Raw genomic sequence first — 70,529 nt, 5'->3', positions numbered from 1 at the left:
TAATGCTACACCACTGAAGCGTTGGGTTATGAGAGTTTTCTCCTTCCTGGGTCAGGCTATCATTATTCCTGTTTTAGACCATTCCCCCTTCTGGACTTCGTCCAGCTTATTCCTCCTCTTTTTTTTCTTTTCTTCTCTCTCTTTTTTTTTTTTATCTGGACTTTGTCCAGCTTGTTCCTCCATTTTTTTCTCCTGGACTTCGTCCAGCTTATACCGCCTTACCCTGGACTTCGTCCAATGATACGCCCGGGTTTTGCACTGTTTTAAGGCCATTATTTGGTCCGTTTTTGTTATCAAAATCACTCTACATGTCCATTATTTGCATATTCTATACATTTTGGTATTTTGACGTGTTTTGTGAGAAATGTGCATATTTGAGCCGAAAAGGGGAGTAAAAACGCATAGTCTGGAAATCTGGAGTCAGACGGCGACCAGTGACCGCCGCGAAGTTGTACGGCGACCACCGGCGCCCGGCGGGCAGAGCTATGTGGCGGCCCGCCTCGGAAATTTACGCTAGGAGAAGAGTCTCGCCCGGCGACCGCCGGAAGACATGTGGCGGTCCGCCACCGAAGGGTCAGAGTCTCTGGACTCCAACGCGGCGACCGCCGGCCGAGGTGCGGCGGCCCGCCGGAGAAAGGCGGTGAATCCGACCAGCCCTAGATTTGCTCCAAGATTTACCAAATTTTGAAGATCTTTTCCTTCTATGATGAGGAATAATCTTCCCCTATAAATAGGACCTCAAGCTTCATCAAAAGAGAGTTTTTTTTCACACAACAAGAACACATTCATAGAGATCAAAAGCTAGAGTACTTCAATTGTGCAAGGAGTTGAAGAAGGATTTCAAGAACATCAAGAACGACAAGGATTCAACCTACGGGTTTTATTTGCTTTAGTTTTATGTTCAGATTGTTTTCCCTTCAATCTATGTTTTTAGTTTATTCAGTCATGTGTAACTAAACTCATAGGATTCTAGGGATGTGTTAGTAGCAACTTTGGTTATACAATTCCGTTTTCTATTTAATATCCGTTTTTTTTTTACTTTGTTTCTTCCCTAAGTTAATCATGATGCTTCATAATTGAGTGACACAATTATGTATGATTCAATACAACTTTCTTCATAACTGTGACAGAGTTCTAGCGAGTTAGATCCACTTAGTAAACACTACAGTTAGCTTCCTTTAAAACGGCACTGTTAATTGAGAGTGAGGACTTTTCAAGGGTCTTAGGAGCTTTTTGGAGTTACGTGTTAGGATTGACAACCCTAATGTTAGTAATCAACGTTTGTATCGCATGAGCATAAGCTAGGTGACTCGTCCTTTCAAAGTATTAACTGTGCTAGGGTATTGTAGTTTGGAATTTGTATAACCATAAAAGCGAAAGCACATCCCTGGAATTCCCCTTATCTCTATACTTTTCTCTCCGTGATTTGCTTGCATTTAGTTGTTTACTGTTTTTAATATTTACTGTTTTCAAAAAGTTACAAAAAATTCTTGTTTCTCCAGATAGTAATTGAGTTCTAGTAGAAGATAGACACTTTGTGTACATCTTCCCCGTGTTCGATACCCGGTACTAACCTTTTGCTATACTATACCTACTCTGTATACTTGCAGGTATTTATAGTGCAAATAAAAAGTGCATCAAGTTTTTGGCTCCGTTGCCGGGGAAGACAATTCACTTTGGAGTGATATCTTCAAACGGATAATTTTACTACTTTGGATTTTTATTGCTTTCTGTCTTAATTTTTTTTTTTTTTAGTTTAATTTGTTTTTGTTTTCGAGTCTTGCAGGTTTTGTATGCGAACGCGTTCTGGGAAGTACATCTTAGAGCCGCTTGATTTAGAACTTGAAAGAACTCGTAGAATAATAAGAAGTGAAAAAGGATCAGGAACAATGGGTGACCGAACAGATATTGAGAAGCTGCAGGAGATGGTGAAGTTGCTGATGGATGAGAGAGATGCGGAGAGAGCAGCTCGAGAAGCCATGCAAAAGAAGAACAGAGAAACATTACCTGTGATGAACATGTTCAATCATGGGAATATGATCACTTTTCCTAACGGCCCTCGTATTGATGCTAACAATTTTGAGTTACGCATGCCCCTTATCCAAAGGGTCGAGCAAACTCCTTTTGCAGGTAGGGCGACTGAAGATGCTAACCACCATCTCTCCAAATTCGTGGAAATCGCAAACACTCTGAAATTAAATGGTGTCGATGACGATGCCATACGGGTAAGACTTTTTCCATTCTCATTGATTGATTCTGCTAAAGAGTGGTTTGAGTGTATGCCACCAGAAAAGGTCTCCACATGGAAGGACATCGTAGCTACCTTCCTCGACAAATACTACCCGCCAGGCACTATTTTGAAGCTCAAAAGTGAGATCTTTCAGTTCACACAAGGCCATGACGAGCCCCTCTATGAGGCATTTGCTCGTTTCAAAGCTCTTCTTCGAAAGTGCCCAAACCATGGTTTTTCCATAGACCATCAGGTAGGAATCCTCTATAATGGATTTAACGAGAAAATATGTGCTATGCTTGATTCAGGGGCAAATGGAGGATTTCTAAGAAAGACAGGAGAGGATGCTATGGCGGTGATCGAGGAGTTTGCCACCAACAGTCGGGGGTGGTCTAAGGAAAGGCATGCCACGAGAAGAGTAGCAGCCATAGAAGAGGCCGAAGAAAGTTCTTTTGCTAAGGAGTTAGCAGAACTTAGAGTCAGGATTGATCAAATGGACATCTCGAGGAAGGAAGATCCAATTCCGGCAACTTCCATAGTGGCGGTCAATGCACCCGAAACTGCCATATCAACTGTGGAAGAAATCAACTACGTGCAAGGAGGCGGTCCCAGAAACTACAATAACAATTATCACCCTAATCAGGGGGCGGTAATTTCAATAATTATAATGGGAACCGTCCGCACCCAAATCTTTCTTATTCTAACAATAATTACTTGCAACCCCCTGCAGGATTCAATGTTAGCAAAGGAGGAGTGGTTGAGCCAATGAAGAAGGAAGACAAGTATGAACAAGGAATCACGAAGATTTTGGAGGTAATTACGCAAGATAGGAAGATTAATGACACCAAGATCGGAGTGGTCGAAGCAAGGATAAACAACCTCGAGCAAGGAATGAACACAATCTCGGCAGCTGTAACCAATATTACCACTCAAATGGAGCAAATTCAGAAGAAGTTAGATGAGGATAGAGCAAAGGCAGCAGCAAGAGTGGATGATATTAACAAGAAGTGGGTGGCAAAGCAGAAATCTGGGGACTGCCCAGTCGCCGGCGGACCGCCGCAGACCCCGCAGCGGCCCGCCACTGAGACGGCAGAGTCAACCACACAGGACTGCCCAGTCGCCGGTGGACCGCCGCACACCCCGCGGCGGCCCACCACTGACAAGGCAGAATCGTCCACTAAGCAGGAGCTTGTGCGGCACAACGGGATTGTACTCCCTTTTCAGCCAAAGAGGAAGTTCAAGCTTGAAGAGCAGTTCAAGCAATTCCTTAACATGTTTTGCAAAGTCCATACTAACATTCCACTTGTTGAATCGTTGCAGGAGATACCAAAGTATGCGAAGCTACTAAGGGAGGCGGTAATGAGGAAAAAAAAGCCGACTAAAGCCGACCTTAAGCTACCGCATCATTGCAGCGAGATCATCCAAAAGGAACGGGCAGTGAAGCAAAGAGATCCGGGCCAGTTCATCATTAGGTGCCGAATTGGAGAAGGGAAGGTTGACAAAGCACTGTGCGACTTAGGATCGTCCATCAATCTCATGCCACTGAAGTACTACGAAAAGCTCAACATCGGGCCACTCAAATCTTCAGATGTAACACTCAGGTTGGCCGATAACTCGTCCATCAAGACTGTAGGTATGATTGAGGATGTCTTAGTTAAAGTTGATGATTTTATTTTTCCTGCCGACTTTATTGTGCTTGACATGAAAGTAGACAAGAACGTCCCTCTAATTTTAGGGAGAGATTTTCTTGCCACTTGCAAAGCTTTGATTGATGTAGGTCGTGGCGAGATCACAATCAGTGATAATCATGGTCAATCCACCTATAAGATCGAGAGCGAAATGCTAAAGTTTGAGGAGGCAAAGCGGGCAAAAATGGAACAACAGTGCAGAGCAGTCATGGCTACCGACTTGACCAAGTCCAAAGATCCCTTTGAAGCGGAGGATCCTTCAACCTCCACTATCTACATTATCAAAGAGGTAAGACACTCTTCTAAAAAGGGTGATGCTAATTCTTCTACATCTGCTCCACAGAAGAAGAAATAGAAGAGAAAGAAAACACCCAAAGAGGACCCCGAGATATACGTCATCAAAACGAAAGAGGGGAAGTACAAGTGGTGGAAGAAGCTAGGGACCAAATTGCTCCCTATGCCAATTTTCAACACTCGAGTTATTGATCCGCCCAACTAGTGGGCCACTTCAAGTCGAGCTAACGACTTTAACAAAAGCGCTTATTGGGAGGCAACCCAATTTTCTTTTATATTTTTTATTTTCTCGTTTTTTTGCTTAGGTTCTGTAAAAAAAAAATAAATAAATAAATAAATAAATAAATAAATATTTGGTGGCGGTCGCCGCACTTAAAGCACGGCGGTCGCCACACGTGTGTTAACATGTGCAGGAAGGATCGGGCTTAGGGCGGGCCAGAGTAACCACTGCACGGGCCGCGGCGGCCCGCCAGGATTGCTGTTTACGAAGGCCCGTGTGGCGGCCCGCCACGAGAGACGCGGCGGTCGCCACACGCAGTCCAGAGACGGGATTTCCACCATAAAAGGTATGTTTTCCATTCCTTTTCACATTCCTTCTCAAATTCCTTCCTTGCACACAACCCCCACCTATATAAATCACCAAATTCACACACCCACACTATCATTCTCTCAATTCTCTCAAAGTCTAGAGCTCTTCTTCTACAAATTCTCTCCACAAAAAGGTATGAATCCTAACTCAATTTCTGGGTTTTTCTTTACTTCTTCCATGGATTGTGCTTTATTTTGGGTGAATTGTTCGGTAGAATCTCTTAATTCATGATGGGGGATGATTATGTGTATGAATTTTTGAATTCTATGGTTTAAAATTTGCTTGATTGGTGATTATTAAGTTGTGAATGATGATTCTCTCTTGGTTTATAGTGTTTAAAAGTTGCAATCATGTTCATAGCATTGTGAGGCTATTATTACTTCCATGAATTGCAATATTTGTGATGTTGTAGAGATTGTTGGTTTTTATGGATATTTGGTTGATACGTCTCTGCATGGGGGATGAATTCACGTTGGGGGATGATTTGTTGTGTCCTAATTTTGTTGATTTTGCTTAACATGTTATTATGCTAAAAATTAGGATGCTATTGTACCCAAGCTTGCATATAAGTTCTTATCTCTTCATTTTTACTTGGTTGAATGCAAGTTTGGGGGAATTTTTGATCTCCCACTTGTTGATGCTCTTTTAAGAGTGTAATTTCTTTTGTAGGATAATGGGATCAAAAGGGAAACCGGAGAATGCGAAGAACTATGGCATTAGCCTTGCCACGGAAGAGCAAAAGGCTATGTGGAAGAAAGTGTCGGCCCGAGAAACGGCACCTTCTAGATATCCCCACGATTTCCCTCTCCAAACTTTGGGGATCATGGAGGATTTTTGGAAGTTGTGCGACGTGGGTGATGAGAATGGCCTCGTCTACATGTTCCAAAGGAAGTGGCCATCGTTTCGAAAGTATACTCTCGAGTTCCTCAGCTCGCTAAAGGTCACTAAGGATCGCCGCCAAAATTTTCCACTTAGCATTGATTTCCGCCTAGGGAACCGTTGGCACTCGCTCACCATGGAAGAGCTTAGTGGGATCTTCCATTGCTTCGACCCCAACCCCGAAGAGGACAATGAATATGAATTTTCAGAGGTTTGGGGGGCGATGACAAATGAGCAAGAGCATGCAGCGGGCTATGCCAAGTCTTCATCAATTCGCAACCCCGTCTTGAGGTACCTCCATCGTGCTATGACTCAGCTTATGTTTGCTCGTATCGATGGGGGAAGTGTCTCCCAAACGGAGCTCAACGTGATGTGGTGCCTACTCAACAAGAAGGGAATCGATTATGGGACCCTCTTTACTTACTATGTGGATAGGATCACGAAGAAAGACGGGGGCGTCATTTGTTGTGGGGGATTGATTACGGCAATTGGCGAACATTTGGGGGTCTCTTTTGCCGGTATGACGGAGGATGGTGGAGAAAAGTTTATCACTTATGAGGTGCTATTTTCGGTGGGGCTTTTGAAGACCGATCATTGGGGTCAAGGGTATTTTATGCAAGTAGCGGGGGATCACTTTCCCGTTCCACTCCCGCAATTGACCAAGGTCGATGTTTGGGCAAACCAAGCCAATTGGAAGCTCGACACACCCGCCCACCGGAGAGCTATCGAGGCTAACCCCGTCAATGGGGAATTTAGAAAGAGGAACATTCCCTCTCGCATTCCTCAATTTGAGCCCGATGAGGATTCCGCATTTGATGCCATTGATAACTATGAAGAAGGCGCGGAGCATTCACAAGCTCAAAGGAGTGCAGCACCGCCACCACCGCAATCCCAACCACAACGAGAAGAGGAAGAAGAGGAAGTGGAAGGACATCGCCGCCGGACACGAGCGAACCGCCGCCGCGGGAGGCCAAATCCGGAAGAGGAGTTTCAAGTCAACACCTCCGCCCAATTAGGAGAAATTTTCTCCTATATGCAAAACATGTCCAACGCTTGGGACAATCGATGGGCGGAGCAACAAGCGGAGAATGCCTACAACCGCCAAGGGTGGACGGCTCAAGGCGATTGGCGCACGGCGGAGCAAGGATTTTGGGAGCAACAACGTTTGGAAGACGTTCATCGGCGTCAACAATATGAAGAGCTCCGAAGGATGGCCGCCGAAGCTAGAGAGGAACGAGAGACAATGAGGAGTGATATCACGTACCTCGTTGGAGCTTTCGAGGATCTTAGCGCCCGTTTCCCTCCACCTCCTCAAGATTGAAGAAGTCAAGCTCGATGACTTTAAATGAGCATTTGTACCATGTTTTTGGATGTTTTTGAGACGATTTATTTCCTTGATTTAACAATTTTTGCTTTAATTTTAAGTATTTTTTGTTTTGGTTTAATTTTGTGCTTTGCAAAAATTTTCGCAGGTTCTGACCTCTCCGTGGCGACCGCCGCAAGCTCTGCGGCGGTCCGCCACCTGAACGCTGGAAAGCATCTTTGACGTGCGGCGACCGCCGAACAGCTGCGGCGGACCGCCACCTGGGCACAATTTTCCAGCGCGATTTTTCGAAATTCTTCAAATTTTCGCCCCGCTCAACCTCTATGCGAAATTTTTCAGGGTACGTTTTTGTTTTCAGTAGTATACTCACGTCCCTACCGACTCTACATACTTATTTTACACTTTGTTGTAAATAAGTTTGGGGGGATGAAGTGGTGGACCGTGAGTTTAGGGTTTTCTTTTTGTTGGTTAGTTGTTTTTGCTTTAATTTTCCAAAAACCCGTAGGAGATTTTTTGTGTTCTAAAAATGTTTTCTTGAATCCATGTCATGAACATAACATGAAGAACTTAGAAACACGCATGCTTAGGGACACATTAGACCGAGTTGCCAATGATATTATATTCCATCTATGTTTAAGTGTGGCTTAACATTTTGATATGATGGTTGGGTGAAAAGGTGCATAATTAGTGAATTGCTTGTTCGCCTTGAATCGTGCTTCTACCTTGTGAGATTTGAGCCTTAAATTCTTTCTTGTGTGATTTATCTGTATGCATGTATATGTTTCTAGAACTTGCTCCTAGTCTGCCTAAGTTTACATAGTGTTTAAGTTGATTTAGGAGGATGTTAGGCCGTCTTTTCTTAGCTACTTTTATATCCAAAATTTTCGACCCTCTCAATTTTTTCCTTTGAAGCCAATTTTGAGCCTTTAAGCCTTTTCTTTGGAAGCCAAAATAAATGGGGGGACAATTCCTTGGGTTAGTATAGTTTTTGTTATCTTCTTTTGTAAAGGAATTGGAGAGATAAGGAGGAAAGTATAAAAAGTAGTGTGCTTAATATTAAGAAAGTACAAGTTGTGAAATTGAGAAAAATTCCAAATATGTGCTTGATCTTAGAAAAAAAAAAGAAAGTATGTGTAAAAAAAAAAAAAAAAAAAAATGTGTGAAAGGTTGTGAAAAGAAAATAAAATCAAAGGATTGAAAGTAAATTGAAGGAGAAAAATAAAGTGTAGAAGTGCCTTAAGTTTTAGAAAAGTGGAGTCATCTTAACTCTACTTGGGATATTTTTGTATTTGAGTCACTTTTTAGCCAAATATTCCTCACCTACCAAAGAGCCTACGTTACAACCGAAAAGAAAGACCTTTCGGACTTTTAATGCTTAATCACATTGAGTAGAGGAGGGATTAGACTTTGAGCAAGCCTATGGTAAACTTTGCATGATGCATGATTTGAGTGATTTACAATTTACCTTTATACACTTTGAGAGTGAGAGAAAGAACACTTCCCATCTTTGGAAGTTTGCCACATGTGAGTGCTTGAATTCAAGGTGTTCCACGAGTTTGTAATGAAAGTGCACTATTAAACCTTGCTTGATTTGATTGTGTTAATCCATGCTTAATCTATTCTTTCATCTTTTGAGGCAATTATGACGTCTAGTCCTTGTGCATTCCGTGCGTCTATTCTTGTGTCTTTAGTGTTTTGTTCGAGGACAAACAAAAATGTAAGTTTGGGGGAGTTGATACGCCCGGATTTTGCACTGTTTTAAGGCCATTATTTGGTCCGTTTTTGTTATCAAAATCACTCTACATGTCCATTATTTGCATATTCTATACATTTTGGTATTTTGACGTGTTTTGTGAGAAATGTGCATATTTGAGCCGAAAAGGGGAGTAAAAACGCATAGTCTGGAAATCTGGAGTCAGACGGCGACCAGCGACCGCCGCGAAGTTGTACGGCGACCGCCGGCGCCCGGCGGGCAGAGCTATGTGGCGGCCCGCCTCGGAAATTTACGCTAGGAGAAGAGTCTCGCCCGTCGACCGCCGGAGGACATGTGGCGGTCCGCCACCGAAGGGTCAGAGTCTCTGGACTCCAACGCGGCGACCGCCGGCCAAGGTGCGGCGGCCCGCCGGAGAAAGGCGGTGAATCCGACCAGCCCTAGATTTGCTCCAAGATTTACCAAATTTTGAAGATCTTTTCCTTCTATGATGAGGAATAATCTTCCCCTATAAATAGGACCTCAAGCTTCATCAAAAGAGATTTTTTTTCACACAACAAGAACACATTCATAGAGATCAAAAGCTAGAGTACTTCAATTGTGCAAGGAGTTGAAGAAGGATTTCAAGAACATCAAGAACGACAAGGATTCAACCTACGGGTTTTATTTGCTTTAGTTTTATGTTCAGATTGTTTTCCCTTCAATCTATGTTTTTAGTTTATTCAGTCATGTATAACTAAACTCATAGGATTCTAGGGATGTGTTAGTAGCAACTTTGGTTATACAATTCCGTTTTCTATTTAATATCCGTTTTGTTTTTACTTTGTTTCTTCCCTAAGTTAATCATGATGCTTCATAATTGAGTGACACAATTATGTATGATTCAATACAACTTGCTTCATAACTGTGACAGAGTTCTAGCGAGTTAGATCCACTTAGTAAACACTACAGTTAGCTTCCTTTAAAACGGCACTGTTAATTGAGAGTGAGGACTTTTCAAGGGTCTTAGGAGCTTTTTTGGAGTTACGTGTTAGGATTGACAACCCTAATGTTAGTAATCAACGTTTGTATCGCATGAGCATAAGCTAGGTGACTCGTCCTTTCAAAGTATTAACTGTGCTAGGGTATTGTAGTTTGGAATTTGTATAACCATAAAAGCGAAAGCACATCCCTGGAATTCCCCTTATCTCTATACTTTTCTTTCCGTAATTTGCTTGCATTTAGTTGTTTACTGTTTTTAATATTTACTGTTTTCAAAAAGTTACAAAAAATTCATGTTTCTCCAGATAGTAATTGAGTTCTAGTAGAAGATAGACACTTTGTGTACATCTTCCCCGTGTTTGATACCCGGTACTAACCTTTTGCTATACTATACCTACTCTGTATACTTGCAGGTATTTATAGTGCAAATAAAAAGTGCATCATCCAGCTTATGCCTTCATAACCCAATTCCCCCTTTTTTTCTTTCTCCTTCATAGCTCTTCTTCCCTAAGCATTCAGTGGTGGCCCTTAAACATTTGTTAGCTCAAAGTTATCTGAGGTTTATAACTCACTATATAGTAGGGCTTCACAACTAAGTAAGTAGAGGCATTCTCCGTCATTCTCGCTTCATTCAAATTAACTAGGCTCATTTAAGGAAAAAGCTTCAAAGTTGAAATGCCTCCTATCTTCAATTACTTTCACTAAGGGAATCATGCCGTATTAAATCCACTGGCTCATGTGACAATACTTAAAACTAACAGACTCTTAACATGTAATACGGGTAATGCATTGACTCCTCTCCCCCTCCCACTTCACTCAAGCTTGTCCCTAAGCCATCGTCGTGAAGGGGGGAACAGAGAGATCAATGCAAAACTAAAATCATAAAACTTCTCACACTTAGACCAAGCAATGGGCTAAGTGGGAGAAAGACACAGAAAAACATAGAAAAACAAATAAAACAACAGAAAACACGAACTTCTCACACTTAGACCACGCAGTGGGCTAAGTGGGAGAAGATAGAACAAGTGATAAACACATATATAACAGGTAGACAATAAAAAAAAAGAAAAGAACGAAAAATAAAAGTTACTTGGTCAAGTGATGTTTGATCATTTCTGGGGCTGGCTCCCTCGGGAGCCAGACTGGGGTGGGACTCTGGGGCGGGTCACTTTCACCTTCTTCCTAGCTGGCTGCTCCAGCTCTTCTTCCTTCTGCTCTGGGATTTCCGGTACTGACTTTCTCAACGATCAATTTTGATTTTGGTGGGGCTGGAACTTGCACGGGAATGGTCGGGGAGATCATCTGAAGCGACTGTTGTGGTCGCTTGACGGAGGGACTGCTATGGGTGGGCTGCCAGACTTCACTGCTGGACCCAGGAGTTGTCCTCAACTGGGTCAAGGGGAGCGTCTGCTGCATCTACTTCAACATTTTCATTGAAAGCTCCACCGCTTCCGTCATCCTATCATTCTGTTTGGCACATTTCACTGCCAAATCAGCAATATTTCCCCTCAGGGTCTGCATTGCCTCCCGATTTCCCATCAATTCGTTCCTTATCCCACCGAGTTCCTTCATCATATCCTTCCACATTATCTGCATCTCCTTTTTCATGTCCTGGACTTCCTTCCGCAGCTCCTCGATCTCTTCACTTGGCATGGCCTCTTCTGCTTCCTCCGGCTCCGCCTTCACCTTGTCTCCTAAAGAATAGAAGAGAGTTTTGGTGCCTTGAGTCTGCAGCAACCCCTTGTTGAAGAAATAATCAACACTGAACACCTCTGGGGGGTCGCACATGACTACAAGCGGAGCAGCCTTGGCAATTCTCATTTCTATATTCCTCTGGAGGTAAGCGCCGATGAGGTGGCAGGTGTACATATGACGTCCTGGGTTGCTTGTCATCTGGTGGCACGCCTGCGCCATCCAATATCCGAGGTGCACCTTAACACCCTCTGCCATGCACCAAGTGAAGTAGAGATCGGTAGTAGTGAGGGCTGAATTCGCACTGCCCATCAAATTGTAACTGATAAATGTTTGAGCAAAACGGAGGATCCGATCTTCGATGTGGGAGGCCTTGGAGTAGCTGGATTTAAACACCCCTGATTTAGAGTGCGTGACCAGTTCCCATGTTGTCTGGACTTTGAACCCAGGTGTGTTCTTTGGCATCCCCACCATCCTGTCGTTCCAAGCCCCCTCTTCATCTTCTTCCTTAGTGAACAACCCCATCCGTAGGGACCACTCCCTAATGCTCAACTCGTGTTCCTGATTGAAGAGTCTGAATGTGATGGAATCCGCGTCCAGGTCTGAGGTATTCTTCAAACGAAAAGTGGAGAAAAACTCCCTTGCCAGATCCACTGGTACCCTCTCATGGCTGTGCTGCAACAGCCACTCAAACCCTATTGCCTGGATATAGGCGCGGAATTCTTTGTCACATGCAATCATCTTGAGCTCCCTCTTGCTATACTGTTTTCCCGACTTGGCCATCTTTCCTGCGCTGCATCGTTCCTTGTACACCGCGATTCTTTTCTGGTCGTCAAACTGTCTCATCTCCTCCAGCAAGCTCTTAGTCAGCCAAATCACGGGGCGTCCGGGAATTGGCTCTTCCTCAACCTCCTCAGAGTTATAGCTTGGCTCAGGGATGGGCTCCTCGTGCTCGTCGACAAGGGTTTCCTCGGTCTCAGGGGAAAGGGTCTCCTCGACCTCCTAGACGGAGGGAGCTTTCCTTGACCGGGTAGATGCAGTCGCCGGCGCCTTTCCTTTTCTTGCTTTCTCCTTGGCCAAGCGCGCCTCTGTCTCTGTCGCTTCAGGTATGAAGTCATCAACTTCGTCAAGGAGGCTTCTCCTGGTGCGCCTCCTTTCGGCCCTTTCATCAATCTTGGGCTCACTTGTTTCCTGGTCATCAACCAGGTCCACGATCAATTTTAGCCCTTCCTCGGGCTCCGGTTCCGCCGTCGAATGTAGATCTGACTCCGCCAACAGCTTTTCTGGGGTTTCCCCCTCTTCAACCACCATCGGGGTTGCCCCCTCGATATAGATGGGGTTCTCCCCCCTGACATCTCCTGGAATAGGGGTTTCCCCCTCAGTAGTTGTTTCAAACATAGGGGTTTCCCCCTCAACAGCCTTCTCAAACACAGGGGTCTCCCCCTCAGCAATTTCAACAGAAACTGGGGTTTCCCCCTCACGAACTTCAAACACAACAGGGGTTTCCCCCTCACATATCTCAACAGCAATAGGGGTTTCCCCCTCAAGAATTTCATCAGCAGTAGGGGTTTCCCCCTCATACATTTCCCTACCCTCAAGATTAGGGTTCTCCGGTACATTACCTTCTGTCTCCTTCAAGGTCTCGTCATGCGTCTGTTCACCGTCCTCAGATTGCCTGTGTAAAGCCTCCTCTGTCTCCGCTACTTGCGAAACGCCCCTTGCATGAGGTAGTTCCGCGACTTGCGATCTTGTTTCAGAGAGATTTGCCGGTGTTGCGGCCGAATCCGCCGGAATTGGCAGTGATGGTACAGTCGGCGCAGACGGCATCAGACTGGCGGTGAATAGGGCGTACACCTCCTTCGCTTTCTCTATGCTTCCCACCTTCTGTGTTAATTCGGCCAACAAAGTGGGGTCATACTCAGTTCCCTTGGTCGAATACATTGGTATAGATCTTTTCTGGTGAAAAGATGGTGCGGTTGCAGGCGTGATGTAAGCAACCGTACGTCTCCCATAATTATCGGCCAGAATTTGAAATTCAAAATATCCTTCCCCTCCTTGACTCCTTCCTTCAGGCTCTCTCCTGGCGAATCCCCTCGACCATGCCCTACAAAATAAAATTTGAAGATTCCAGACCCCTGGGTCGAGGTTAGGGCATAAAATACAGGTTCCCCTAGGAGTCTGGTGCTTCGAAATTATATACACATAAGTACATTTTTTTTATTTTTTTTTTAATCATCGTTTTTTTTATTTTTTTTTATAGAGAAAAATTAAACTATTTACATGTTGTATTTCCGAGATTCCCTGGTTTAGTTGTGAATTTTCAAAATTATCAGCTTACCCCTTGACCCAGGAATTTATTGGAAATTACCCTCGTCCTTTTAGGCAATAATAGGGAGTGTGTGTAGTGGAATCTCGTCCACAACACACAACTCATAATTATCCCTATATACTTTCACTCTATGACCGTTTACAAGGAAAGGAACAGAGTTTGGAGCACTTCCCTGGATCTCTACTGCTCCATTTGCTCGGATGCCAACGATGGTGTATGGGCCAATCCATTTAGACTTCAGTTTCCCTGGCATGAGCTTAAGCCGAGACTGAAAAAGGAGCACTTTCTGTCCCACATGAAGTTCCTTGACCCGGAGGTTTTTATCGTGCCATAACTTCGTTCTTTCTTTGTACCACATGGCAGATTCAAACGACTCCAACCGAAGTTCCTCCAACTCTTGCAATTGCAACAATTTCTCTTCTACGCATGCTATCGGCTTCATGTTCATTTCCTTCACTGCCCAGTATGCCTTGTGTTCAATTCCTACAGGCCAGTGACACATCTTACCAAACACAAGTCTGTAGGGTGACATTCCAATAGGTGTTTTAAAAGCAGTTCTGTAGGCCCACAATGCGTCCCCGAGTCTTTTGCTCCAGTCTTTCCTTGACGGATTAACTGTTTTCTCCAATATCGCCTTGATCTCGCGATTAGAAATCTCTGCCTGGCCATTAGACTGAGGATGGTAAGGAGTTGACACTCGATGGTGTACATCATATTTCTTCATCAAAGCCTCGATGGTGCGATTACAGAAATGTGTTCCTTGGTCTGAGATGATGGCTCTAGGAACTCCGTATCTGTTGAAAATGTTATCCTTGAGAAATTTCGCCACCTCCTTTGATTCGCAAGTTGTGGTGGCATTGGCTTCTATCCACTTAGATACATAATCCACTGCAACCAATATGTAGGTATTCCCACAGGATGACGGAAACGGTCCCATAAAGTCCATTCCCCACACATCAAAAATTTCGCACACGATCACTGGGATCAGAGGCATCTCATCTCTCCTTGAAATTCCCCCTGTCTGTTGGCATCTCTCACAACACTGGCAGAATTCGAAAGCATCCTTATTCAATGTTGGCCAATAAAATCCGCTGTCTAGAACCTTCCTCGCTGTTTTCCTTGGCCCAAAGTGGCCTCCACATGCTAACGCGTGGCAATGATTTAACACATCTCTTTGTTCTCATTCGGGAATGCAGCGCCTAATCACTTGATCTGAGCACATTTTCCACAGGTAAGGATCATCCCAAAAATAAAATTTGGATTCGCTTCTAATCTTCATCCTCTGGGCCCGAGAAACTTCTTCTAAAACCGGCATCTCTCCTGTGACCAAGTAGTTGGCTAGATCAGCAAACCATGGTTCTGCATTCAGCGTGCGCTTCCCTTTATCTGATTCCCCTAGACCGGTCAGAGCCAAAACTGCTTCCCAGTCAGGTGGTCTAGGAAATTTCTCCAAAAGGTACAAATGTTCCTCGGGAAAGGCATCGAGTATAGCCTCTTCTGTTTCTCCTTGGAAGATTCTGCTCAAATGATCTGCTACCCTATTCTCCGTTCCTCTTTTATCTCGTACTTCCCAATCAAATTCTTGTAAAAGTAACACCCAACGGATTAACCTTGGCTTCGACTCCTTCTTAGCCAGTAAGTACTTTATTGCTGCGTGATCCGTGAAGACTATAACCCTTGACCCAAGAAGGTAGGGTCGGAATTTTTCAAAGGCATACACGATGGCTAACATTTCCTTCTCCGTGGTGTCATAATTCTTCTGAGCTTGATTTAGTGTTTTGGAAGCATAGAAGATCACATAGCTTTTTCCATCAATTTTTTGTCCTAAGACAGCTCCCACAGCGAAATCGCTCGCATCACACATTATCTCGAAAGGATGGTTCCAGTCTGGTGCCCTGATTATTGGTGCTGATACTAACCTGTCCTTAAGCAGCTGGAACGCCCTCTCACATCCTTCGTCAAAGACGAATTCAACATCATTTTGTAACAACCGAGTGAGTGGTTGCGCGATTTTTGCAAAATCCCTTATGAACCTCCTATAGAACCCTGCATGGCCTAGGAAACCTCTCACCTCTTTTTGATTCGTAGGGTATGGTAATTATGATATCACATTCACCTTTGCCTTGTCTACCTGGATACCCCTCTCAGAAACCACGTGACCTAGGACAATGCCTTCAGTCACCATGAAGTGGCACTTCTCGAAGTTCAACACTAAATGCTTTTCCTGACATCTCTGCAACACTAGATCCAGGCTGGCTAAACAAGCATCAAATGAGTTCCCATAGACGGTGAAATCGTCCATGAATATCTCAATGCATACTTCCAACAGATCCGAAAAAATGCTCATCATACATCGTTGAAAAGTCCCCGGTGCATTACACAATCCAAACGGCATTCTTCGGTATGCATATGTACCAAAAGGGCACGTGAAAGTGGTCTTCTCTTGATCCTCCAGATTAACGTAGATTTGGAAATATCCGCTGTATCCGTCAAGGAAACAAAAATACTGTTTGCCTGCCAATCTTTCCAGCATCTGATCAATGAAAGGCAAAGGAAAATGATCCTTCTCTGTGGCTTCATTCAACTTCCTGTAGTCGATGCACATCCTCCACCCTGTCACTAATCTGGTGGGTACCAATTCATTCTTCTCATTTTTGATGACTTGTATCCCAGACTTCTTTGGCACCATATGGACAGGACTGACCCACTCACTGTCAGGAATGGAGTAAATGATTCCTAGAGCAAGCAACTTCAATACCTCCTTCAAGACTTCCTCTCGCATGTTTGGGTTCAGCTTCCGTTGTGCATCTCGATGAGCCTTTGCACTTTCTTCCAGGCGGATGTGGTGCATGCAAAGATCTGGACTTATTCCCACCAAATCTGAGAGAGTCCATCCTATTGCCTTCTTGTTCCTTTTGATGACCTCTAACAACTCCTTCTCCTGTTCCTTGGTCAAGTTGCTGTTGACTATTACTGGAAATGTCTCGTCCTTCTCCAAGTAAGCGTACTTAAGGCCTGGTGGGAGTGTTTTCAGCTCTTTTTTCGTTCCATTCGTCTCCTGGGGCAAGGGATTTTTTTCTGAATTTTCTGGTGAAGTCTCTTTCCCTAACCCAGGAGATTTTTCCAAACTGGCCACATAAGCCGATCCCTTGGACCTAGCTGATTCCGGGTTCCTGCAGAATTCCATAATGGCCTCCATGAGCTCTTCATCTGTCAATTCCTCTGTGTTCACTGCTGCACACCATCCCACAACTTCTTTGTCAATAGAATGGCTCAACTCCGAGTTATCAATCTGTTCCTGTATCAATTCTGTCTCAAGATATTCTTGGACTAAAGGGTTAATAACATCAATAGCATAGAGATTCTCAACATCTAAAGGTCTTTTCATCCCCTCATCTATGCTAAAGGTATATTTTTCCCCATTATAGTCCAAGCAAATTGTTCCATCAAACACATCGATAATGGTCTTAGCCGTACGCAAAAATGGCCTCCCCAAAAGTACCCCACTGGACTCAGCAGACTCATTATCATTCATCTTGATCACGTAAAAATCAGCAGGATATAGAAACTCATGCACCTTGACTATAATATTTTCCAACACTCCTTCAGGGCAAATGCAAGTTCTATCTGCTAGCTGGATTACTACTTTGGTATCAACCATTCTTACCCCAGTTAACCTTTTATAGATTGAAAGAGGCAAAACATTTATTGACGCCCCTAGATCACACATGGCATGCTCAACCTTGATATCCCCTAAAGAAATGGGTAATGTAAACATACCTGGGTCCGTGCATTTTGAGGGCATCCTTCTTTTTTGTATCACAGCAGACACAGTTTCTCCAATCACAATCTTCCCATCTAGTTTGGTTTTCCCTGCAATAAACTCCTTGATGAACTTACTGAAGGTGGGCATTTTCAAGGCTTGCAAGAATGGCAAGTTGATTTCCAACTTGCTGAAAATCTCCATGAGATCCTCTGTGTCATCCTTTATCTTCTTCGCCTCCCCTCGATATAGAAATGGTTTTGCTCGCTTTACTGCATTTGTGGAAGTACCAGCCTGTGTTTCATCAACTGCTTTGTTTCCTTCCCTGCTTACTTCCTCATGTTCGGGGTCTAGGAAGAACGGGTCCCTTGGTCGAGGTAGAGATCCCCCTAAATCTTCCTTCTGGGGGTCTCTCTGAACAATGATCTCCCTTGGTTCAGCGACTCCTTCTTGTTGTTTCTGACTCTGTTTCCCTTCTTTGGCTTGCATAGGCGCTTCCTCATCAGCTCCCAACGTTGGCCCTTTGTAACCCCGCCCAGATCTCAAAGTGATTTGACTAATATTTGCCCGGTCTGGCGGTTTGACGGTAGCAGGAAGTTTACCTTCATTCCCTCGCATCTCGTTCAAAGATACTGCGATCTGGGAAAGTTGTTTTGCCATCATGTCCATGGCGGCTTTTTGCTCTGACTGAGCATCTTGTAACTTGTGCACCATGTCATTGTTGGAATGTAGGTTACCTTGCATGAACTGCTGTGAATTTACCAAATCATGGACCATGTCATCCAAACTCCGTTGTGGTCTGAAGTTGAATTGACCAAAATTTTGTCCTTGACCTTGGTTCTGTCGAAAATTTCCTTGATGATTGTTGTATTGGTTATTCGACCCTTGATTGTTGTACTGGCCACCAGACCCTTGATTCCCTTGATGGTTCTGTTTATTCCTTTGGTGAGGTGGCACATAGGAGTTTCCTGGGTTGTTTTGATTTTTGTTTTCCCAATTAGCTTGATCCTGATTCCTGTATCCCAGCTGCAATTGTCCTTCTTGTCCCTTCCCTGGCCAATTGGACTGCCTCTCTGGAGGGTGTGCAAAATTCGTGAGCTGCAAGGGAGGTGGCTGGCTTTGATCATGGTCAGTCCATCTAAAGTTTGGGTGAGTTCTCCATGGAGCGTCCCTCTGTCTCCCTTGATTCCAACTTCCATCGGGATTCCAACTTCCCATCGAACTTGCTTGAGCGTGGCACTCTCCTTCGTAGGGTTGACTGTAGTATGGTTGCAGTTGCCTTTCCTCTTGACCAAGGGATTTCTCATTTTCCACTGAAGCATGCGGATTGCATTTCTCGATCGCACTTAGCAAGGCCTTTTCCAGTTTATCGATCCTATCTTCCACCTTCTTGTCTTCTTGATCCATCACTGCATTAGCTGATCCTCTCCTCAATATGTTTCGCGGGTTATCATAGGCCTTCTTTGCCTCAATCAATCTCCCCAGCGTTTCCCTGGCTTCACTTGCTTTGTTCTTAGTAAAATTTCCCCCGCTCGAGGAGTTCGTCAAGTCCTTTGATTCAGGGTTTGCACCTTCATAGAACAAATAGTAAGTCTCCGCTTCTATCATCCTGTGGTTTGGACAAGCATCCAGCAGCCCCTTGAAGCGGGACCAATAAGAACTTAGGGACTCATCGTATTCTTGTTTGCACTCCTGAATCTCCTTCTTCAAGGCATTCGTCTTATTAGATGGAAAAAAGTAATCCAAAAATTCCAGTTTAAAATCCTTCCACGTGTTGATCGAGTCCGGTGGAAGCCTCAGCAGCCAAGTGATCGAGTCCGGTGAGAGCAAACGGAATTGCTCGAAGACGGTAGTCCTCTTCTGTTGCCTCGTTGGGTCGCTTCTGAATGCTGCATAGCTTACTGAACTCGTTCAGAAATTCATAAGGGCATTCATTCCTACGCCCAGAGAAAGTAGGTAGAACTCCAAGCACATTTGTCTTGATGTCGATCGACCTCCGTCGTGGATTCGAGACTATAGCATGAGCGGGTTCACCGTCAAGATGTGCGGTGAGCGACCCTATTTCCGGATCGGGGTCTAGTAGATGAGCCATATCTGGGTCCTTCTCCTCCTCGGTCTCGGAATGCTCTGGTTCGGTTGATGTCCCTGGATTCTCCTCTGTCGATGAATTCCACTCCTTTTCACTTTCTGACTCGAACGGGAATGGATCTTCCGTTCTCAATCCTGATCTAGTAGTGATGGTAGATGTAGATTGCTTGATTCGCCACTCGTACTGGCCACTCCCTGATCCAGATGAACTTGCCCAACTTCCAGATTGGAAGCCCGCTTTTATAAACTGTCAGGGAGAAAGAAAATAACAAAAATTAGAATATTTACACCAAATCCTTAATAACAGCAAACGCCATCCATCCCCGGCAACGGCGCCACTTGAAGCTACTTGGGATGTGACAGTACAAGTGTAGTGTGTGTGCAGTGTTGCGATATTCAAATAAAGCAGGTTCCCCAGATCCAGCAAGTCCACTAGATCACTTGGTCTAGGAACTCGTAGGTTGTGCGGAATCCCGGTCGTCGGACACACAAGTACTTCCCCGCTTCAAAAACCCTCAACCACTTTACTAAACCTAGTATAGGGAAGTAGGGATCGATCCCACAGAGAAGGATGCGTAAGACTCGTAATCAAGGATTTGGGAGTATTTTTGGTGTTGGCTGCTGCCACGCATTTTCTTGGGTTGAGGAAAATTAAAATTAACTTGACTTGGGAATATTAGGAAGAAACTTAACCTAACAGCTAGACCTAGGAGATAATTCTACGGTGGGACCACATCTAAGAAAAAGCAGAGTACGACTGGAAAGTGGCAGAATAACTAACTCTCGTACTAACTGACAGTGACATCGTCTTCTACAACCAAATTCGCATAAAACTTCTTGAGAAAACACATAAGCAAATCAAAAATAGGGCTACTAACTTGAAATCAAATCTATGCATAAATAACGAAGAACTTAACAGATCTGCATACCTAGACGAAGTGAAATAGAAAACAAAGGAAATTAAACAAGTCTATCAACTACTGTTTCTTTCACACGCCAAAACCAACTTCAGACGCTAAATCCACTCCGGATCCAAGCGTCCGACACGGACTCCAAGCAGAAGAAATTCTCCATCACGTCAGATTTACAAATTTAAGCTCCGAACACTCAATCAACCACAGATCTGTCACCAAATTCCACATCAAACACCTCAATAACGAAATAAGCAGAGATCGACATAGCAATTTAAGAATTACGCTAACAGCAGAGAGATCTAAGCAAAATAACTTGAACTTAAACAGCTAAACTCAGATCCATGAGCGATAAGCAGTTAAACATCATCAACATCAAAGTCGACTACCAAAAGTGAAGTTCGACGGTGGAAACTAGCAAAAACAGCTGAAATTAAAACAATTGTATCTTCGCCCTCACTAGGACGGTGTTACTAAACTCGAGATCTTTAGAAAGTACCCCCCCTATCACGATTATCCCCAGAATTTTTCCCAAGTGTGTGTGTAAATGTATGAGCTAAGAAGAGTAAAAAAAACTATCTTGCGCTGCATGCTCCTCTCTATTTATAGGCGTTTTAGTGGGTCCAGCAAGGAATTGATAATGACTTTGTTGCCCTCAGCTGTAGACTCCCTTTATCACGCCAATTTCCTCGTAATTCCTGCTCATTTCGTTCCATTCTCCTGCTAGACCATCTCCTCCATAACTTCCTCGATCTAGCCATTTTCTTCACACACCTGGCTTAGTGAACGTGTTAGACCCAGCAAATTATAACATTACTTTGCACATACCGATGCATGAAATTAGCCTTATCAACATTCTTCTAATTGGAAACAATAAAAAGATGTTGTCATCAGTTCGAACTTGGTTGTCTAACCAGTTCGAGATGAAGGATATGGGAGATGCGGGTCACATCCTAGGTATCAAGGTCCTTAGGGATCGTGAGAAAAGGACGTTGTGCTTATCCCAAGAACCCTACATCGACACTGTACTTAGTCGTTTTAGCATGCAAGATGCCAAGAAAGGTTTCTTACCTTTTAGACATGGCATCCATTTATCTCAAGAGATGTGTCCTAAGACTGCATCTGAGATAGCAGAGATGAGAAGGATACCATACGCTTCGGCAGTTGGTAGTCTCATGTATGTTATGCTTTGTACAAGACCTGATATTTGCTTTGCAGTTGGCATGGTAGCAAGATATCAATCAAATCCTGGCCAAGGACATTGGACTGCAGTAAAGAACATACTCAAGTACCTTAAATGGACTAAGGACTATGTTCTAGTTTACAAAGCAGGCAAGCTATGCCCTTTGGGATATACTGATTCAGACTTTCAAGCTGATCAGGACTCGAGGAAATCTACTTTTGGTTATGTGTTTACCTTAGGAGGTGGAGCCATAATTTGGAAGAGTGTAAAGCAGAAATGCATTGCACACTCTACCATGGAAGCCGAATATGTGGCCGCTTCGGAGGCTGCAAAGGAGGTTGTATGGCTCAAGAACTTCCTTATGGACTTAGGTGTGGTTACGAATCTACCCAAGAGCATCATCATTTATTGTGACAATTCTGGTGCTGTGGCAAATTCGAAGGAACCAAGAGCTCACAAAGCGAGCAAACACATTGAGAGGAAGTATCATATCATCAGAGATATAGTGCAAAGAGGAGACATACAAGTGGTCAAGATTGCGTCAGAGAACAACCTGGCAGATCCTTTTACTAAGGCATTGGCGGTCAAACCGTTCGAGCGCCATGTAGAAGGAATGGGAGTTCGACTCGCTCGAGACCTCAACTCGCTTTCAGTATAAGTGGGAGAATTAGACGTAGTGCACATTTTTTTTTATACTCGAAAGCTGTTTTGAGTATAAGTGGGAGATTGTTAGAGTTTGTATACCAGAAATCACCTTTCGAGTGATTGAATACTGTTAAAACTCTCATTTTATTTTCCAAATGAATAAACAGATTATTTTTGTCATAATGTTGTTATGTTTTACATTTAATGGATGTTTATTGCATATTTAAATGTATAAGTAACTTAACAAAGTCTAAGTCTTTGTTTTAGTAGACCGGTTGTGGGCGTCGTCCACTTTAAGGTAACACGGTCAGTTCTAAACAAAGAAAAAGAATAATTTCACAACCTAGATAGGCTTAGACTACCTATCATGAAAGGTTGCAATGTCAGTCCGATTATTTCTAAGCCTTACTGAAATAAGATGACGTTGGTGTGGTATAGCATTGAATGGATCTAACAGCGAGACAGTCTTTATGCTATCTACTGAAGGACGAGGTCTCGTAAATTATTTCTCAATCAATGTACGTTAGCATTGAGCATACGGTATTGATTATGCACTACTTTGACTTACCAAATGGTGCGGGTTTTTCGCAACCCAATAAGCCTGGTATATTGGGTAGTGGTGATTAATATGTAGCTGTGCTAGGATTGCTATTATTTTGAATCGTGCGCGAGGTGAGTCTCGTTTGATAACATCCTCAAGAGAAGCCTGAAATAAGGTTTTATTATTCGGAACCTAGCTAGTTGGAGTTTAATTACTCTATGAATAATAAATAAGATTTTCTTGCTGAATCCTCTCTTGGAATAAATAAGATATTAATTAATTAAGTCCATAGCAGACAATAATTAATTAATGGATGTTTCTATCTTAAGCGCGGGAAATAAATATAAATTATTGGAAACCCAAAGTACCTATAATTTCGGATTTGGATGGGGAGTGCAGTATTACTTCTGTAGTGGCTGCTCGTAATATTCCAATTTTAAGCTTATATTAAATTGGGTTAGTAAAAAGCTAATTGGAGGATCCCATATCCAAAGCCTTCCATAGATCCCTGTCTGGGCCCAATATGTGACTTATTATAAATAGGAGTATAAAGGAGACAGAAAAACACTTAATTTTCTCTCAAAATTTTCGGCCCCCCCTAGTCCAAGAGGTGGTCGAATTCTTCTCCTAAGTGGGAAAGGATTTTTGTCTTCTCTATTTAAGTTCTAGTGCGCTGGTGAGATCAGCCCACCCTGATATCAGTTCACAGTTCGGGAACCAGTCAGAAGATCCGTGGTTTTGTACTGAAGATCTTCACGTGGAGAAGGCGCTAGCTATCTTCGATTCTTTGGAGAATCATCAAGGTATAATGGCTAAACCTTAGAACAGCATGTTTTAGATTTCAATTAATTTAAAGCATGTTATTATTTGAGTTATCAGCATGATACGTGAGATAATTACGCGAATAGAATTTGTCTAAATAATCCGCTAAATAGATCTGATTATTATGTAATTGATTTTTGCATGCGCTTCCGCTGCCAACCCCTTCACGGTGAACAAGTTGAGCAGATTTACGAGCAATCCAAGCAAGGAACATTGGAAAGCTTTGTGCAGAGTTTTGAGATACTTGAAGTATACTATTGACTCTGGATTGCACTACACAAGATATCCCCAAGTACTTGAAGGGTACTGTGACGCAAATTGGATCTCTGATTCAAAAGACTCATTTTCAACGAGTGGGTATGTGTTCACTGTGGGGGGTGGTGTTGTTTCATGGAAGTCAACGAAACAGACGTGTATTGCTCGCTCCACCATGGAATCTGAGTTTATCGCTTTGGATAAAGCAGGGGAAGAAGCCGAGTGGCTCATAAATTTTCTAGAATGTATTCCATGTTGGAAGAAGCCAGTGCCCACAGTAGTGATACACTGTGATAGCAAAGCAGCTATAGGTAGAGCACACAGTGGCTTCTATAATGGTAAGTCTCGACACATTCGTCGTAGACATAATACCGTAAGACAGTTGATCACAAGTGGTGTTATCGCAGTTGACTATGTTAAGTCAGTGGATAACATAGCGGATCCATTAACAAAAGGTTTAAACCGTGATCAAATGCATAAATTGCTAAAAGGAATGGGACTGAAAACCACATCTTAAAAGATGAGTATAGTGGTAACCCAACCATACGATTGGAGATCCCATGGGATTGGTTCAATGGGAAACAAAGCTATACAAATCTAGTTGTAACACTCAGAAGATTTTAATCTTCGCCCATTCTTCAGAAAGCATTGAGTGTTGTAACCTGCACGTGGTAAGAGGTTAAGTCTTTTGACTTTTAATGATTCTTGAAATCTCAGGGAGATGAAGTATGGCAGGATACTCATGAAAGAATCACCTATGTAAGTGAGAAGTGGGGCCGCTTCGTGTATGTGAGTCACTTATGAATTCCAAAGAGGTGTTCCACGGCCGAAACGGACACAAACGTGAGAACTGATGGAGTTAAGACAATATTGTGTTAATACTATTGACTAGGCATACACCAAGGAGGAATAGTTCAAGGCATCGCGTCCACTAGCCCGCCGGTATGTCCGATAGTGTTGACTATGGAAGGTTCAAAACCACAAGTTACCTCTCCAAAGACAGTATCGTTTCTCGAGAACTGAGCAAAGAGTCTGCATACATGCATTTGTGTCTGGTGTTGGTTTGAGCTTGCGGCGCTCTAACCAATGTGGGGGTTTGTAGGAAAACATGGAACATGTGGGAAATTTGAAAAGGCTAGGCCTTTGGCCTTTCATCTTTTGGTAACCTCCAAATGCATTATGGTATGCCTTAATGTCAAGACCTTTGAGGTGGTCTCCCCTATCCTATAAATAGGTGGAATTTGAGAGATGAGAACACACCAACAATCATTCTCTCTTCTCTCTAAGATCTCTAGCATTCTAGTTCGCATATAGGAGCATTGCATAGCTCAGTTCTCGCCTCCAATTCAAGTTCGCCGGAGCCTACGAGTTTGAGGTGCTTCAACTCGGTAAGAGGAAAGTCGTTTTATCTTTGGGGACGTTGCGCCAATCCGTGAGCACTAGCCGGGCGGTATCTTGTCTGACGGAGAGAGGGTTACCTCGACTCGACTTGAAGAAGACAATAGTTTGCATCTTGTTCTTTTATTGTATTTCTTTTGTTTTATTTACCTTCTAGTTTTTGGTTCTTTTGTAATAGTAAGAGTTGCCCGTGTAAAGGCTACACTATTTCCAACAATCTAAGATTCTGGCCAGAAGACTCTCCAAGGTTTTGCCAGATCTGATCGGGGATTCACAATTAGCTTTTGTCAAGCAAAGATAAATCCTTGACGGAGCTCTTATCGCCAATGAGGCAGTGTGGTGGGTGAAGAAGAGTAAACAAAAGATGGCTTTACTGAAGATTGATTTCCAAAAAGCATACGATACAATCAGGTGGGATTTTTTTGAAGGAAACTCTTATTGTCATGGGATTTGGCAATGTTTGGACTCAGTGGATTATGGAGTGTGTGAGTACGGCTTCATTGTCAATCCTTGTTAATGGATCTCCCACTTCCTCGTTTCGGATGCAGAGGGGTCTGAGGCAGGGCGACCCTTTATCACCATTCCTTTTCCTTTTAGTGGCGGAAACCTTCAGTCGCCGGTGATCAGAGGAAAGGAAATTGGGCTTTTTGAGGCGGTTAAAATTGGTGATGAAGAGATTCCACTCACACACCTACAATTCGCAGATGACACAATTATCTTTAGCCCCGCGAGTAAGGTGATCCTTGAATATTATCGAAAGCTACTGCGGTGTTTTGCTCTAATGACGGGTCTTAGAATCAATTATGGAAAATCTGTGCTGATCCCTTTGGGTTGTGACGAAGAATGGATTGAAGACATCTCGACCTCATTGAGCTGTGGAGTCGCTAAGTTGCCAGTTACATTTCTGGGCATCCCACTGGGTGCTGATCCGAGGAAGAGTCAAACCTGGAAACCTATCCTTGATAAAGTGGAGAAGCGACTTGCATTGTGGAAGGCAAACACATTATCTAGAGCTGGCAGGTTGGTTCTTGTTAATGTAGTCCTCAATAACCTTCCGATGTACTATCTTAGCCTCTTTAAATTGCCAAGCAGTGTGGCCAGACGGATTATACAATTGCAGAGGAGGTTCTTTTGGGCAAAGGAGGTTGGATCTAAAGGGGGTTGCTTAATTGCTTGGAGTGTTATTCAGAGGCCAATTGATCAAGGGGGTCTTGGGGTTGGAAATATTCATATCAGAACACTGCCTTATTATTCAAGTGGTGGTGGAAATTCGCAGATGGTGAACAACCCCTATGGAAAAAGATTGTGAGCTCCATCCACGACAAGAACAAGACTAGAGGAAGTGCAAGATGTAGCAGAGAAAGAAATTCTAGTAGCATATGGAAATAGTTACAAGATTTCTCCATGTTTGACAAGGAAGTGCAAGATGTGGCAAAAAAAGGGATCCAATTAAAAGTTGGCAATGGGGCGGGCATCCACTAGGTTCTGGCATGATAACTGGTCCAGGGGGGACACTTTGAAGAAGATCTTTCCTAGGCTCTTTTTGATTTCTACACAGCAGAATGACTTCATTGGAGATATGGGGCTATGGGAGAATAATAAATGGGTGTGGAAGTTTATGTGGAGAAGAAGATTGTTTGCCTGGGAGGAAGAATTGGTCGAGAGCCTATACTTAGCCGTGGATCACACTTCCCTCAGTGAGAGTGAGAGCGATAAGAGAGTTTGGGCTTTTGATAGTTCTAAGCCTTTTTTTGTCTTTGACTTTTATTTACAGGTTACCCGCTTGAGCGGGATCGTGAGCAACCGGGTTGGTCATGGAAGACTAGCATGGAGGAAAGTTGCCCCACCACGTGCACAACTCCTAGTGTGGTTTATTCTACAAGGACGGCTCAACACGAAGGAGAGATTATTCAGATTTGGGCTCCCTGAGATTGAAGATAACTTGTGTGTCTTTTGCAAAGAAGAGCCAGAGACTGTTGATCATGTCATTTTCGGATGCAGGTGTTCTAGTAGGCTGTGGTATTTCTGCTGCAGCTGCTCGAATTTATCTCTATGTCTTCCTCACCTGGATGGACGCTCCTTTCATCAAATTTGGTAAAAAGTTGTGGTGCTCCCTCTTCTATGTGACAGCATGGTCCATTTGGTAGCTAAGGAAAAAAATTACTTTCGAGAAGATTGTCCCAAGCTGGGAAACTGAGAAGAGACTCTTGTTGTGGAGGCTAGGTTCGTGGGCTAAGGGATGGTGTCCAGAGTTTCCTTTTTTACCGAAACAAATTTATGAGGAGCTGAGCCGGGTTAGAAGATGGACTGACATCAAACATAAGACTAAGGTTGCCATCAAAGACCATTAATGAGGTTCGTCTTGCCCTCGGTTTGATGTAATGCTTTGTTGGCCTTGCTTGCTTGGTTGCTTGGGGGCTTTTGCTTTGGTGTGAGCTAAGGTAGTGTGAGCTTTGGTCATTTGTTTGTTTTTGCTTTTGATTTTTGTTGGTGCTTAGTTTTTTTTCGTTGGTCTTGGTATGTTTTTTTTTTTGTTTAGGTGGTGTTGTTGAACTCTTGCTCACCATCTTTTGGTTTGAGCCTATTTTTATCAAAAAAAAAATATTAATATATATTGACAAAGTAAAAGTATTTTGGACCACAAAACCAATGTAGATATAATTGTTCTTAAAAGAAGATTTGATTGCCTATAAATACATAAAGTTTACATGAATTTTGATATTTTATTTGCTTATTTCTTTGAAAAGCTAAAACACTCTTGTAGAATTCTTCACAAATTTAATTTATGGCCTCCCGACGCCAGAATTCAAATACTATATATATGTTGCATTTTCATTTGTTCATTATTCCCTATTAATCGTAATAGGGAGTAATAGGATGTTGTAAATTGAGAGAATTCGGAATAAGGGATTAATTTCGCTGACCTCTCGAAATTAGGGATTAAATTCGCTGGTCTTTCGTAATTTGGGATCGTGGCATGCGTATTTTTTAGAACAAGGGATTTCTGACTTTTTCTCATTTTTCTATTCTTTTTTAATATTATCTCCCTCCCTCCATTTATCAATTGCCTAAATCACCCCTCAAATATTTTACCTAAATTACAAAATTTGCCGTCTCTACAAATTGCCTAAATTTGCATAAATTTTCCGTCTCTACAATATGTATACAAAATTTGCCATGCTCTACAAAATATGTACAAAATTTGCCATGCTCTACAAAATATTTTACGTGAACTTTAGTCTCTTAAATAATAATTTTGTTCAAAGACAATTATCAATTACCATACCAATCCATAAACATGTATTTATCATATACCATCCAGAAACATCATGTATTTAAAAAAATCCAAAAAAGTAACCATTAAACTCCTCCTATATGATTACTTCTACAAAAACATGGATTTAAAAATCATAGTTTCATAAAATACTTCCAAAAAGTTATAGTTTCACAAAATACTTCAACAAGACACAAAAGCATAGACAATCCATGAACATGTTCTTCAAAAACATTATTCCTCAAAATACATTATCACTAAATTGGCTTCCTTGGAGTGAGCTTCTTCTTAGTACATATTTTCACTGTGCGTCTTCTAGGTTTATGCTTTCCTCTACCTCTGCGCTATAATTCATTTGGCTGAAATTTTTTAAACTAATGTGAGTTTATAAAAAATAGTAGGCTCCATGCTACAAATTCTACACAATTAATTCTTTCATACCTTGTTGGTTCTTCAACTGCAACTGCCCCCTGCTTTTGGCATGTACTACCACGCATCCCACCTAAAGGTCGTCCCTTTGCACGACTCTTCCTGCAACTCAAGTAAACAAAACAAAATTAAGACTGAGATAATAAAATAAAGAGTAAGACGCAACTCCAAGTAATTACCTTTTCTTTGTGCCATTAAAAACACATTTAGCTGATGAATCTCTATGACCAAATTCTTTGCATCGCTTACATTGGACCTGCCACATTCCTTTTGTCCTAGATTTGTTTCCTTTGCTTTCTAAGCATCCAGGTATCCTATTTTTCCTCGGTCTTCCGGGAGCTCTTTTTGCCAAAGGAGGTAACACTTTGAAGCCCAAGTTCATGCTAGGCCACTGCGACTTGTCAGGAAATGGGCTAATTACCCCTGCATATGCTAGCCTAAATAGTCTCACTGAAAAGTAAGGATGTAGATAATCTTCCATTTTAGGATTTCTATGTGAAGTTATCACTGCTAATGCATGTGGGCATGGTTTCCCTGAGATTTCCCACTCCCTACATGAGCAAGTGTGTTGCTCAAGATTCACCACATGTCTAATTACCTTGTGTTTATCTGTGATCTCAGTCACTTCTGCCTCACCCATACCACCTACTTTGACCTTCAAGTGGCCCAATTTTCTACTAAGAACATTGAGATGGCGAACAACAATTGGAAGCATGGTGTGGCCTTCCAATCTTTCACCTATATCTCTCCTCCTTGCATAGAGCTCCATAAACTTCGATCGCAGGCAATCAACTAGCTCGGCTATTGGAAGGTCCTTGTAGTCCTTCACCCATCTGTTCCATACCTCTGCAATATTGTTTGTAATATAGTCACATTTGATATCTTCAGAAAATTTGCTCCTCATCCAAAGTTGTTTGTGATATGTCTCTAAGAATGGTTGCACCCTGTCATTTGCTTCGTACATCTTGTGCATTAGATGCTCATGATAAATTGGACAAAATGTCCTAGCTGCAGGATACATGCGTCCAAAAATTGGACCTTGAAACCTCTTTGAAAAATTCTTCATCAAGTGGATAAAGCACTCTCTATGCTCTGCCAATGGAAACACCGCCTTCACAGCATTATCCAACCCTTTGCACGCATCTGAACAAATAGCTAAATGAGGTGGACTTCCAATTGCCCTCCTTAGCTGCTCCATAAACCAAATCCAATCTTCATTGGTCTCACTTTCAAACAACCCAAAAGCAACTGGAAACATCCAGTTATGGCCATCTATTGCAGTAGCTGAAGCTAGTTGTCCATTCCATCTACCATTAAGAGCTGTTGCATCCACACTTAAATATGGCCTACACCCATTTAGGAAGCCATTGATACTAGGCTTGAAGCAACAAAAAAATCTTTGAAAATACACCCCATCTTCGGTCTCTTTCAACCCTATCTCAATCACACTCCCTGGCATTTTAAGCTCAACCATTGCCTTAAAGTTAAACAAATTCCCAAAACTGTCCTCCCATGTTCCATACAATTTTTCACGTGCAATCTGCAATCCAGCATATATAGTAGAATAATGAATTGTGGTTACATACTTATCTTGTAGCTCATTTTGCAATTTCTTTGCTCCCATGTTTGGATCTTTCTTTAAAAAAGGGATTGCTTTTTCTCCAACCCAATGATACGATGCCATCTTAGTCCTCACTCTACCAGTGGATGAACAAAAATGCTTATCTTTATTCGAAGTAACCTGTCCCAGTGATACAAATATATTAGTTAGAAAACACACACATAATTAAAAATGAGCAAATATATTACTTACATAATAGTACACATGATTAACGAGGTAGCAAATATATACCTTGACGTGCTTTTCAACTTTCATGAATCTAACAATAATTGACCATGGACAACCCTCAGCTTTGCAGAAGCCTCTGAACAAATTTGGACAGGATTTCTCTATTACTAGTTCAAATTGATTCTTTATAGCATGTTGCTTCACTGCTCTCCTGAAATCATTCATATTTGCATATATGGTTCCAACATCCATCGGAGGATCTTCCATATCATGAAATATATTCTCTTCATTAGGAATACAATCATCAACTGTTATGTCTATTATCTCATCAACAATTGGATCATTATTCATTCTCTCTCCTGCATCACTAGGTTTCTCTAATGTTAGACCAACAAAAGCAAACATTGTTTCTTCATCCATCAAGATCTCAGGAGCACCAATTTGTGATTCTTCAAGTGGAGTAATTTCTATGCTATCCCAATCAATACTATCAGTTTCATTTATGTGATCCATCCTACCAAATAACAAAAAAATTAAATATATCAAAACTGTCAATATAATTGTACAAAGGTCCAAATATATATATATATAAGAAACAAGCTAGTATATATATGTATTATATATGTGTGTGCATTCTTTCAGCACAAACAAACATGGATATATATGTATATATATGTATACTCTGCTGCACAAAATTTTAAACAAATGTATGTCAAAATTTTCAATTACGTAAGCAAAGTAACATAATCTCTCCACTTTTTTGAGACGTATATATACGTCAGACAAACAAAAACTATGTATGCATGTATAATGCATATGCAACAAAACAAAAAAAATATGTATGTATGTACATATACAGGTACATAAGTATATGCATTTTTGATTCCTTACAGATTCACGCTGCTTTGAGTTGGAGTGACGGAAGAGGAGGGTGGAGGCGCCGTGAAGGAGGGTGGAGAGGAGAAGCGCTTGGAACATAAAAAAAGGCGGGTGTTTGGACGTGATAAAAAAAACGGCGCTGATTTGTGGAATTTAGGTAAAATATTTGAGGGCTGATTTTGTAGAATTTAGGTAAAATATTTGAGGGGTGATTTAGGCAATTGATAAATGGAGGGAGGGAGATAATATTAAAAAAGAATAAAAAAATGAAAAAAATTCAGAAATCCCTTGTTCTAAAAAATACGCATGCCACGATCCCAAATTACGAAAGGTCAGCGAATTTAATCCCTAATTTCGAGAGGTCAGCGAAATTAATCCCTTATTCCGAATTCTCTCGTTGTGAATTTAGGACTTACACTTGCGGCAAACAAGTAGAGAGAACTTAATTGATTTTGTAGGTTTAGAGGTAACGAACATTTGAGGATCAAAAGAAAAAGAAAACGAAAAAGAAAGAGAAAAGGAAAAGGAAAGAAAAAAAAGAAAAAGAAAAAAGAAAAAGAAAAAGAAAAAAGATGTATAGTACTCCCTCTGTCCCACAAAGATTGTCTCAATTTTTCATTTTTGTTCGTCCCACAAAATTTGTCTCATTTCAATTTTTACTATTTTTAGTAGTTGATCCATATTCCACTAACCCATTCATACCCATACGTTATTATAATTATAAAACTAATATATAAAAGTACGATCCAGATTCCACTAAATTTTTCAATTCACTTTTCATTATATTTCTTAAACCTTGTGTCCGGTCAAAGTGAGACAATCTTTGTGGAACGGAGGGAGTATTTCTCAACAGATCCAATATCTCCAATTGCCTCTTAAATTTTCCATTAAGATCAAACGCAATAACACCAATTTTGCGGACGCCGGAGCAACCGTGGATCGCAACCCTATTGTAGCGTGTAAATATTCTCGGCTACCACAGAAATCAGCTGCAGCCTACGCCAATGGCCGCATTTTGCCGCTGATTCAATTTTTTTTATTTATATTTAATAACTTTTATTTATTTGAGGGAACATCTTTTTTGGTCTACGAACTTTGCCAAAGTATCATTTTAGGTCCGTGAACTTTGAAAATATCATTTCAGGTCCATCAACTATGGGTTAATATCATTTGGAGTACTTTTTAACTATTTCTAAGTTTTTTTGGACAAAAATACCCTTGATACCTTAAAGGGTATATATTTTTAATAAACTTATCCTATACTCATATTTTTTTATAAATATCTTTACTATATATTTTTGATGAAATATAATTTGACCTTCAATATTATCACTTAATATTTGACCTTCAAATGATATTAACCCATAGTTGATGGACCTGAAATGATATTTTCAAAGTTCACGGACCTATAATGATACTTTGGCAAAGTTCGTGGACTAAAAAAGATGTTCCCTCTATTTATTTTAATGTATTATACTCTCTCTGTAAATATCCTCATTCTTCTTCTTATTTCGTCATCTCTCCACTTATATTTTGATATAATCAATTATATACTTAGTTCCATTGGGAGTAGTATTTTTTGTAAAAATCGTATTGGTATTTTTTAATCTATAATATTTAGTTTACAATTTGAAGATGAAATGGAAGTAACATGAAAAATGATAAAAACTGATGACTGGAATTCTGAAGATGGAGCTTAACAACAAAAATTGGTTATATATGTTATGGCTGGAATTTTGAAAATGGAGCTAACCATATTGTAGGTGTTGTGATTGAAATAAAAAATGCGAACATGATAAATGATTGAAAATAAATGATTGCTATTAAAATGGGGTTGCTGTCAATATCTCCTAACTGTGGCATTTACGTATTATCTGTTGTCATCTTATAATTAAATGAATGAGCCATAATTAAATTTTGCCCTTTCATGTACAATTGTGACCGGAATTTATAATCAAGGCCAAAACAAAAAAATTTTGAAATGTTATAGTAGTAACTTCGTTTCCTAAAAAGAGATTTGATTAAAAACCAGAAATAGTAAATTCGATCGGAGATTGCGTGACTTGAATCTAAATGCACTTATATACTACTCCATTAAGTGTTCGATTAAAACTTCTCTCTGTATGACATGTGACTTCTTTCTAGAAACTCTAAAAATTCTACAAAACATTAAATATTGCATTTAGAACTTCAAACTACTCATCTTCTATGTTAACTAGATGTGGACCTTACTTGGAGTTTTGGACAATAGTGATGGATAATTTTAAACAAATTCTATAATGTAGCATAGTAGTAGTAGATTGCTAAAAAGGTGGTCCCACCAATAAATCAATCTTATCCTGTGGCAACATAAATTCATAAATATGCATCACTTTTTAGTCAGCAATATTACTAGTTTAAAAAGTCTATATCTCCAGTAATTGGCTTTCAATTAATATGAAAGAATTATTGTTGAATTTTGTGATAATATCAAAATTATTTTTCGTGTAATTATGCCATCCTACAGAAACGCAGGCCATTAGTAAACAAAGTTTATCATAAGCCTTAGTAATAATAAATAATAATAATATCAATCTAGAGTAATTGATTAAATCTAGTATCATTAAATCAAATAAGTTCCAAACTATACATCAACATATTCTAGTATAAGATTTTATGACTATACTAATTCGAATAGTAATTAAAATTTAATTTTCTGATTAATGTATTACTAAAACAAACACATCCGTAATTTGCTGCGATAAAACCCGTAATCCGTTATTTCAGGTACAGTCTGAGGGCATTTTCGTAAATTCAGTTTCTGTTGCATAAAAACGCTGAAGATGAACAGGGAAGAATCGGAGAAGAGAGAAGAAGAAATTCAGAACAAGTTCCCGTCACTTTCTCTCTGTTAAAATTTATTCATTTTCATTTCGTGCTTTGTTTTTCCTATTAATTTCTCCGATCTGCACATATTTCTGTACAAAACTCACACTCAATCTCTTCAAATTAATATCTCTAGCTGGATTTGCTTTCCAATTCCGTCGTTTATCGATTTAGGTTTGTTTTCATTAAACAATCACGATTTTTAGGGCGCTATGACGGTGCCGACGATCGCTCTCTTCGCGACCTGTTCCGCGCCTCACCAGATCATTTCTCACGCTTCACACGAATTCGACGTGTACGGCCGATCAACGTCGTCGGCGGCTGCGTCGCCGTCTCAGAGATCGGTATCCTGCCTGATTTCGACGAAGCCGATCAAGTCGGCCAGTTATTCGACCGGGGGCGAGGAATTGGGGTCGCTGTGGCATGACAGAAGCGTGCCTATGAGAATGAGTGTGGAATTCAATTCAATTAGGTTAGGAAGTGGTTATATGTTAAATGGATTCGTCACGCATGCGTTGGGTGCGTGTGTGGTTTACGATTCGACTATGTTGCCTACAGATGATCTCACCTTCAATAGTTTTGTGGAATCGGGTTACGCAAAAGACTTACTCTGTGAAGCGCAGTCGAGGCATTCAATTTTCAGCGACGATTTCGTGATCAAGGCTTTCAACGAAGCAGAGAAGGCTCACAGAGGCCAGGTACCTTAGAACTTCTATTTGATTGGCATTAATGGTGAGTTGAAACTTGAAATTGAGCAATTTGATGTTTTTGATATGTGTAGAAGCGAGCTAGTGGGCATCCTTATTTGCAGCATTGTGTGGAGACGGCGATGCTCCTGGCAAACATTGGCGCTAATTCTACAATTGTTGCTGCAGGGCTTTTGCACGATTCTGTTGACGATTCTTTTTTAACTCTTGACCATATTTCAGCGTCACTCGGAACTGGAGTCGCTGATTTAGTTGAAGGGGTAAGAAATGTTTAGGTTTTTAGTGTGTGATATGCTTGATTTCAGTTGAAATATGTGATGATGTATACAGATTCATTCAACCTTCATTGTGTGTTATGTTTTGTGACTTCATACCTTTTCTTGGCTATCAGATTAGAAAAATTGCAACATGTTACGTTTGTCATCACTTGGCTGTTTTACTGAATTTAATACATTTATAAAACTGGGGTGATTCTGCCAGGTGTCAAAGCTGAGCCAAATTAGCAAGCTTGCAAGGGACAATAAAACTGCCGACAAGACTGTTGAGGCGGATCGACTGCATACCATGTTCCTTGCAATGGCAGATGCTAGGGCTGTTCTGATAAAGCTAGCTGATAGGTTGCATAATATGACGACTCTGGAGGCATTGCCTCAGATCAAACAACAAAGATTTGCTAAGGAAACGTCTGAAATATTCGTGCCTCTAGCCAATAGATTAGGGGCCTCCTCCTGGAAAGAGCAGCTTGAAAATCTATGTTTCAGACATCTAAACCATGATCAATATCAGGAGTTGTCATCGAAGCTTGTGAAGTTCTTTGATGAGGCTGTGATTACTTCTTCTGTAGATAAGCTGGAGCAAGCTCTCAAAAAAGGAGCAGTTTCTTACTATTCTCTGTCAGGCAGGCATAAAAGCCTGTTCGGCATCTATTCCAAAATGTCAAAGTATGATCTTTTTCTCGTTGCTCTCTCAAATATATATACACCATTGGATTTACCTAGATGCATGTTAGAAATTGAGGTGTGTTCAATTATTTTCTTTGGTGTAACATCCACTAACTGCTATGATGTAACCTCTTGCAGAAAGAAGGTAAATATGGAGGAAGTTCATGATATCCATGGTTTAAGATTGATAGTTGAAACAAGAGAAGACTGTTATAAAGCTCTAAAAATTGTCCATCATCTGTGGCATGAAGTCCCAGGGCGATTCAAGGACTACATTGTTTATCCCAAGTGCAATGGGTATGCTTTGTTTTAATGCGAATATTCCTTTATTTCTACTGGTTTCCCATATAATTTATCTAATGTGGTGTTCTTCCTATTTGCAGATACCAATCGCTACATACAATAGTAATTTGTGACAGTATGGTTCCTCTCGAAGTTCAGATCCGAACAAAAAGAATGCATCTTCAAGCTGAGTATGGGTTTGCTGCCCACTGGAGATACAAAGAAGGAGAGTGCAAACACTCTTCCTTTGTTCTTCAGATGGTGGAATGGGCGCGTTGGGTTATTTCGTGGCAGTGTGAGGCAATGAGCAAAGATAGGTTGTTAGTTGGATTCTTTGACTCCACGAAACCACCTTGTACGTTCCCTACCCATTCCCAAGATTGCGAGCTTTCTTGCAAACCTCAATGTGGCCCCAATGGACCTGTTTTTGTTATCATGATTATAAATGATAAGGTTTGTTTGTGGCACTCATGTCTTACATATCTATTTCGAAAATACGTTGCCTTACTGTATATCTTGGCTTGTAGATGTCTGTACAGGAGTTACCTGCAAACTCATCAGTGATGGATCTGTTGGCGAAAGTCGGGCGAGGCAGTTGTAGATGGTCCTTGTACCAGTTCTCTGTGAAAGAGGAGTTGAGGGCGAGGGTAAACCATGAAGCTGTGAGTGATCCAAGCTGCAAGTTGAAGATGGGGGATGTGGTTGAGCTCACTCCGGCCATACCAGATAAATCGCTGCCTGTCTACCGGGAAGAAATCCAGCGAATGTACGATACAACCTCTTACCATATCAAGTGCAACGCGTAGGCAAGCTGATCTCGATCGAATTCATTTATTTGTTGTATACCCATTATATCACAGAAATATGATGTTCTTGTAAATACAACTTATATTTAACCAAAAAATGTGGAAAAAAAGTAGCTATTGTAATGTGATATCCGTGCTTCATTCTAGTTTATTCCGCAGATTGAGATTAGAGTGATTGGCAAAATTGAGGACTTATCGAATGATCTAGGTCGACGTGACGACGTTGGACTAATCTTATGACTCGCAAGCCACAAGAAGCCTTGAACAATCTTATCCTGTTCAACATGGACGAAAGTTTGCTAGTGTTCAAAACTAAATATAAATTTTCTATATATATAATTTTTTTTTTTCAAATTTGATACTACACTTTTTTCTTATTCATCTTATATTAACTTCCCTAGATGTAGGTAGTCATGGTTAGAGGTACGCGATTTTTATTATCTGAATCGATAGTTTTACCAAAATCGTCTTATCGGTTATACGGTTATACCGGTCTGGTACGGTTCGAAAGAATATGGAACCAAAATCCACCCACGGTTAACCGCTGGTTCGTAAGGATTTTCCCGTTAACACCGTTCTCTACCTTAGATGAGTCAATGGGTTTAACCACAGTTAGAACAGCTTGACTAGTCTCACTCTCCCTCCATATTCAGCGCCAGATCTCTCTCAGCAGATCCACACACACGCCCGAGCTTAACAATGCGGCGCATGATCCCCATTCTGCCCCTCGCCGCCGCCGCGGCGATGCTGCTCTGCGCTCTTCGCATTGAGGCGTCGGTCCACGAGTACACCGGACAGAGATTCGCCGCCAAAGGAAATGCGTTTGTTATTCACGGCGGCAGCGAAGGACTTCACTCTTCCGCCCCTGGACTCAACGACTCCTCCCCCGGCCACTCTTTTATTCGGTGATTTTGCAATTTTACTTCCTCTTTTTTCTCGAATTTCGTTGCGCATTGTTGTTTCATGATTGATGTATTGTCGATTGGAGGTGTTGATTTAGTGATTTTTGGAGATCGGCTCGATTAAATGTTTTCCTGCCAGCGATCATGAGTGTCGTTGCTGTTTCAGTTTTGTTACAATTACCAAATGCTTCTGCCTCTTTGTTTATTAGATATGAGATATTGAAAAATGCTAATGCATTGATCGGTGTTTACTTGTACTTGACCTCATTTTTTAATTTCACATGCTGAAAATGAATGCCTATAATCCACTAGAATAAGCATTTCTCTAGAGATCCACAGCAGCATATTATTGTTTATTTTTGCAATAATTGGAAGTAGGTTGGAAAAGTTAATCAGAATCTCCTGACCATCTCAACTCATTATAGATACTAAGAGATAGCTGATCCTTTTCTTCTAATAATATTAAAACCAGATTTGAAAAGATAGTATTCCAGAGGCCTCTGGACCTCTCCAATTTCAGCTCAGAATCTATTCATGCCGTTGTATTTGAGGTCGACGACAGGGACACAATTGGAGGTTCAGCATATGGAGGCCAGAGAGCGGTCTGCTGCTCAGCTGACCTAGCAAAACTTGGAGTATGTAAGCAAGGTGAAATCATTTATCGCCCTGCTACCAATAATCCAGGTTGGCCACAAGTATTTGGTGTGTCATTTGATATGGATGCGACAGATGCTACTCTGGAGCCAAGATCCCTGCAAATTACAAAAACTGGGATGTATAACCTGTATTTCATTCATTGTGATCCACGGCTTAAAGAGGTTTATGTGGAGGGGTTTTCGGTCTGGAAAAATCCTACTGGTTACCTACCTGGTAGAATGGCTCCGCTCATGAGATTCTATGGGTTCATGTCTCTTGCATTTGTCCTGCTTGGGGTATTCTGGTTTTCACAGTATGCAAGATTTTGGAGAGAAGTCCTTCCATTGCAAAACTGTATTACACTCGTGATAACACTGGGCATGTTTGAGATGGCCTTGTGGTACTTTGATTATGCTGAGTTTAATGAAACTGGTATCAGACCTACTAGTATCACTCTCTGGGCAGTCACTTTTGGGACGGTGAAACGTACCGTGGCAAGACTTGTCCTCCTCATTGTCTCCATGGGTTATGGTGTTGTTAGACCCACCTTAGGAGGTCTTACATCAAAGGTTATGTTACTTGGAGGGACTTTCTTTCTTGCCACTGAAGTACTTGAAATTATTGAAAATGTTGGTACTGTGAGTGACCGCTCAGGGAAGGCTAGGGTGTTTTTCGTTCTGCCGGTGGCAATTTTGGATGCTTTCTTCATTCTTTGGATATTTACCTCCCTCTCTTCCACTTTGAATAAGCTTCAGGTACAAGATTCTCATTCTTAACCTAACATTCCATTTAAAATATGGTAAAATAGAAGGGTAAAAGAATACTTTTATTAATGAAAAGACGTCACATAGGTTTCTCCATCGGGCACCTCAGCTTCAATATCACTGAAATTTAGGAAGAGTTAGAAAATTCTAAAATAGAAACTTCTTGTTTGTTGTTCAAATTCTGAAATGTATGGAACAAACCAGAATTAGGCTAAAGTTCGCAGTTTTACTGTGTGTGTGCACGTGTAATATTTGTCTTTCATATTCTTGGTATACAGTTGATATTACTTTCATAGTCCATCATGGACTTGTAACATATTGGTGCCTGGTTGCTCTAACTATTTTTACCTGGACTCCTTTCTTTGTTTACTGGCATGTCTATTTGCTAAGATTCTTTGTTTACTCATCCTAACAGGCTAGGAGATTGACTGCCAAGTTAGATATTTACAGGAAGTTCACGAATGCATTAGCAGTTGCAGTTATTGTGTCTGTTGGCTGGATTTGCTATGAGGTAAAGCCTGGCAGCTTATTTTAACGTGCCAAATCTAATATCTTGTCCCACGACAGTGTTCAGGGACAAGAATTGAGTCGCGAATAGTACTTGCCTCTTTAATGTAACGACCCAATGCCTTCCTTGTCTTTTGCAGCTTTATTTCAAATCGAATGACGTCTACAATGAGCAATGGCAGAATGCCTGGATCATCCCAGCCTTCTGGCAAGTATTGTCTTTCTCCCTCTTGTGCGTCATATGTGCTCTTTGGGCGCCATCGCAGAACTCAATGCGGTAACCATTTTGTGCAGAACTCTTATTTATGTGTTTTTGTATTTGGTGGTTCTGCTGCTTAAAGTATAAGGTTTTCTTTAAACATTCCTTTACCCGGCCATTTTCTGAAATTTAGCTATTTCCCTCTTACACATAATCCAAATTACACTAAGAGTGCGTGTGGTACCATGTAACTGGAGTTTTGAATTTGAATTGAAGCCTACACTTTCAAATCCATTTCCATTGTTTGGTATCACTAAAATATTTATGTTTGTTGTTTGGAACTAAATTCTAATTCCAAACTCTCTCAATCTACAACTTGAATTATATAGTTAAAGTAAATATTTGGAATTCTAAATAGTTGTAAAATTGGATTTATCCTATACACCACAAAAAAACTATGCTAAGATCTATGAAATGTTGTGCACAAAATTTCTGCCTTGTATGTGATTGGTGATTTTATGCCCCAACCAGATATGCTTTTTCGTCTGAGGATGCTGAGGAAGAGTTATACAAAGACGACACTTTGAAACTCATAAAACCATCAAAATTGATCCCAAAGGATGTAAGGAGTCCAGAGTCCAGCTCTCCCACAAGCGGCAATGCTTCACCCCAGAGTGATCTCGAAGAAGAAAAGACCGACTAAGATGGTATACATTTACTCTGCAACTTCAGTTCACCGATATACATATGGTGTGGCTAATCAGATCAAGTAAAATACTTGAAAAGTTGTTTCCAGTGAGTGTCTTGTAGAAACTGTGAGGGTGGAGTACGAGAAAAGAAGCTTGGAAATAGCATTTTGTGAGGACAGACTTTTTCTTCTTTTCTTTCCTGTTTTCTACTCAATTGTATTTCAGTCATCTATCTCTTCTCTTTATATATTTGTTAATTGATTTTTGTGGTCTTGCTAGAAGTAACCAGGTTTAGGATTTCCTTTAACCCTTCTGAGCATTGGTTTAATTAATTTTGTTTAAATGTCTTTCCACCATTATCTTTTCTTTCAACCACCCTCTCCCCTCATCTGTCATGTCAATCTTGCAATGCTCACGACACCTACAGTGTTAGTCAAAGTACTATTGCATTTTCTAACTTAATGGTTCTCTTGTCTGAATAGTCCATAATAGCTTTTGTCTTTCCCCTTAATGGACAGAGCAAGTGTTAAATAGAGTTATAAAAAGCATCCACAGCGCGGTGGGAAAAAATGGAGCTTGACCGCACTTGGGGTCCGGCTCAGGCCTACAGGCATTGGAGGTGGGGGAGGACGGGCCTGGGACACGCCCAGGGCTGGTGGAGAGGGCTGAGGCCGCGCCCAGTTGTGGTCCGTCCCGGCGTTGCGAGCGCACGGACCGTGCCTGTTTGCGGGCGCTCGGGCCCGATCCCAACTCATTTTTTTAATTCGAAAATTTCCCTATAAAACCGTACCATTCTACAACATTTTCATTTCTATTCTATTTCATTTTTATCCCTCTCAAATCAAATCACCCAATACATCGTCAAAATGCCCCCTCGATCTGATGAGAGAGCCATCCGCGACAACATTGCTAGATTGTTGACCGAGGTGATTCATGCAATCCAAAGGGAAATAAACAATAAGGTTGCTCGCAACCAAGCTGCAATTTAAGCTTGGAACGAACAAAGCGTACCATAGACTCAGATGTATATCCACTGTGACCATGAAGACGCTAGTTTGCGGATGTTCACTGATTATTTCTCCAGAGATCATCGATGGAGTGATCAGATGTTTCGCTAGCGGTTCCAGATGCGGAAGCCTTTATTCCTGTGTGTCGTCAACCGAGTTGTAGCTCGTTACTCGTATTTGAAGCAAACTACCGTATTTGAAGCAAACTACCAATGCTGTTGGCCCATAAATTCACATCCGCAATACGTCAACTCGTTTACGGACTACTGCAGATATGTTTGAAGAGTCTTTCTATGTAGCCGAGAGAACTATAGATATGTTTGAACGAGCGTTCAGGGTTCTTCGAGCACGATTCAACGTTGTCAAGTCCCCGGGTGTGGTACGTAAATAATCTAGCCAACATTATTTATGTGTGTATTATCATGCATAACATGATAGTTGAAGATGAAGAATCGACTATGACAAATTGGTTCGACACGCGAAAGCTTAACTGCAAGCAACCCCCCACGCCGAGGTGCGCCGCCATCATTGCACGAGAAGATACAATTCGAGCATTGACGTGCAATGGCAACAAATAGTAGATTCGGCGAAAAACTATGTATTTTATCGCTTTCAATAAGTTATTTTAATTTTATGTTTAATATAATGTTTAATAAAAATTAAATTTGTTGAGAAAAAATTAAATAAATAAAATATATTCCACTAGATAACCATGCTCTAAACATTTCTTGGCGTGGGCCCGACAATTTGACGTTACGCCGATCCGAGTTATATTACTAAATTACCCTCGAATTGCAATGGAATATGAATTTCATATAGTGGAGAACTGGAGTTGATATGTCCTCTTTCCTTTATACTCAGTGGCGGATCCAGGTGGGGGCAGGTGGGGGCGGTCGCCCCCACCATACGACTAATTTTCCCTTATCCCGGATGTATATTTTCCATATCCGCCCCCTCCGTTGCCTCCGACGTCGCCCCATTGACCGAAAATAATAACCATTATTGCCCCAAGCTCAATTGAATTAACATCCACAGACTTGCTAAGTTGTATGGCATGCCTCAATCCAAAAAATGATTTCGCTGCTTTTAATATTGATAAGTTTGTTCATCTTGCTACTCTTTACCCAAAGACTTCACATCGACTCAACATACTGAATTGTTTAAACAACGTGAAACTTTTGTTGATGTTGTGAGAAGAGATGTACAATTGAATGCTATTGAAGATTTGGTTAGCCTATCTAAGAAGATTGTTGGAATCAAGAAAGATAAAGTTTTTTCATTGGTTTATTGTCTGATTGAGTTGGTATTGATCTTGCCCGTAGCGACTGCATCTGTTGAAAGAGTATTTTCAGCAATGAAATTTGTCAAGACTGACTTGCGGAATAGGATGAGAGATGAGTGGTTGAATGATAGTTTGATAGTATACAATGAAAGATCCATCTTTGCTAGTGTTTCTACTGAAAGAATCTTTAAACATTTTCAAGATATGGATACCCGTAGAAACCAGTTGTCTTGGTTAACAGATGTTAGAGTTACTTGAATTGTAATAGACTTTCATTTTGCTAAAAAAAGCATATTGAAATATTATATTTAATATTTTATTATTTTATTCCGCCTCCTCCATTTTCTAATCCTGGATCCGGCACGGTTTATACTTATCTCTCTTTCACAATGATTTAAAATATCTGTTTCTCTATCATTTAAAATATCTCTTGTGGCAATTTACACGTGCTTATTATATTATTATAATCATTAAAATAACAGTCATTTTCGACACAGCCATTTGATAACCTTTGATCAATAGTTCTCCTCTCCTAACCCTTTTCTTTCTTTACAGATTGCTTCTAACATCTTTCTTTTACAGAAAAGAAAAGGGTGATCAAAAAATTGAGCTTCTCTCTCTCTAGAAATGTTTAGTTCAAGCAGGAGATCCAATTTTATGCAGACGTGTAATCTCTTAAGTCGTTTTATTAAGGAAAAAGGATGCCTCAGAGATTTGAATATAGAAATCGCTGGAAAAGTGGAGAGCCTTCAACACATAGGTATATAATACTTGTGCTTGTTTTTAGAGTAAACTTTTTCTTGGTTTATTAATTGCTTGGTTTTTCATGGATGGCTATAAATTGTTAACAATTTCATGCTCTTTGCTTAATTAAGGTGTAATTTTTTGCAGCGAAGCCTCTCATAACTCCATCTTTAATAGAACAACAGCCTCTAGTGGCTCCGATTTCGTCCATTGATGCAACTACCAGGTTTTTTTTAAAAAAACTTTACTATCGATTTGGATCTTCTATTTTTCTCATATTTTATTAGATCTGCTATTTCGTATGATCATATTTTATCACTTCGATATATGTTATGAATCGATTTTTATTTGATTGAATTTTATTGTGAGGGTGGATATTTAAGGCCGATTATGTTACATGTGTATTTGCTTCTTTTAGATCTGTACTAAAACAAAGTCGGTACTTTTACATTTTAAATACTACTAGTAGTCTAGTACTACTATATAGAAAACATAGTAGTAGTACCACTTTTTATTGCCTTGATGTCCTTAAATTGATTTACACAAAATATTCACCTTTTATTTTTAGTTTGTCTCACTCAATATGTCCACTTTCTGTATTTGAAAATAAATTTCTATCTCCTATTTTATCATTAAAATATTCAACTACTTTTTTACTCAATTTAATCCATTTAAAATCTCGTGTCACTCAAGAATGTGGACATCTTAAGTGGGACGGAGGGAATAGTTTTTTCTTTTTTTTTTAGTTTTGAGAGTCAAGAATAAAATTGATAGCAATTAAGTTTGGTTTTTGATGAATTTATCACAGCTGCTGCAAACAGCCATCCCAGTTGACAATATTCTACTCAGGTAGAGTGTTGGTGTTTGATGATTATCCATCCAACAAGGTTGAAGAGCTCGTGGCATTTGCCAAGAAAGAGAGCCCCCAAATATCCTGCGGCATTCTGTCGACCGTCGACACTAGTGGGCTCGTCTCTAGTTCACGAGACGGCCCGCCTCCACGGCCTCATCAGGCCGGTACTAGCCACCGCCACAAGGCCGTTGGCATTTCCTCAAAAGCCTCTAAGGAGAAAATGAACTGCCCTGATGAGACTAGTGGTTCAGGTAACTGAGTTTTAATCATTGAATTTGTTTCTAAATTTTTTTATGTAAGATTGTACATGCTGATTCTGTTGTGTTGCAGATCTCCCAATTGCAAGAAGATCATCACTTCATCGATTTCTTGAGAAGAGGAAAGATAGGTATCGTGTATTTATATTTTTTTCGTGCCATTCCATGCTAAGTCACATTAATTACATTTTTAGACCATCTCAACTGGTTCTCTGAAATCCAAAATAGAGTAACAGTACCTCGATCAAAATCCATCCCAATTTGGGATTTTGACAAATAAATCTATTTTAGTTTACACTATAGTAGCATATACCCAAATCATTTTTTTAGATTTTGTGAATATAAAAAGGGAGTGGATAAAAAAGAAATATTTTAAATTTGAGTTTAGTGTAAATGGTTGGAGTATATTTACTATCTTATGTAATAATAATCTAAAATGAATTTGAATTTGATGTAAATGATTAGGAATGCTCATATATGCGATAATTTGCTTCTTGAAGGTCCGCGGTTAGGGGGCCTTATCATCAAGTTCAAGAAGAGCCAAGCTCTTCTTCAAAGGGAAAGGGGGATGGACAGTTTGACCTCAAATTGTAATCTCATGAAACCTTAGATATTAGGGTTGTTGTGACTTGTTGTATAATCTATCTCGCATCGATTGACAGATTTTTATAACTTTATCCTTATTGAAGGGTACTAGAGTTGTATGCGTGTACTAGAGTTAAGTAAAAGTTGATAACCCAAGCAATATAGGCTTTAAGGAATTATTCTACTGTAATGAATTCAAATGAAATTTAATCATATATATAAACATAAAATGTGTTTTTAATGAAATTGTTGGAGTAAGTGGAGAAGCTTGGTAAAGTAATTATTTTCCTTTTTTAAGGTTGTGAATTGATAGAAAATGTAATTCTAAGAGCATCTCCTATAGCATTTTTTAAGGAATGCAGTGCGTTATTTAGGTCATCTCCAATCATTTACGTCAAACTCAAATCCATTTTTTGTAAGTTTTATGTCTCACATATGTGACATGTGATAGAATCTTAAATAGAATTGGATTTTTAATATAATACATTAATTTGGCATAAGACACATTTTTCTCTAAATTAGTAATCAATTGAATATATTGATTTAATGATTTAAGTGGGACGTTTTCTAATTAATCATTATTGTATATATTTATATATAGGATTGTGATCAATTGAGATTTTTTATGCTAATTGAGAAATGAGATGCAATATCAGCCACTCATTTTTATTAAATAAGTGGTCCAGATTTTTCCACATGGAAAATATCTTTAGATTAATTAATTATGAAAGGGCAGAATGGTAATATCATAGTAAATTTTATTCAATAAATATTTATTTTAATTTTAAATTTTAATTTTTTATTAATTTTTTATTAATTTTTTTTAGAATTTTTTTTTTTTTTTTTTTCTATTTTTTTTAATTTTTTTTTAATTTTTTTATTTTTATTTTTCAACTACATATACAATTCATGTCAACTACACACATATAATATCAACTATGTGTACAATCCATGTCAACCACACACAATTCATGTCAACTACACACATATAATGTCAATCATGTATACAATCCATGTCAACTACATATACAATTCATGTTAACTACACAATATAATGCCAACTACATGTACAATTCATGTCAAATAGTATTTATTGAATAAAGTTGTTGACATTTGATGTGTAGTTGATGAATTGTATATGTAGTTGAAAAAAAAATTTAAAAAAAAAACGAAAAAAAATTTTAAAAAAAATTTTAAAAAATTTTAAAAAAAAATTTAAAAAAATAAATAAAAAAATTAATAAAATTACAATTATGCCCCTCTGTTGACATAAACTACATACTGTTGACATTTCACAAATATTTTGGATGAGTGACTGAGATTGCATCTCAATTCTCAATTAGGTTGATAAATCTCAACCTAACAAGACCCTTTATATATATATATGCTGTTGATTGCCTTAATGGCAAAAGTATATTATGTGCTTTTATGGGAATGAATATTTCATTCCATTGACCATTTAGGAAAGAAGCGTGTGCATATATTAATTGATATGCTATTCCTAACAAAATCAAATCGTGATCAATTATTAGTTGATTATGGAATAATGTAATTTGATTTTGGTATTACTTGGTCAAAAAGAAACGTCTTAATTAAATAGTCACTTTGATGGAAAGGGCTTTAATGTTTTATAATTAGGGTTTGTCCTCTCTCTGCCTATATATACAAGTGTGGTGATCCCATCAAATCACACACATTACAGAGAACACATAAACGAGGGAAAGAGAGAGAAACAAATCCTTGGAGTTGGAGCTGCGCTACTACGCCAAAGAAAGTCCGAGGAAGTTCTCTCCGTCTTCCCCAATCGCTTCCGCTATGGATCGTCAAGGTATATTTCGATCCTATTATGTTTATGGTTTTACGTGAAATACATGATGTTCGAAGATCTTGCTTTATTTATATTCAATTATGTATTCTTGAATATATAATGATAAATAATGTCCAATATTTTTGAGTATATGTCACACCAAAAAGTAGTTTTACTCCAACCATTTACACCATCTTTAAGTTTACACCATTTTTGAGTATTTCTTTAACAAAATTTTGAGTAAACACCATATTTGGTGTTATTCCATTGAAAAATCCAAAAATGGGTTTGAGTTTGGTGTATGGTTAGAGAAATTATCCACACCAAAAATGAGTTTTGGTATACGGTTGGAGATGGTCTTATGATCCAACACCATTTTTTATCTATTTTTTTAATTTAATTTCTTAACTTTTTAACAATTCATTCATTCCTTTAACTATTCTTAACTCTCACTATATTCTTCAATTTAAAAACACAATTAATAAAAACATTTCATTAATAGTAAAATTTTATTAAAAAACCCAAAAATGACATTAAGAATTCATAAAAAATTAAGACTTACATAATTTAAATCTCAAAAATTTTAAATTGCATAATTTAAAAACTATTAAATATTTTAAATTGCATAATTTAAATTCTAAAAATAAAAAATGACCACAATCAACTAGTACTATTTTCACTATCTTTAATTTCTCTATATTTTTTTCATACTTTTTCCTCATTTTTCTCTTATTTTACCAATTACACATTAAATCTCATGTTATTTATAAGTTTGTCTATTTATTTTTTTTTGAATGAATGGAGTATATTCCAAAAATTTGATAGCATATTATGAACTTTAAAAGTTTTTATATGGTGTATTAAATAGAGATATTGGTCCTTAAAATTATGAACCTTGACAAAATTTTAGTTTTTCACATAAACTTTAAAATTGGTCTTAAATATCACAAACTTTACATTTTGGAAAATATTTAAGATTAAGTTTAAAGTTTGACTCCCTCCGTCCTTTAAAATCTGACACTATTTGACCCGGCACAGATTTTAAGAAATGTAAAAGAAAGTGAGTTCAAAAAGTTGGTGGCATGCAGGTCCTACTTTTATATATTAATTTTAAAATAAAATGTGAGTTGGAATGAGTTAGTGGAATGTGAGGTCCAATACCAAAAATGGTAATAATGAAATGTGATAAATTTTTAGAGACGAACAAAAAAGGAAATATGTGACAAATTTTCAGGACAGAGGGAGTAGCATAATGATCAAAACTTATAATTTTAAAAATCAATATCCCAATAAAATATCGAAATGCTTGGTTAAACTGGTTCGATGGTTCGAGCTGTGGAACCATGCATAATCTAGTAAGTTTTCCTATCAATTTACGCTTCATTTTTCAAAACATTAATCGAAAAATCATGGTTGAAAATGTTATCGGTATTAATTGTTTGCTAATAATATTAAATTGTTTTAGCTTTACTCGAAGTGGAATGCTGATTTATGGTGTAATTTATGATGCATTTAACTTGGGACTATGAGTCTACTTAAAAATAGTTAAATTTTAAATATTATTATTGTTATTGTTATTATTATTATTACTTCCTCAGTTTCCTTTTTCGTCGGTTCGTAATTAAATGTCCCATTTACTTTTTACTTTTTACTATGTTCAGTAAACTTCACTAACTTCAAATTTATCTCAATCACATTTTATTTTAAATTCATACTCCATTCGTCCCAACTATGTTGATGCAAAATTTTTGGTCATAAAAATTAAAAAATTGTGTTGAAAAGTAAGAGAGAGGATTAAAGTAGGAAAAATAAATACTAGAGAGTGACTGAATGTTGTGCTTTTCAGTAGGTCATGTTGTTCTTTTTGTCAAAAAAAATAAAAGAACCAACTTTGTTGGAATATCCAAAAAGAAATACTCCTACGACCAGTGTCGTATCCAGAGTTTTTGATTTGGGGGTGCGAGTTTGTACGAAAATAATTACAAATGTTTAATATATATAAGAAAGTAATGAAAAAGAAAAAAATATTGAATACTTGATCCTTTTGGGGTTCGAACCCAGCCCACAAGAAAGATAGTGTGAGTGAATTGCCACTAGAGCACTTTGGGACACTTAATCATGGACATAGTGAGTAGTTTTAATAGTATAAACTTATACTGCGTACTACTCCCTCCGTCCCAACTAAGATGACGCACTTTCGTTTTCAGTTTTTCTCAATCAAGATGACACATTATTTTAATAACTTTATCTATTCAATTAATACACTCAACCACTCCTTTCTTTTTCCAATTAAATATAGCTCACTCTTTCTTTTTCTAATTTACTATATAAATCAACCACTTCTAAATTCCATTTCTTTCTAAATAAAAAAGAAAAACAAGAAAAACATGAATATTTTGCAACGCGTCAAGTGGGACCCAGTCGAAATACTTGGGGTATAAATTTGTTGAGAAGCAAAATAATTTCTCCTCTTTGAGCAAGGCGTTTTCTTTTTGTCTTTTTTTTCCTCATTTTTGTTTTTCTTTCTTTTTTTTCCACATCATTTCCCTTTCCTCATTTCCCTCGCTCAACGAGCCCTAATCCGATAATATTTCCGTTTCGATCATTCGATTGATCGATTTTTAGCTGCAAATCAAGCAAAAAATGCTGAATCAGAGATTTAAGCAACAGCAGCATCAGGCGTTGATGCAGCAAGCGCTTCTTCAGCAGCAGTCGCTCTACCATCCAGGCCTCTTAGCTGCTCCGCAGGTTTTTATTTATTTTTAGCTGTTTAGCTCCTGTTTTTGCAGTTAATTGATATTTTTCTAGATTTTTTGTGCATTTTTGAATGCTTCGGGTGTTGATCTAGGTGATTTTGTTTGCTTGTTGGTTCACTGATATTTTTTTTACGTATTGGTTGCTTTTATTGGCTAGTTTTCTTCATGCTTTTGTTGTGTTGCAGACTTAAGTTTTTGTTTGCTTGGTCATTGATGTGATTTTCCGAAATTTAAATTTGAATGGCTGGTTTTTAGTTCTATTTTGTCGTTGTTTGTTTGTTAAATTGCTGGCTGTATATGAGTGCGATTAGATTTTGGTGGAGGAAACTGTAGATCATCGAATGACATATTTTTCCTTTTGATAAACTAATTTGGAGCCATTGGAAACTGCATTACAAAATCAATTACCTTAGAATACTCCTAGTAAGTTCTCATACATAGGAAAATCCATTCTGAAAAGAGTTGTGACTCTAAGTAGAAAGATAAGGAAATTTTCATTCGAGAATATGCTTTTCTACTAGATGTCTAGTTAGTAGTTAATGTGAAAGACCAGTCCATCACCAGAAGAAGTTACCTGTTTCATGAAGAAAATCATTTTGTTTAGGTAAATATAATATCACCACATGTAAAGAGAAAGAAAGGGGAAGCAGACTGTATTGCTAGGTAAGCATAGTTTGCAACACTGCAATCAGTTGGCTCCCTCAGAAAGGATAAATACGTAGTTAGTTTAAGTTCATCAACCTTTACATGATTTTATTAATGGCAGAAGAGCTGAGAGCAAATTTTCGGATGGAAGCTAAAAAGATTTACTATTGGTGCCTGTTTTTTTTGTGCCTCTCACTATTTCAGAAAGTAAGTGGTACTATTTGATATGTGAAGCAAATGTGGTGGAGTTTCAGTTGTTTCCTTGCATTTTAAATGTGTAAAGCTGATGGATATTGAATGTATTTGCTTCTCATTCCTGCATGTATTCTTTACCTTCCAAATCCTTCACCTGTGGTGTATTTATCTTTTCCTTTTTTGTCCCTTGGGTAATTTGCATTCTGGCCAATGGTTTGGAAATTACTTTTCCTTTTCAGTTTAATTCATTTCCACCTCTGCATTTGCAGATTGAGCCAATTCCTAGTGGAAATCTGCCTCCCGGGTTTGATCCAACCACATGCCGCAGTGTGTAAGTGTTTATTTTTGGATTTCTTATTTTGTTTTGTTTAACCTTTTGAGTAACATTTAATGATATAACTGAGTTATTGCTCCAAAACTAAATTCACATGCCTCACTCTCTCTATATATATTTCTAATAATAGAATCTATTTGGTGCTGATAGTCTTATATGACCTCCTTCTGTAGATCATCTACTTCGGAATACTATGGCATCTGCACATATATATACTATCTTACTCGTAAATGTGATACTCCCTTTGTCCCATGTTACTTGAGTCATTTATTTTTTGCACTCATTTTGGAAAAATTATAATAAGTAGTTAAAGTGGAGAGAGAGTGAAGTAAGAGAGAAATATCTCTTCTGCATTATTTTCTCTCTTACTTAATTCTCTATCCACTTTAACTATTTATTATCGTTTTCCCAAAATGAGTGCAAAAAAGAAATGACTCAAGTAACGTGGGACGGAGGGAGTATCATTTTGTCATTCTTGGGAAGATTCTTATAAATTCCTTTATTTTTCTTTGTTTTCTTTTCTTTTTAAACTTCCAGGTTTTTTATTTTTTGAGAAAATGCAGGTATGTTGGGAACATTCATATACAGGTGACAGAACCACTTCTTCAAGAAGTTTTTGCAAGTACTGGTCCGGTTGAGAGCTGCAAGCTCGTTAGAAAAGAAAAGGTGTCAGTGCTCTCAAATAAAACATTCTGGTTATTCACGTACATCTAACTTTAGGATTATATTAACGATGTTTGCTTTGATGTTATTGTGCAGTCATCCTATGGGTTCATTCATTACTTTGATCGCAGATGTGCTTCACTTGCAATAATGACTCTTAATGGAAGGCACTTGTGAGTAGTAATTACTGAAGAGTGAAGATTTAATCTCTAAGTGCTGTGCTGTTAACAGTAATATTACCTTTTTGTGAATTTCAGGTTTGGGCAGCCTATCAAAGTTAACTGGGCATATGCTAGTGGTCAGAGGGAAGACACATCAAGTGCGCATCTTCTTTGATGTTTTTATACATGTGCATCCGCTAAATTAGCTTATAGTTTGTATGTTCTTTGAGTGTCTCATGAAAGTTTGAATCTGATTGCAGGCCACTACAACATTTTTGTTGGTGATCTCAGCTCTGAGGTTACTGATGCCATGTTGTATGCATGCTTTTCTGTTTATTCTAGTTGTTCGTAAGCATCTCTCGCCCTCTCCATTTAATTTCTTTTACTCTTGTTTGTCATAGTGATGCTTTTATTATTTTCATGTGCTCGTTAGTTCTAAGAGGTGTTAACTATCTCTTTTTATACTAGTGATGCAAGGGTTATGTGGGACCAAAAGACTGGCCGTTCTAGGGGGTTTGGATTTGTCTCCTTCCGCAACCAGCAGGTAAATCTTTATGTGATATCTGATCTTTTGTTCATAGTTTTACATTATACAGAAATTTTGAGTATGTTTTTTTTTTTCTTTTTTTTTTCCAGGAAGCTCAAAGCGCGATAAATGATTTAACTGGTGGGAATGGTTTGGGCTAATTCCTTAATAAACACTGTATTTCAATTAACAGAGATCTTAAGGTTGCTTTATATGAAACTTTGCAGGAAAATGGCTCGGTAGCAGGCAGATACGCTGTAACTGGGCCACAAAGGGTGCTGGTACCACTGATGAAAAGCAGAATTCGGATGCTAAAAGTGTTGTGGAACTAACAAACGGCTCTTCTGGTGAGTATGTTAGGGAACTATAAGTTTTAGTTGTTGCAAGAAACTAGAAGATTCTACTGACTCTGAACTCTGAAGCTAGTAATTACAGGTCGTTGAATGAATAAATGTTGATTTATATCTGGGTACTGTTTGAGTCGTTGCATGAGGGTGCTGTTTGTTGGTTTTCCATTAGAAACAACTAGATACCAGTTTCTTTATCGCCTTCCTTTCATGTCTACGAGCTGTAATCACTAGGTGATGACTACATATTGGTCTGACCATAGCTGATGCATACTTCTGCTTTTACAGAGGAGGTTAAGGAGGCAGCAAGCACTGATGCCCCCGAGAATAACCCTCAATACACCACTGTGTATGTCGGTAATCTTGCTCCAGAAGTAAGTCCTCTTTTGCTTGCTTCTCTCCCCACTCCCCTTATTTAGATTGTCTCCTGTGATATGATATCGGAATATACTTTATGTCGGAATGCTTGGATATGGAGCTCTTTGATGGTCTAAACAAATTATATAGAGGAGGATGCAACAAGTCATTACATGGATAAGCGTGTGATTCTTTATAGGTTTCTGCAATGATAACTTGATTTGAATAGTTGATTAGTTGAAAAATCAACTTTGAATGCATCTAACATGTTGACTAGTTGACCAGAACTTGGTGTCACAAAATTTATTTTCCTTGGTTTTATTTTGCCAGGTAAGCCAGGTTGACCTCCACCGCCACTTCCATGCACTTGGTGTGGGATCAATTGAAGAAGTTAGGGTGCAACGTGATAAAGGATTTGGCTTTGTGAGGTACAGCACCCATGCAGAGGCTTCTGTCGCCATTCAATTGGGAAATGCTCAGTCATATCTTTGTGGCAAACAAATTAAGGTTTGTTTTGTCCCTACTTGTTTTTATGGAGAATGATACAGAGTAATAGGTGGGTGTAACATAAGCATTCATTAACATCTCAGCATACGAACCATATTGCACAGTTCACATGATAACAATGAAGAAGCTGATGGAAAATAAGAAAGAGTGGAAAGATAGCAGAAAACAGAGATAGGAAATAAACAAAGATAAATAAAATAAATGATTAATTCTATGACTAAGAGGTCTTCCTCTGTTAAGGCCACAACAAAAATAGTTGAACTAAATATTATTTCTAACAGTTCTGCAGTATATAGTGTTTGTTAGGGACACCCCTGGGTTGTTGGATACACGGGCCCAAAAAATAGACAAACTTGTATATGACACGAGTATTAATGTGCAATTGGTAAGTAAGAGATAGATTGTAAAAATTAAGAGGGAAAAGGTAGTGGAAGTAGTGTTAGTGGATTGTGGGGTCCACATTATTATTAGTGTGTAATTAGTAAAAACTTTCCATATTTAGATTTTTTCTAATTTTGGGTAACGGCCCAAAATAGTAAAACTAGTCTATTTTTCATGGATAATGGTCATTCTCCCTAGTGTTACACTTATGTCCAAAATGTCATGTCAGGAACAATATATATTTCAAATTTTTATTATCTTGTCACTCTTTGTTCAAGCTTTTTTTCCATTTTCAGTGTTCATGGGGTAACAAACCAACACCGCCTGGAACTAGCTCAAACCCACTCCTTCCACCTGTACCTGCACCGCTGCACGGCTTATCTGCTGCAGACCTGTTAGCATATGAGCGGCAAATGGCCATGAGCAAGATGGGTGGTGTCCCTGCCCTCATGCCTCATCAGGGTCAGCACGCTCTAAAGCCAGCAGCGATGGGAATGGGTGCAGGCGCTAGTCAGGCCATCTACGATGGTGGCTATCAGAACATAGCTGCCGCCCAGCAGCTTATGTACTACCAGTGATCTGTTGAGATTTGATATACGTAATGTAGAATGTTCCGGCCTCTATGGGGTCCGGCCCTGTGTTGAGTTGTCAACATTTTCTAGGATGTGTAAAATCTTTGTTTGCAGTTTGTGCATTGTGTTGAGTTATCAGCTGCTTATGTACTGCCAGTAATATCTATGTATGTTTGGATTCTTGTAGGAATGAACAGTATGGTATATTTGCGAAATTTGTGAGCTAGAAACACCAAGATTTTCTATTTCCTGTTTTATAATTGTACAATCATGAGTTTTGCTATTCATTCACTTATAGATGATGATTTTCTCAGTCTGAATTTCGTTGTTGGTCAACGCAAATGAGTTAGTTATTGTCAATGTTAAAACATGGACCGGTAGGCGTTCTGACATAGCTATTGGCTCAGTGTTCCATTGGTGAAACTTGAATGCCATAAAAATTAAGAATATCTTCCTTTTTAATCTGGTCTATAAAAATATTTCATTTTCATGTATGAAAATTGAAAAATTCTTCCAAACTAATTACTCATATTCATCAATTTATTTACATCTTACAAGGATTAATATTAAACACTAATAGTATTGTGAGTTTCACTATTTAACCAACTCTCTTTTTAACTACCCTTATCGTACTTTCTCATGTTTTACCAATTACTCCCTTCATCCTACTCTAGGAGTTCCATTTCTAAAGTGGGACGGAGGGAATATGTTTTAATTCTCGTGCCGTTCTAAATGTCTTTAATTTTTTTGGGTTGGAGGGAATATAAAACAAAATAAAATTCTACTCCCTTCGTCCCACCGTAATTGAGGCGTATTCTTTTTTAGGTCGTTTCACTATAAGTGAGACATTTCATTTTATGCAAAAAAACAACGCTCTATCTCCTTCATCTTTTCTCCTACTCTTCTCCACCTTTTTTATTACTCATACTTTAATTTTTATTAGTTTAACCACTAAACATAACTACCTAAAAACTTGTGGCCAAAAGAAATGTGTTATATATGGTGGGACGGCGAGAGTACCTTTTTTTTACTATAATCTTATGAAAAGAAATCCATCATAATAAACACTTTTACCTGTGTATTACTCACTCCGTCCCAACTAAGTTGAGTCGTATTCTTCTTTGTGATGTCCCAACTAAGTTGAGTCATTTTCTTTATAAAAAATCAAAACATCCAATCACTCTTACTTTATTCCACTATTTACTTTACTCTCTCTTTATCTTTCTTACTTTATTCCTCTCTCCTACTTTTTAACACAATTTCTTAATCTCCGTGTCCAAAAGTTATGTCTCAACTTAGTTGGAGTATTATTGAAGGGAAGAAGGCTACAAAGTCTACCACATGAATATCCATCTAGGATTAAGTCATGAGATTCAATCTAATATACTAAAATTAGTTATAAATTTAATAGTTATAAATTTAATTATGGAAGTACAATTTTACAAATCGAACACCTCTAGGCAAAAAGAATTAGCACCTCTAAGCAAAAAGAATTAGCACCATGTCCTCCAAGTATAGATATTTCCCAACAAAAATTACCCATCAGGCCATCATGCATAAAACCAAACCAGAAACCTGGAGAAATTAGTGAAGATCTTTGACTACGAATTAATTATTGATAAAAGGAATGAAAATATGAAAAAAGGATAAATAGGAGATGATTCAGTTAAATGAAAAAAACAATATAGGTTTGAGTTCAGTCTAATTATTGGAGGTCCCAAAATTTCAGAAAAAAATAGGAGTACAATTTTTCGTATAATCGATTCCAAATATATAAAATACAGTGGAATTCCAAATATATAAAATACAATAAAATGAAATATTAATACGTAAAAAGTAAGTCTCTTATTTTACAGAAATACGGGAAACACACTGTGACAAATTATACCAAAAGTACATATTTTGGCCTTTGGGTGTGTAGATGTTGCAGGTTAAAATTCCATAAAATAAGACAGTAAAATTGTAAATTTGTACCAAAATGCATTTTCTTTTTTTTTTTTTTTTTCTGAAGATGAGAATTTGATCAAAACCGAATAAAAAGAGTCAATATACAACATTTTGTATGTTTGCGTGGTATTTCAAAATCGCAAAGATAGGCGCTCTAAGACAGTAATATATACCTGGGAACAAGAAAATAAATTTAGGGTGTGTTCGCTTTCCCGGTTATGTCAAGAAATGGCCCTAAATCTGGGCAATTTCGTATGTTCGGTGTGGCAGACTAAATTATTGACGGCCCTAGAATATAGCTAGGCCTGCACTATTCATTGCTGAAATGGCCGAATACAAATATTGCGATTTTGGAGGTTTTTATATCTGGCTTTGGAATGTGCATCCAGAAATAGATGCAGGATTACAATTTTACCCTCAATTTTGGTGGTTCGTTACAATTTTCTCTCTCCACCGCCGATCTACCTTTATCCCTTCTCCCTGCATTTTCCCTTCTCTTTCTCTCTGCAACATCTCCATTTTCAAAAACACAGTAGTAAAATAGAGTTCTCATCACTCTTTTCCCACTCATCTCTTTCTTTGCCTTTTCACAACTTTCCATTAAATTCAATCCCAGAAACAAAAGAAAAAAAAAAAAGATTCGGAGGTCTTTATTTTTCTTCCTCCCTCCTCTCTTGTATGCTCCAATTTATTGCCCGAGATCTTGATTTGATTAATAAAAAGTGAGAAGAAGGGAACCCATAACACTGTGAAAGTTATACTGAGAGGAAAAAGGATGTCCATGCTTGATCCAGGCTCAAATCAAGTTCTTGATCTCAACAAAGTGGCTTCAATCCCCGGTGCAGATTACAAAACCCTTATCAATGGGAAGGCGTCGCCTTCCACATCAATCACGAGGACTTTCCAGCGTCCGAGATATAGATTCGAACTTGCTGGAGGAGGACGGCCAGCGGCCTATAGAGAAATTTGAACTCAAGGAAAAATCGTTTTGGGTGTGAGAAAAGAGTGAGGAAAAATCGAACTTGGAGAGAGAAGAACACTCAGGCATAGAGGAGACTGAAAGGGAAGAGCGAGGGCTTTTTTGTCAGTACCCTCAAATAAAGAGCAGTTTTTTTCTAAAACATGATGCCAAATCTTGTTCAGTGAACACACAAATTGAATTCTCTACTGGTGGGACCTACCGCCTAATTCTGATCAAGAATTAATTCTTGGCCTTAACCTAAAGAAGAAAGCGAATAGCTCCTTATAGTATATGTATATTTGGTCTTTATTTCATGTAATTGGGCTACAATTTGTCGGTTAAGGTTTCAGCCTAAATTGTGGTTAACTGGAGAGAGAGAGTGCGTGGAAGTATTAAATGGAGAAATAATGAGAGTTGGATACTTAATTGGAAGGAGAAAAAAAAGTAGTTGAGTGTATTAATTGGAGAGAGAAAGTTACCAAAATAGAATTGTGTCATCTTGATTGCGACAAACTAAAAGGAAATGTGTATCATCTTAAGTGGGACGGATGAAGTATTATTTAGGAAACAATCGTTATTTCATTATACCACTATAATGGAAAATTGCATAATCTTAAATATGAAAATTACTATTATACATTATATTGCAGGAGCGCGTTAAAATGCTAACTTTTCTTAAATTACTAAAATGCTAACTTATCAACGTAGTATATTAAAAATGTCAACAAGACCACATTAAAATGTCAACACATATTTGTGTTGACATTTTAATAAAATGTGTTGACATTTAAATATCAATTTCAACATAATGTATTAAAATATCAACTTAATTTATATTGATAATTCAGTATTATCGTATTGGCATTTTTAATACATCGCATTGATGAGTTAGCAAATTAGCAACGGATCACACCCTTTATATTGCATATTTATATCTACACATAAAATTTCAAAATATCTTATATGTACCGACAATAAAAAAAAAATATATGCAACACTTATTAGTAGTTAGTACTCCTTTCTCAATAAGCGTCACATTTGATCATTTTTGTCGTCTTATAATAAGAGTCACATTTCATTTTTATAATAAATGGTAAGTAGGTCTCACATTACACTAACACACTTCACTCACATTTTATTATAAAATCAATATAAAAAAGTTGGCCCCATATTCCACTAAATTTTCCAATCCACTATTCTTTATGTTTCTTAAAACTCATGCCTTCACCAAATGTGACTCCTATTATGCCTACACCAAGTTTCATAGATAATAAATAAAGAAGAAGGAAAAAAAAAAAATCGAACCGCCGAACCGGCCCGGAACCGGCGGTTTTCACGGAAACCGACGTTTTTGAACCGGCACCGGAATCGGCGGTTTTTTGAACCGGAACCGGAACCGCCAAGGACCCTGTCGGGCCGGTTCAGGTTCATGAAAATATTGAACCGTGAACCGCCGGTTCCGAACCGGAACCGGCGGTTTTTGAACCGTGTGCACACCTAGGCGGCGGTGGCCCTTCTTATTCTTCCTCTTCTTCTTGATGTTGGTCACCCCCTTGAGCATTTGAATGCTCATCTCCCTCTTGATAGGCATTGATGGCGTCGAAGGTGGGATCCTCCTCGGGAGCAAAGTCGTGGATGCGAGTGGGGATATTCATTTTTCATCTCTCCCCTTGAACAAGAGTTGCTTCAATGGCATATCTATGGGCTTGAGAGTTGAGCTTCCACATGTCTTGATTGTCCCATGTATCACTTTGGTCAAGTGTGGGATTGGAACGAAAAAATGATCCAACTCTCCTTCCAAGAAAAATGCTTGGCCCTAGAATCCGTCTTCATGAGCCCCATCGTTAATAACACTTCATAAGTGATGAACATCTCTCCTATGTTCACAGTAAAGTTGATAGTCGGGAGCCCCACCTGTTCGACAACGTGATCAATCCCCCACACATATAGTGCTTCTGTCCTTCTTGGAGATGCGGTCGAGGTAAGTGGTGATGTAGGTGCCAAAGTTACACCCCCTTTTGGTGGGAGGAACCACATCACATGGATCTCCGTATGAGACACTCCTCCGCCATCTATTCGAGCAAAGATCAATTGATTCATGTCGCGGTGGAGATATCTAAGGATGGGGTTGCGGATGGACGTTGAGTTGGCATTTCCCGACATGAATTAGGACAAACCTTGTGGGACGGAGGAAGTAATATATTTACTCGATATCACTCTTTATTTTTATTTTAAATTTTAATATTTGTGTCGTAAGTTCGAAGCCGATTTTAACAATGTACGCTCCTAGAAAAAAGGGCAAAATTGAACGAAATTTCAACCAAACTAAGCAGAAATTAAAAGAGAAACAAATCAAACAGTATAAATAAAGGGAGCTTGATCATCAATTACAGTAACTTTAAATGTGTCCATAAACAAACACAAGCTAAGAAAATAAATATGAAACGCACATCACATCTTCAAATCAGTTCTGATGGCATCTCAATTTGTTTCGTACATATATATGTTAGAGCTTAGTATAACAAAAGATCCAACCATACCAGCTTGATGTTGTAGGATATCGAAGCAGACATGCCTCTCGACGAGACGGCATCTGCTTCCAGCCATTCCACCTGCTGCTACCTCCGGCCATTCTTAGCATTCTTTCTCCGGCTGCTCTCTCTGTGTTTTGCTGATGCTCCGCCTGTCTATGTTGCATAAGAGAAAATACTTGTCAAAATGAATCCCGGTGTCTAAACAAGGGAGTAATTATGCGAAACACGAAGGGATAGTTAGGCATGCCATACCCTTATGCAGAATCCCCTGAGTTGGGTGGACTTTCTAAAGCTCGTCCCGGAGGAGTTCCTCTTGTTCGAGGTGCTTGATGCCTCACTGGACGAGACACATGAGTGAGAAGATCCCAAGGTATCAGTGTCACTCTGGAATATCTCCTCAAAGAGAACTTGCAGATCTTCAAAACTCTCATTTCTACTTTCCTGTTAGTCAATATATTAGCACAACTTAGTCATATTAATGCGCAGACATGTTGACAACAGAGCTGGCGCCTTGTTCGGAAACTACCAACAATGTAAAAGGCGCAAAAAGATAGATTGGAGTCGCTGAAAATTGCATAAACTAAGCTGAGAGATGCACAAAGATTGGTAAAAAGAACTCACATTTGAATTATTTTGGTTCATCATTGCTGCCATTTCACTCAAGAAATCACCCATACCGCATCAATATACAAAAAGATAAATCAATTTTTAAGACAATTGAAAGAAAAGATATTCATTTCAATTGCAAGATTGAAATAATCGACACAAGTGTGAAAATGCAGAAGCTAAATTAGCATTTTTCGCCTTTTCTTTTTCTGTTAAACAACCATTTCTTTCGACATATGTCCAAGACCAGAATTTATTCACATTTTCTTGAGGTTAAGTATGACTAAATAAGATGATATAATGAACTGTTTAAAGGAATCTTCAGCAACGGCAACAAACTGAGTAAGAAAATTGTTATAAAAGCAGGCAAGATTGGTAGAAGGCAAGCTAAGACGAGTTGAAAGGGATTTTGCGAAGGCCTCTCCTTCTGGAGTGGGGATAAAAACCAAGACACATCCCAAAATCTTACTAAAGAGGAGCATAATTACAACTCACATTTTCGTCATCATCATCATCATCATCGCTGTTATAGATTCCTACGTCGTACAGAAACCTTTTGTTTGCATCCGAAAGAACTAATAACATAAGCATCTCGTGAGTCCAAGCATCGCACATGCTATCATGTTACAGTCTCAGCATATAATCATCAACAAATCACCAATCACTAATCAAAATATTTCAAACCGGCATTAACACCTTTCTCTCAATATACGAGTGAAGAAAAATAAAGATTTCAGCCCCAAATTTTCATCCTTTTGCCCGAAATTCGTTCCAATCATCCAAAGCCTTACCATTTTGTAGCAAGCAGGATAGAGAAAGCAAGAAAAAGGAGGAGGCTTCAAATACCTGAATAAGCTTGCTGAATATCTTGAAATTTTTCCTTTGCCTCTTTAACAATCTTTTGATTCGCAGAAGCAATGCAACGATCCGGATGCCATTTCTACCATGAAAAGAACAAGACAAAATTCAATTTTCCACATCCAAAAAGGAAATTTAACATGATCTTCTTGCATATACCACCATGATTCATGACCTTTTTTTTCAAAAGTAGCAATCATTTATAGAAACCAATATCCCTCACTTATTCTACCTTAAGCTTCAAGAAACCCATTCTCAACTGGTATTAAGAATAAAACACATGAAAATTTAAATTACAAATTCTAACCATAGCAAGTTTCTTGTAGGCGTTTCTAAGATCAGCTGGCGTGCATTCTTTCTTCAGCCCCATAACACCATAGAAATCACTGTTTTTCTCTTTCTCAACTGCCATTTCTCAGCTCAACAGGAATTATCCGAGAAAAATTCAATCTTGCCAACAAATTTTAAGAAAATATATCTGGCAATCTGCAAAGTATACTACTACTACTACATCAAAGGGTGCAAGATTACAACACAGTGAAAACTCAATAAAATACACTTTTGTACATGTGAAATAATATTATTGTCTGTGAAATAATATTATATATTGCTATTTTGGGGTGTCTGTAATTTAAAATTTTATTTTTATTTTTATTTTAAATTTTAGGTAAGGAGATTCACTGTTCGTCCAATTCATTATTAATATACTCCCTCCGTCCTATAGAAGTTGGCATACTTTGAAAATGGCACGAGATTTTAGGAGGTTTTGTTTTGTGTGTTAAATGGAGAGAGAAAATATAATTTTTATATTCATGTGAGAGAGAACTTTTTCCAAAAAGGGAAATGTGACATCTTTTGTGGGACAAACTAAAAAGGAAAGTGTGCCAACTTCTCTGGGACGGAGGGAGTAGTATAAAAGTGAAGTCCATTTTCCACTAACTCATTTTCCGCTTTCTTTACAAAATCTAATAATTTTAAAAAATTTATGTCCAATCAAAATAAGACTATAAATATCGGACGGAGTGAGTAATTAGTTTGCTTAAAAAAGAAATTGAGGTGGGTTAGATAACGATTGCGGTGATCAATGCTAAGATTCATTTTGTGTATATTTGTGGCGGGATTTGTCTCCAGAAGCTTCTCAATTAAGTGACGAAGAGAAGAAAGGCCAGCTTTGTAACTCTTATATGAATCAATAGTTGAGAATCACTGTAAACAAAAGTTGAGATGCAATTAATAACGCTTGAAATTTTTTAAAACTAACCATAATTAAGAATAGCAGCCAAAAAAAACATGTTTCACCCCACAAACTACTGAACAAGTTATTAAGATCTCCCTAAGCAGTAGAACCACATCTGAAATGTAATACAATGCTGAAGTACTAATTATGAAAATTATTACAATGGAATTAACATAATTAACCCATTCACCTCAGTTTTAACATCTTCAGTTTTATCTAAGACAGAATTTGAAGAATATTAGATTTAAGCATCCTAGTTTGATGCTATCTGCAAAGGGCTTAGGAACTTGGCGCTAAAAATACCCATGAATCCAAGCACAACCATGGTCGGAATTTATGAAGATGACTATACCTACAAGTTAAACTTATTAGTGACAAACAATTAGTATTTCAAAAGTGTCTAACTGAATTCAATGAACAGCTAATTAAAGAAAAGTCTAATGATACATGTATGGAAAATGGGCCTACCATGAAAACAATGCCTATTTGCACAGCTGCATTATTGATTAATTGAAAGCAATTCTAGATAGTTTAATCCTATTTTATACTCCTATATTTTTTTTCAATTAGATAAGACTGACAATGTCTCCACGATCAACGAAATACTAGATTTTTATTTTCTGTTTTGTGAAAATAAAGGTATTTATTTGATTTGTAGATCACTTTGCTAGTATAAAAGATTGATAATAGATAGGGTTGGGGAAAAATACCGAAATACCGAAATACCAGGCTTATCGTACTGAAAAAATATCGAAAATACCGAATTTTTGATATACCGTGACTTTCAGTATGGTATGATACCTTACCGAAAGATTGCGGTAAGGTAACGATATGAATTTTCAAATACTGCGGTATACCGCTGCATACGGAAATTCGGTATATACCGTAAATTAAGGTATATACCACAAAAATATAAACACAATTATATATAAAATATATTTTATATATTTTTAAATTATAAAATCTATTGTGAAATATAAATATAATTATGAATAAATTATAGTTAATTTATTTTTAAAATTATAAATTATAAATAATATTTTAAAAACTCTAATTTGCTATTTTAATTGATGTTGAAAGTCATGTATACCGCAAAAGTAAGGTATACCGAACTTCGGTGCGGTATACCGAAAATGAGGTACGGTATCGGTATGGAAATTTGTCATACCGAAAATAAGGTATACCGAAGTTCGGTATACCGAAGACTTTGGTAAGGTAAAGGTATGACTTTTTCATATACCGCATTTACAGTAAGGTATACGGTATTGTGGTTTCGGTAAGGTATACCTTACCTATCCACCCCTAGTAATAGATGATAAAATTCTTATTACTAATGTTGTGGTAGTACGAATTTTAAACTTATACCAATTTTAAATATTGTGCATACAAATTACACCCCATTAACATTTATTTTCTTATCCTCTTCCAAATTATAATATGCCACTTTCTTATTTTCTTCCTTTTAATATGTAGGCAGTTAATGTCATGAGTTCGACTCCAATAAAAACTAGCAAAAATATAAATTTCATCTATTATTGTATTTTTCAAATGGTGGGAAGAGCTAGAAGACTCTTAAATTAATGCGACATAAATTCTTATGAAACATAATAGCAAGTTGGCAAATTGAAGGTGTAGAGCCAAATAATAACTCAACATATGGGGGTGAACTAGAAGCTACTCTTTGGCATTTTATTTCGTTCATGTCTATTTTTAAAATCCATATGCAGATGCTATGTTTGGCTCCCCACATACATGTAGTTGATGTGTAGATTGAGACATTCTCAAGAACATAATTTATTTATATACATTTATAGGGTCATATTAAAATGTTTCGATGTTTATAGGATAGTCTAATTGGCGAGTACATAATTCAATAATCATAAATTCATAAATTTTCGAGGCTAAGCCAACAATTACAATTCTCCCTAGCTAATTTCATTTGTTTCCATTATTTTATCTCTAAAGCTAGAAAATGGTCTCTATGTAGAGAAAAAAAAATGTTGGCTTAAATATTTTGGTAGCAACACATATTTAGGAAAACAAAAATAATGTATGTATAGATGTAGAAAATTCACTAAAATTTGGTAGACACAAGAGTTGAGTTAAGACTTGAAATTGACATGCTGTGTTAAACATCACATGCGCCGAAAAATTCCAATAATATCTTGATCACAAAAAGTGGAGAAGGGAAGTAATAGGCATGTTGTGTTAAACATCACATGTTGTGTTAATGTTAGAAAATTCCAGTAATAGGCTTGTATCAATAATGACAACAATATTTTATTCTTGTTATTCATCAAAATTTTAGGAAATGAATGAAATTTGGAAAAACGGTATATAATATCGAGGGTATTTTGTTTAAGTAAATTAATCTTTTTCCAATCCTTTTAAAATATACCTTAACGCCATCTCCAACTATTTACACCAAACTCAAACTCATTTTTGAGTATATTTCACACCTAAAAATAGTTTTATTCCAACCATTTACACCAAATTCAAAATTTACACCATTTTTGAGTTTGTCTCACAAATTTTTTGCAGAAACACCATATTTGGCGTTGTTCACAAAAAATACTAAAAATGAGTTTGAGTTTGGTATATGGTTAGAAAAGATTTCTACATCAAAACTCAATTTTGGTGTATGGTTGGAGATGATCTAAGAGAATAAAAATCGAACAAATTTATTGTTCAATTTGCTTAGTTACCGATCGGTTAGTCAGTTAACTAAATATTTTAACTAACCAAAATTAACTAAAAAATACATCGATGTATTTTTTTGGTTTGGGATCGTTTAAAAATTAAAGATGTATATTTTTTAAAAATTAAAGATGTATACTCGTTCAAGGCATAAAAATTCACAAATTCACAAATTAATAATTATGGAATTAAAATTTCGATACGAATACGGGAAAAATTCAACCATTTAATTTTTAAAAAAAGCATACATCTTTAATTTTTTTAAAAATACATAGTTCACTAAAAAAAACGATCCCAAACCAAAAAACAATTCAAACAAAGTTACATGTTATGCCTTGAATCTGTATAGTTTGCCGCCAGCCGAACGGGGCCTTCATTTTCGACGATAATACATGTGTTAGAGTTTTTTTAAAAATCGTATATATAGAGTTTGCAATGAGCCGTATATATAGAGTTTTAAAAAAAATCAGAAATTGGGACGTCCGCCTGGACTTCTGTCGTGTCACCGCAATAGCGGACGTAACGACGGAGGTCTCGACGAACGTCTGCGCACGGCCGCGGATACCTCACGTCCGCCTCTCGCGACGCAATAGCGGACGTCCCGCACGGACGACCGGCACGCCGGTCCGACGTCTGTCGGGATATCCGCTCTTGCGGATGCTCTAAGACAGATGTCCAAATCTAGTACACCGATTGGATATATTGATCCAACAAACACCAAGTATGTTGTCAGTCTTCACCTAATTAGATCACTGCAACAAATACTCCATCTGTCCTTTTTAAAATAAACGTTTTCTTTTTTTGTTTGTCCTATTAAAAATGTAACTTTTCCAAAAAATGAAAACAATACTCTCTCTACATTTTCTTCTCTCTTACTTTACTCCCTCTTCATTAACTCACAAAATACTACATAAAATCTCGTGCCAAAGAGCAAATGTTGCATATTTAATAGGGCGGAGGGAGTATATCTTATAAAGACGCAAAGTTAGTGACACAATCATTTGTGTTGGAATTTTTTTAAAATACCCTAAATTCGAGACACAAAATAAAGCGTGCTTAAATTAGTGACGCATTGAACACACGTATCTCTAATTATTTATAGAAAAATGATTTTTTGACATAATGACAATGCTATAATAAGGTTTAAATAGTAATTGAGCATTGTATTTTATTTTTAAAGAAATTACATTTTATGTATATACTTCCCTTACATTAATTAGCTTATTAAATACATCTATTTAAGTATATAGAGATAAATCTTGTATATATAATATTGTTTTGACAATGTGGGGAACTACATATGTTGTGATGGATGATTTTTTTTTCTCTCCCACTTTTATTGTATCTACTTAAAGACATACTTTTAAAATTTCAAATATAATAGTTTTATTAGATTTAAATGTGTGGCGTATATATTGTCAACGAATAAAATCAATACTTATGTTATACTTTATTAATAAATACACGGATTTTTTTTGAATATGTAAATTTTTTTTAATCAAAGACAAAGTGTGCCTTAATGTTGTTTGTAGAGGTATTACAACAAAAGAAAAAGAATACCGGATTCGTTTGACTGCAACTGTTGATGTTATTCGTTTTCTTTTGAATCAAAGTTTGCCTTTCAGGGGACATGACGAGTCATCTACTTCTTTAAATCAAGGGAATTTTCTTGAGCTATTAAAATGATATGGTTTGAGGCATGATGAAGTTGGTAAAGTAATATTGAAAAATGCTCCGGGAAATAATCAAATGACATCTCACTCTATTCAGGGAGATGTAGTTAGGGCTTGTGTAGTTGAAATTACACTTGAAATATTGAGAGAGCTCGGAGATTGATTCTTTTCTATCATGATTGATGAGTCTCGGGATTGCTCAACAAATGAGCAAATGACCATTGTTATAAGATTTGTGAACGAGAAAGGAGAGATAATAGAAAGATTTTTATCACTTGTTCATGTTAAAGAAAAAATCAATTTGTTTGAAAGAGGCTATTGATTCTGTATTTGCTAAGTTTGAATTATCTTTGTCAAAAGTGAGAGGCTAAGAATATGATGGAGCATCAAACATGAGAGGTGAATTCAATGGATTGAAAGCATTAACTTTAAAGGAAAATTCATCTTCTTGACATGTCCATTGTTTTGCCCACTAGCTTCAATTGGTTTGTGTAGCTGTGTCTCAGACAAATCAATATGTTTGTGTTTTTTTAGTTATCTTGGCTTATTTGTTACATTATGTGGATCTTTTTGCAAAAGGACGGAACAACTTCGATAAAATGAACATGATAGACTTGTTCAAATGAAGGAGAACATGAAAAATTATAACAGGTAAAGGAAAAAATCAAGAAACTTCTTTAAAGAGACCAGGTGACACTTGGTGGGGCTCTCATTATGCCTCTACAATTCGTCTTGAAAGTATGTAGCCTTCGCTAACAAAAGTGCTTGAAAACGTACTTGTTGATGGCACTGAGATCGCAACAAGGGGAAAAGTGGTAGGTGTTCTTAGGGGTGGTTCGGTACAGTATACCGTACCGTGAGTGTCATACCGTATACCGTACCGAAAGTTACGGTATGACAAAAACCATACCGATACCGTATCGTAAGTTTCGGTATACCGGAATTCGGTATGGTAGTTTTCTATACCGTTACCATACCGTGTTATCGGTATTATCGTACCGCATTTCGGTATACCGTACTTTTGCGGTATACCGAACTACGATATGGCATTCCGATATACCGTTATACCGTGTTTTGCGGTACGGCATACCGTATATCGTGAAAAAATCTATTCTATCCAAAATATTTAAAAAAATCTAGTTTTTAACTACTTCAAAAAGTACAAAATAATTAAACTAACAAAATCAAATCTTGTTCATACATCATTCTAACAAATTATAAAATCATGAACAACATCATCTTCATTTCTTGCAACCTCATGGTGAGTTTGACAAAAGACATTACTTGTAGACGAGACTGAAAATGGAGGATCCAACCTGCTACTTAGGAACAAGAAATAGAGATTAGTTATGTCACATAAACAAAATACTGAAAAGAACTCATTAACAAGTATGAAATAGTGTTTTCATATAGTTACTTAAATTCTAAAATAAATGGTTTTGGGAAGGAGGGACCATAAACATAATTTGATACATATCCGTAATAAATGGAGTATTTGATTATTATACAACACAATTTATACTAGTAGATGATTAGTATAATACGTGTACCTATGAATATCTAGAAAACAACTACTATAGGATAAAAGAATATTTGAGAATCAAGTAGAATACAAGTATTGCTATTTCAGAATTCAGATTATTAACTTGTAGTGTAACACCTTAAATAGGGTTCCCAATTTTAATTCTTTTATTTTTGTTTAATAGAAATTCTTATTTTTTAAAATTTAGTTTAAATATAACATATATAAATATATATTTATATATTATATAACAATCGGTATACCGGTATACCACAGTATACCGAAGCATCGGTATATACCGAATCTTCGGTATACCGGTATATATCGGCATACCGAAGATTCGGTATACTGCGGTATGGGAAATCTAATACCGTTACCGTACCGATCTCTATCGGTACGGTATCATACCGTACCGAAAACTACGGTATACCGAAAAAACGGTATTTTCGGTATTGTTTTGGTACGGTAAGTCCGATATTCTGGTATTTCGGTATAATTCCCCAGCCCTAGGTGTTCTACAAAAAATGGAGACTGATAAGGCTAATTTCATGCATCGGTATGTGCAAAGTAATGTTATAATTTGCTGGGTCTAACACGTTTACTAAGCCAGATGTGTGAAGAAAATGGCTAGATCGAGGAAGTTATGGAGGAGATGGTCTAGCAGGAGAATGGAACGAAATGAGCAGGAATTACGAGGAAATTGGCGTGATAAAGGGAGTCTACAGCTGAGGGCAACAAAGTCATTATCAATTCCTCGCTGGACCCACTAAAACGCCTATAAATAGAGAGGAGCATGCAGCGCAAGAGAGTTTTTTTTTTACTCTTCTTAGCTCATACATTTACACACACACTTGGGAAAAATTATGGGGATAATCGTGATAGGGTGGGTACTTTCTAAAGATCTCGAGTTTGGTAACACCGTCCTAGTGAGGGCGAAGATACCATTGTTTTCATTTCAGCTGTTTTTGCTAGTTTCCACCGTCGAACTTCACTTTTGGGAGTCGACTTTGATGTTGATGATGTTTAACTGCTTATCGCTCATGGATCTGAGTTTAGCTGTTTAAGTTCAAGTTATTTTGCTTAGATCTCTCTGCTGTTAGCGTAATTCTTAAATTGCTATGTCGATCTCTGCTTATTTCGTTATTGAGGTGTTTGATGTGGAATTTGGTGACAGATCTGTGGTTGATTGAGTGATCGGAGCTTAAATTTGTAAATCTGACGTGATGGAGAATTTCTTCTGTTTGGAGTCCGTGTCGGACGCTTGGATCCGGAGTGGATTTAGCGTCTGAAGTTGGTTTTGGCGTGTGAAAGAAACAGTAGTTGATAGACTTGTTTAATTTCCTTTGTTTTCTATTTCACTTCGTCTAGGTATGCAGATCTGTTAAGTTCTTCGTTATTTATGCATAGATTTGATTTCAAGTTAGTAGCCCTGTTTTTGATTTGCTTATGTGTTTTCTCAAGAAGTTTTATGCGAATTTGGTTGTGGAAGACGATGTCACTGTCAGTTAGTACGAGAGTTAGTT

General features: G+C 38.3%; 6 protein-coding genes and 1 non-coding gene across 10 annotated transcripts; 4 read left to right on the top strand and 3 right to left on the bottom strand.

Moving 5' to 3' along the window:
* Positions 1-2,360: 2,360 nt before the first annotated feature.
* Positions 2,361-2,467, bottom strand: LOC148923105 (small nucleolar RNA R71). The gene has a single exon (XR_016133072.1). It is a non-coding gene; the product is annotated as a small nucleolar RNA R71 (small nucleolar RNA).
* Positions 2,468-28,768: 26,301 nt separating this feature from the next.
* LOC125206138 (uncharacterized) lies at positions 28,769-31,328 on the bottom strand. The gene is made up of 4 exons (XM_089061393.1): positions 30,879-31,328; positions 29,206-30,767; positions 29,039-29,128; positions 28,769-28,778 (listed from the first exon to the last, which is right to left on the bottom strand). The coding sequence occupies exons 1-4, from the start codon at positions 31,326-31,328 to the stop codon at positions 28,769-28,771; spliced, it is 2,112 nt and encodes a 703-aa protein (XP_088917519.1).
* Positions 31,329-34,527: 3,199 nt separating this feature from the next.
* On the top strand, positions 34,528-37,423 carry LOC125203149 (putative GTP diphosphokinase RSH2, chloroplastic). Its single transcript, XM_089060696.1, has 6 exons — positions 34,528-35,257; positions 35,341-35,526; positions 35,747-36,207; positions 36,346-36,504; positions 36,591-36,942; positions 37,017-37,423. Exons 1-6 carry the CDS (start codon positions 34,772-34,774, stop codon positions 37,293-37,295), a joined length of 1,923 nt encoding a protein of 640 aa, XP_088916822.1. The 5' UTR covers positions 34,528-34,771; the 3' UTR covers positions 37,296-37,423.
* A 295-nt stretch (positions 37,424-37,718) lies between these two features.
* Positions 37,719-41,263, top strand: LOC125203356 (uncharacterized). The gene is made up of 5 exons (XM_048101682.2): positions 37,719-38,200; positions 38,670-39,588; positions 40,013-40,108; positions 40,245-40,381; positions 40,835-41,263. Exons 1-5 carry the CDS (start codon positions 37,995-37,997, stop codon positions 41,004-41,006), a joined length of 1,530 nt encoding a protein of 509 aa, XP_047957639.1. The 5' UTR covers positions 37,719-37,994; the 3' UTR covers positions 41,007-41,263.
* Positions 41,264-43,790: 2,527 nt separating this feature from the next.
* Positions 43,791-45,905, top strand: LOC125207737 (jasmonate ZIM domain-containing protein 1-like). Its single transcript, XM_048107204.2, has 5 exons — positions 43,791-44,041; positions 44,173-44,251; positions 44,834-45,129; positions 45,209-45,266; positions 45,636-45,905. Exons 1-5 carry the CDS (start codon positions 43,909-43,911, stop codon positions 45,727-45,729), a joined length of 660 nt encoding a protein of 219 aa, XP_047963161.1. The 5' UTR covers positions 43,791-43,908; the 3' UTR covers positions 45,730-45,905.
* A 4,093-nt stretch (positions 45,906-49,998) lies between these two features.
* Positions 49,999-55,216, top strand: LOC125206490 (oligouridylate-binding protein 1B-like). Of its 2 annotated transcripts, none has more exons than XM_048105741.2 (12): positions 49,999-50,275; positions 51,393-51,454; positions 52,021-52,123; positions 52,217-52,293; positions 52,378-52,439; positions 52,542-52,629; positions 52,750-52,825; positions 52,918-52,948; positions 53,035-53,154; positions 53,443-53,528; positions 53,842-54,018; positions 54,696-55,216. In XM_048105741.2, exons 1-12 carry the CDS (start codon positions 50,171-50,173, stop codon positions 54,975-54,977), a joined length of 1,269 nt encoding a protein of 422 aa, XP_047961698.1. In that variant the 5' UTR covers positions 49,999-50,170; the 3' UTR covers positions 54,978-55,216. The 2 variants fall into 2 exon arrangements, with proteins under 2 accessions (XP_047961698.1, XP_088917930.1); XM_089061804.1 differs by having other exon boundaries at positions 51,995-52,123.
* Positions 55,217-60,241: 5,025 nt separating this feature from the next.
* On the bottom strand, positions 60,242-62,456 carry LOC125208660 (uncharacterized). 3 transcript variants are annotated; one of them, XM_089060693.1, is made up of 5 exons: positions 62,185-62,456; positions 61,866-61,959; positions 61,515-61,594; positions 60,666-60,854; positions 60,242-60,562 (listed from the first exon to the last, which is right to left on the bottom strand). In XM_089060693.1, the coding sequence occupies exons 1-5, from the start codon at positions 62,287-62,289 to the stop codon at positions 60,386-60,388; spliced, it is 645 nt and encodes a 214-aa protein (XP_088916819.1). In that variant the 5' UTR covers positions 62,290-62,456; the 3' UTR covers positions 60,242-60,385. The 3 variants fall into 3 exon arrangements, with proteins under 3 accessions (XP_088916819.1, XP_088916820.1, XP_088916821.1); XM_089060694.1 differs by lacking the exon at positions 61,515-61,594 and adding an exon at positions 61,035-61,060; XM_089060695.1 differs by having other exon boundaries at positions 60,242-60,566; positions 62,185-62,455.
* Positions 62,457-70,529: the final 8,073 nt, after the last annotated feature.

Source organism: Salvia hispanica, chromosome 6 (assembly GCF_029641045.1).
Source record: "Salvia hispanica isolate PSC_SH4W2 chromosome 6, Shi_PSC_v1, whole genome shotgun sequence".
Classification (NCBI taxonomy): Eukaryota; Viridiplantae; Streptophyta; class Magnoliopsida; order Lamiales; family Lamiaceae; genus Salvia; species Salvia hispanica.
The sequence above is the reverse complement of the archived record's forward strand: the minus strand, read 5'-3'. Positions and strand labels throughout refer to the sequence as shown.

Coding starts and splice junctions, on each gene's coding strand:
- LOC125207737 (XM_048107204.2), top strand. CDS start 43,909: ATGTTTAGTTCAAGCAGGAGATCCAATTTTATGCAGACGTGTAATCTC. Junction 44,042..44,172: donor GGAGAGCCTTCAACACATAG/GTATATAATACT, acceptor AATTTTTTGCAG/CGAAGCCTCTCATAACTCCA. Junction 45,130..45,208: donor TGATGAGACTAGTGGTTCAG/GTAACTGAGTTT, acceptor GTTGTGTTGCAG/ATCTCCCAATTGCAAGAAGA.
- LOC125203149 (XM_089060696.1), top strand. CDS start 34,772: ATGACGGTGCCGACGATCGCTCTCTTCGCGACCTGTTCCGCGCCTCAC. Junction 35,527..35,746: donor TCGCTGATTTAGTTGAAGGG/GTAAGAAATGTT, acceptor TGATTCTGCCAG/GTGTCAAAGCTGAGCCAAAT. Junction 36,505..36,590: donor GTTTATCCCAAGTGCAATGG/GTATGCTTTGTT, acceptor TCCTATTTGCAG/ATACCAATCGCTACATACAA.
- LOC125208660 (XM_089060693.1), bottom strand. CDS start 62,289: ATGGCAGTTGAGAAAGAGAAAAACAGTGATTTCTATGGTGTTATGGGG. Junction 61,960..62,184: donor CCTACAAGAAACTTGCTATG/GTTAGAATTTGT, acceptor TTTTCATGGTAG/AAATGGCATCCGGATCGTTG. Junction 61,595..61,865: donor TATTCAGCAAGCTTATTCAG/GTATTTGAAGCC, acceptor TTATGTTATTAG/TTCTTTCGGATGCAAACAAA.
- LOC125206490 (XM_048105741.2), top strand. CDS start 50,171: ATGCTGAATCAGAGATTTAAGCAACAGCAGCATCAGGCGTTGATGCAG. Junction 51,455..52,020: donor CCAACCACATGCCGCAGTGT/GTAAGTGTTTAT, acceptor GAGAAAATGCAG/GTATGTTGGGAACATTCATA. Junction 52,124..52,216: donor AGCTCGTTAGAAAAGAAAAG/GTGTCAGTGCTC, acceptor GTTATTGTGCAG/TCATCCTATGGGTTCATTCA.
- LOC125203356 (XM_048101682.2), top strand. CDS start 37,995: ATGCGGCGCATGATCCCCATTCTGCCCCTCGCCGCCGCCGCGGCGATG. Junction 39,589..40,012: donor CCACTTTGAATAAGCTTCAG/GTACAAGATTCT, acceptor TCATCCTAACAG/GCTAGGAGATTGACTGCCAA. Junction 40,109..40,244: donor TTGGCTGGATTTGCTATGAG/GTAAAGCCTGGC, acceptor TGTCTTTTGCAG/CTTTATTTCAAATCGAATGA.
- LOC125206138 (XM_089061393.1), bottom strand. CDS start 31,328: ATGGATCACATAAATGAAACTGATAGTATTGATTGGGATAGCATAGAA. Junction 30,768..30,878: donor AAGTTGAAAAGCACGTCAAG/GTATATATTTGC, acceptor TCACTGGGACAG/GTTACTTCGAATAAAGATAA. Junction 29,129..29,205: donor TTTAATGGCACAAAGAAAAG/GTAATTACTTGG, acceptor CTTGAGTTGCAG/GAAGAGTCGTGCAAAGGGAC.